Genomic DNA, 58,578 nt, shown 5'->3' on the forward strand with positions numbered 1-58,578 from the left:
ATGTTATGTTTAGATTTTTGTCTTAGATTATACTTGAAAACAAGTGAAAAAAGAACATAATAAATGTTATGTTGTCTCTTTTTATAGATTGCAACGATTACTCTTGGGCTCAAATTGTTAAACACGGCGAGAGTTATTCATATTAAAATTCACTGATGCGTGCAATACAAATATGCTTTCAAAAAGTTATACTTAAGTTTTTATTAAAACAATGTTAGGGCAGTAATATTCGGAAATAGTCAAGACGAAGGAATAGTATGCGCTTATAAGCGCAACATGAAATAGATAATGTAAATCAAAGAGTGATGGAATAAATGCCACCTGAATAGAGTCACAGACTATGGAAAGCACTAACTGTAAACCTGGTAATGATCACATGTAAAATAGAATAGTCCAAAAACAAGTAGACTCAATGTTGTATCTCAGACTGCGTTCAGCAACGTAATAAGAGACGGTGCTTTGTGCTATAACTCACGTGTATTCACGTAATGCCCCAATCAGGATTATAAACTGCTCAAGCCCTTGAATCCGGCACTCTAACTGCCATATACGTTACGACATTTAATGTGACAGAATTCCTAGTATTTTGTTTGCTTAATTTTCTATTTTTGATTGTAATAAGACCATGTTACGGCCAGCGGGCTACTACTTCTTATAACTGTAATATTTACACAGTCATGCAGAAAATGTTGTTTTGAAGTGTATTAGAAAAGCAGAATTTGACCTTTAGAATCAATCAACCAGAATAACATAATATTTTTCAAGAAAAATATTTTTCTTATCTTCCATACATATTTTAAGAACCTTTTAGAGATACGGTAAATAAACCGTATAATTCCATCCCAGCAAGTTTAATACCTCTTTTATAATGCTGATAAACCCTATTTTCAAAGGTCGTTTAGATGTCCCTAGCGATTAAATAATTAGCGTGTTTGGAGAGTCTGTCAAATTGTAGGATATTGTTGCCGTCCGAATTTAGCTTTTATTAACTTGTTTGTCTTTTAGATGAGTTTCAGCCACCGGAGCAGGCCGGGTTTCGACGGGGATACAGCACCATAGACCACATACACACAGTGAGGTGAGATTATACAGAAGTCAGAAGAGTATAATCGATCTTGTGTCTACCCTTTGTGGACTATGAGAAGGCTTTTGGTTCCGTCGAAACCTGGGCTGTCTTGGAATACTTGCAGCGTCGAAGTGTGGAGATGTCTATATAACGCCGCCACTATAAGTGTCCAAGTACAGGACCAGCAGTCTAAACCCATCCCATTACGCAAAGGAGTGAGACAGGGGGATGCCACATCCCCGAAACTGTTCACAGCCGCATTGGAGGATATATTTAACACGCTGGACTGGAAAAGTATGGGCATTAACATCAAAACCGAGTACATCTCACACTTGCGATTTGCAGATGACATAGTCCTAATGGCGGAGTCGCTGGAGGAACTACAGCAGATGCTGGACGGCCTAACGTCCGCCTTGCGACGTATTGGTCTCGACATGAACTTGGACAAGACCAAAGTCATGATCAATGATCACATTGACCCGAGACCCATAGTCGTAAATGGCCACCTTCTGAAGCTGTTTCCGAATACACTTACCCCGGGTAGATTCTGCAGTTAGGTAGAAACAATTTCGAAAAGGAAGCCAGGTGGAGGATTCAGCTTAGATGGGCAGCGTTTGCGAAGCTATGTCGAGTCTTCTCATCACCTATACCACAAAGTATGAAAGTAAGAAAGTATGAAAACAAAGGTTTTCAACCTTTGTTTTCAGTTTTTGTGGTAATGTGTGCCAGTGCGTCCTGCCTGTTATGATTTACGGAGCCGAGACGTGGACCCTCACGATACGGCTAGTCCACCAATTTAAAGTCGCTCAGCGAGCTATGGAACGGGCTATGCTCGAAGTTTCTCTGAAGGATAAAATTCGTAATTCGGAGAACTAAGGTCACCGACATAGCTCGTGCAATAAGCAAGCTGAAGTGGCAGTGTTTGGCCATATCTGTCGAAGAACCGATAACCAATGGGGAAAACGAGTTCTAGAGTGGAGACCGCGACTCGGCAAACGAAGTGTAAGACGCCCTCCGGCGAAGTGGAGTGACGACCTGCGAAATGTTGGTAGCGGGAAATGGAAGCGACAAGCTGGGACCGGGCGAAATGACGCACATTGGGGGAAGCCTATATCCAGCAGTGGACTGCGACAGGCTGATGATGATGATGATCATCTTTTAGCCTTTGCTATGATCGCAAAATTGCAAATCTTCTTCATTTTCGCTCCAAATATAGTTTGGTAATAGTGTAGATGTTAAGTATCACCCATTTTGTTATTCTTATCAAATAATATAGTCAAAATATTATCTTTATGAATGACAGCATCTAATACAGTTTTTTTTTTTTAGCAACTAATAATAAATAATTAGATTAACAACTAAGATTATTTCACCTTTTTCTTGTTGATGTATTGCAAAATAACACAGAAACGTTGAAACATTATATTTATTTGCAGATCCTCACCAACCGTTTGATGGTAAGTCATACATTAACAAGAGTCCATCAGGTGAGATTGTGATCGAGCAGTAATTAGTTTCCGTCTTTTTATATCATATTAAAATATAATTTACTTCTTGTATCTTTTTGTTATTTACAATTTAATATTTTATTTAAGGTTTTACCAAAAGCATTTGAATAAGTGTCACAAGAAAATAGTTTACTTGATATTTATTTGTATATAGTATCTATTTAAGACAGTAAAAAGCAAAATACACTTGTAATTAGAATGTACAATGTTGCGAGTTTATCGCCTTTAGTTTAGAGTTTCCTGTTATTGTATGTAAGTGTCGCTCAAGGACCTATCTTTAGACCAATGTTTTTTCTATTTACAAATATTCAATTTCAATGACACCGGTGTAGATTTCATGAACATTAATAATGTTTATTGTGAAATGTAATCAAAGCGTTTACATGAAAGATTGATATATCCATTTTAACATCAACATGGGCATCAATCAATTAATTACATCGCGCGAGGCGCTGTAGAGCCGCTATCGATAATCTCGTTCGACAGTCCTCGAATTTAATTAATGACTGAAAATATTATAGAGATAAATAAATTCAGAACTTTCGCATTTTGTTCATTGAATATTCACTTTAAAATTTAATATCTTCTTAATGTGCCGTTATTAATATCATTTATTTTATTCGAATTTCATTTCTCTTTTGTAATGTTCCCATTCGGTAGTTCCACAGATTATATAATGTATATTAAATAATTCATAATTTTTATTGTATAGATGCGCTAAAATTAGAATTGCTATGTTATTATGATATTTTAGTTGCTACTTTGTGACGTAATTAACATTTGTTAGTGTACATTCAAATTTGTGCTCTATATCTATAATAATAATGCTAATAATATGCCAGATAGCTACACCAATTATCCGACCTCAAGCAGGAAATCCCCCACACTGGGAGCACTACTACCTAGACCAGAAACAATATACAAAACTTCATTTCCAAAATCGGTCTCACTGGCATCTCGTCACCCAATGCCCTTAATGAAAACCACTAATAACGGGCTGCCAAGACCGTCAAACAAAGTCTATCTAGATTATTAAATTCGTCACCTTCACCTTCGACGAATATTTTCCTAAACATGAAGTTATTTAAGATGATCTGTCTACCCGTACCCCGCCCCGTCGATTCACAAGGCTTAACTTTCAAACTTATACGAGTACAAGGAACTCGAGTGCCTCTCCCAGTGCATATCCTCTGTGTACATCCTTTGTACGATGGCAAACTTCCAAATGCCTACCCGTCCAAGTTAGAGAGAAGTTACGAACTCGTATCGGAGTTTCTTGTCACAAATGCATGTCGTCACCATATTGATGGGAAATCGATGCAAGGAGACACATTACCTTCATAATGCGATGTGTTTCTTGAAAACAGACATTTACTCTGTTCGACTTCTTTAGCGCGGCCAGTTTTAGCCATTTTTAGGTTAATAAAGCAGCGCACTGGGGAAACCCTGTATCCATAAACCACAAATTACACCCAAACTCACGAGAGAAATAAATGTATGTCATATAAATATTTATCCAAGCCCAGGAATCGAACCCGGGACCTTTGCATGGCAGTCCAGCATGGTAACCGTTGAGTCACAATGGCAGTCAAGAATCGTGCGCCTGATGGTAAGCGACACGCCTGTCCATAATAGTTAAAGTGCCACTCAGAGATTTCAATCAGAAAGATCTCAGGGTCACACTGCGCCCGTTTGCCCTGAGACGTAAGTTCACAATTACCTGCTGCTAATAACTAATAATCGTGGCCGAACGGTTATCACCGGACTACCACGCAGAGGTCCTGGGTTCGATTCCCGAGAAGTATGTGTATGGCCTACATTTATTTCTCTCGCGAGTTTGGGTGTCATTTGTGGTTGTCTATGTGTGTGTACATGGCACCCGAGACACAGGGTTTCCCTAGTGCGAGGCTATGAGTGTGTTGCATTATTATTGTAGTTACTTATTGCTTAGTGGCAGAAATAGTTTAGGTGGCAGAAATAGTTTTACTTGTCTGGACGTACTCCTTCATAAGGAGCTCCGCTGTTACTACTTATTCCTGATTACTTATCAAGAAAAAAATTCTAAAATACATTTCCGTATAATTACGAGTCCAAAACTTTAAATATAAATATAATATTTAGCTTTCTAGTAAATTCAAACAGGTTAAGCGATTTACGAGGTAATTAAATTAATTTATCGGCGTTCACTTGGCCCTGTTCGTGAAATACCTTCAAGCCACGGTAAGTTATGTGACAGGCGTACAAATTGATTCGTTCAATTTGCCATCACTTTTCTGTACCTTGGCATGAAGGAATATGTCAAGAATGTCTTAACACTGGTATGATATCGCTTCAAAAGCCAATCATATTCAATTATTAATACAAAGATGAAAAGAGAGAACTTAGAAAAAAATTATTCTATCCGGCTGGATTTGAACCAACGTATTCCAACAAATCGTACCAGACGCTATGCCAACTAAGCCACGGAATGAACTAGCGCACCTTAAGAATGTTTGCTATGTGTTTGTTGCAGATGTCCGTGAGAAATCTTTTCAACAAAATTAAGTGAAGCCAGTTTAATTTTGAATTATCTAATTTAACTATCTAGAAAAAAGAAACGAAATATGCTCTAAAAATATTTAACATAAAATAAATTCTATGGTCAAATACTTTTTATTTTCACAAGAAAAAGCGAGCCTAGGTAAAGTAAAAAAAAAAAAAACCTTTTTTTATCACCACCAAACATCCTTTGAAAGGGCAACTCAGAATACCTATACCTTCTAGAGATTATGCAAAAATCCGCGACTTTTTCTTCGTTTCTTTCGTTTAGGAGACAAATGGTGTGTCTGTCAGAGCATTAATCATGTGACGTCTATAGGTGAAACGGAGTCACCTCGAACCCGCATATTTCAAGATATTTTCGAATGATTCAGACTTTATTTTACACTATTTTCTGTCTGCGACGTTGTTTTCGTTTAAGACGATGATTCCCAAAGTTTATCAACCCCCAGGGGTTCATTCAAATCAACAAGGGATTCATGCAAAAAAAAAATAGAAGGAGAATGAGACGTCAATGGGGGTCTACGGGAGTGCAGGTCGTGCCCAAAGTTTTGACTTTCCATATACGAAATAATCCACTCGACATACATATTATCTATGTGCAGTCAACAGCACATCACGTACTTAGAAGATCTGTCAATGTACAATTTGATACCCACATGCCTATACATAGTACTTTCTTATAATAGACACATACAAATGTGTAAGAAGTAAATATTTCACGACGAACATGATATTGGGATACAGAAATGCATAAAATTTAACAAATGTTTTTTGTTAAGTGTCTTATTATACAGTTAAACTTGTCAAAGTGAGAAGCACTGTGCCAGCAGTTGAAAACACATTTGAAGTTGATGTAAAAAATCAATATTAGAAAGGTATGAAGTCTACACAAATCAGAAAAAATGGTTAATAGATTCAGGCGTTACTTTGCGGAAATCCATGTTAATAATAATCTCAGTACATAGTACTAAAAGTAAAACCGACCTCAAAAGTACGTTGAATTACGTCTATTTGCTAAGTTTTATTGAAATATCCTTAAATTCGCCACTATACAGGACTTGACACTGTAGATAACAAAAATCGGTTGTCACTACTCAAAGTATATGGAGAGAAAAACGCCTTGGATTGGAGAAATAGCAAAATCAACCATTAAAATAATTGCTCTTTAGTAAAATTTAGGCGCTATTAATAAAAATGAATCTTCATGCGTGAACAGCCACCCTTAGAGGTGGACGATTTTCTTCAAAATGAAATGGGACCACTATGGAAGTGCCCCCTTTCCAACAAAAAAAAAAAAATCATGAAAATCGGTTCACAAATACCGGAGTTATCGCGTAACATACAGTCGAATTGAGAATCTTCTCCTTTTTTTGAAGTCGGTTAATAAAAATGGAAGTAAATTAATTTGCTACTCTGCGAACCCAGTGAAGGTTAAATCGTGCAAAGTGGCTGCGCTTGTGTTGAATATTTTTTCATGCAGATAATTTTCCCACCCTCCCCTACAGTCACTAACACCACCACCAAATATACCTGACACGTGTTTCGCCTCTCCAGGAGGCATCCTCAGGGGCTATTGCTTGCTGGACGCTCGGCCGAAGAATTTCATTCTTCTTTGATTAATTCTTCGGCTAAGAGGCGAGTAGTAAATTTTATTTACTTCCATTTTTAGAAAGAAAAAATGGGTACATGGTACGAGACATAAGTTTGGGAACCTCGCGTCTAAGATTGAAAAGTACTTTGTGATTAATGAGATTATGAACTACTCAACAGTAATCAGCACAATTCTAAACTTTCTCATTTGCAACTTTAACGGAATGAGATTATAAGCGCTTTCTCACCTGTGTCATCCCTTACTGAAACATTTTAGGTACAAATGTGTTTCTATCTACATACGTAGTGATTGCTACGCTTATATTGTAGCAGCAGTAGAGCTCCTTGTGAAAGAGTTCGTCCATGGAAGTACCTTATCCAATGTGAGCATTACTGCGTTTCAATTTTGAAGGGGTAAGGGTTCTGGTGAAATTACAAGCACATGGAACTTGTCAACTTATGTCTCAGGGTGATAGACGCAGTGGCAGCGTCCGTCAGATCTTTGCGAGTTAAATATCTAAAAAATTTTGATAATTATAATGTCTAATGTGTCTTACAACATTCCTGCTACATAACTGCTTTTGTAGCAGGAATAATGTTTCCTTTCTCAGTGCTGGCAATGAAACTTGGTTATGTACAACAAGGGGTCTTTTATGAAGGATTAGGCCTTAACACGCTACACTGAACCAATACAGAATGTATACGCCAAATATACTACACGATTGAACGTAGGAAGTAGTTTATTACATTATAACCGTAAAGAGCTTCGCCGCAAACGTTTAGCCCTCTTCCTGCTAGTGAAGTGTAATAAAAAGGAGCGCTGTCGAGTATGCGGGTACTTAGCGTTCCAGTTTGCCTCCCATAGCCTTTATTAGGGCTACCAATAATTTGTAAACAAAGAAATTGCATATGTAGTCGTATGCCGCTCGCATAAACCACAAATACTTGTGTAAATGCACAAAAACCACAATATATCGTCAGCGTTTAAATTAAAATATTTACGTCCTGTTTTAAAATTCAATTTTGCTTTGGCAAAATTAAATTTAAAACAGGACGTAAATATTTTAAAACAGTTGTGAAAAAGTAAAACGTGGTCCACTGAAAAAAATTTCGAAATGGCTCTTTCGCCTTTTCTACAAAACATCGACGATATGCAATTCCGAGCTTTCGCCAATATCACTATAGCCACGGTGGAAATAATTTAGGTTTTATAGAGTATACTACAGCGGTGCTATATGAAAAATGTTTTTACAACTTTCAGGCGCCTTGCATCTAGAAGAATTGTAAGAAATATATAGTACACAACGCTGCTGAATATTCGAACTGATAACTTAACTCCATAGTCTGTCTTTTTTTTAAATGGAGTAAAATGACAGTTTATTGCGCAAAAGTGTTACCCGCTTACAAGCAGCTAGTGACTGCAGTCGATTCTATCAACTATCGACTGAATGTTGGGTGACGCTTATGCAATAAATAGCCAACTTGTTTCATTTTAAAGGTGACCTATCACAATTTTTTTTCCGAAATAACGTTTGATCGAACTTTCATTACACCGAAAACTGAATTATAATGAAATCGTTCAAACATTTTTGGCAAAACTTTACCTTCTTTTACAATTTATCGATAAAACTGTCGATAATAACTACATGAATATTTAAAATTTTATGAAAACTGGCAATCCTGTAAATGTCACTTTAATCCGTCTTGGAAAAGGCAGACTACGCGTACTTTTATTAAAGTCCTCAAATTCAATATTATATTATATTTTCACTATAAGTTGCATAATATAATTTGGTTAGCGGCAGCCCTGAAAACACGAGTACTTAATAGAGCCGACAAGGTGACAGCGCCAGTGCGCATCTCCATGCATTTGCATACAGCAGCAACTGCTTTTAATTCACTCTCACCTCGTGTCTTGAGCACAACTTTCTATTATGAATGGTAGAAACCTTAATTAATTCTCCTTTTGTATTGCTTCCCAGAATTTAATTTGGTTTCATTTTGCTCAGTGCGGTTTGAACATTTGTGAAGTTTGTAAACAATTCAAAATGTTGGAAACAGAGTACATATACATAATTTTACTTGTTCGAACATTGCCGATTTCGTAACTTTAACGGAATAACATTAAAGTACGATTTGATTTAACAGTCTATGAAGACTATAACTACAATATTTATTGATATTAATAATTAAAATTTTGCTTTGGAGACATGCCGCCGAAATTTTAATAGAATCTTTGTCCTGCAGAAGCGTGTTATTAGAGCAATATATATATTGGGCCCCAGAGTGTCTAATAGATAAGTTTCAAGACACCATCATCATCATCAGCTTACAAGTATCCGCTGCTGGACGTAAGCCTCCCCTTGAGCACGCCAGCTCTCCCGGTCTTGTGCCTATCTCAGGGCGTCCGTCCATCTTGCCGCAGGGCGTCTCACAATGGGCCCACACTAGGTTTTCCTTGACGGGGTCGCCATTCCAGAACAAGTCTGCTCCATCGGCGATCAGCCCTCCTGCAGATATGTCCATCCCACTGCCACTTAACCTTACTGATTTTGCAAGCTATGTAGGTCACTTTAGTGCCCTGACGTCAGAGACGTTTTAAGATATTAATATTACTGGTGCAGTTTATTTTATTTATGAAAATATAATTTATGAAGATAGTATTTTTTTCACAATATGGACATAACAATTTACGTCATAATTGTATAACAATTCGAGGAATGAAAATAACCTCGCTGTTCTTAACAGTCTTGTTTACAAAATCACAAATACATTTACTTCATCTTCATAGATGTTTCCATAATAAGATTCCGATTGTTTGTAGTGAAACAAAAACTTTATACAAAAATACACATACCAAGTACTTGTACAAAATTCTACCGGATTGATTCATTCTTCATAATTTCTCATTGCGTACTTTCCGTAAGAAATGTTTTAACTGGTTATTGTTTAGGCAAACCTTGGAGGAACGCTTTATAGTGTAGTTGTATGTGGCTAATGCTTTGTGTGTAAAAATCTGCAAGAAGTTTTAAAACTGGAATGATATTTTTGAATATGGCAGGCTGCAGGAGAATATTAGCGGCGCTGAGAAACACTCCGCCATTGTGCTGAGTTACAGACCTTTATATCTCCAACCACTATTCTCTGTTACTAAACTCTGTGTAAAGTAGTTTATTTATTTATTTGAGATAAATAAGCAATTTTATTATTATCTATTTTAGATTCTCGCTTCACCCATGTCAAAAAAAAATTGAATTTTCAAATGTGAAAGGCGGTATTCCTAAGCAGTGACACCGGCCGTCTGGCCGGGGTCAGTGACTCAGGTGCAAGAACCGGTAAACAATACGTGCCGTTATTGTTAAGCTTCTTCAGAGTTTTTTTACATATGATATTTTAAAACAAATATTGTAAACGATAAAGTGAACCAAAATCTACTTACAAAGAGCAACCCCTAAAGAATTCCGTAGAAACTCTTTCCTAATGGTGACACTTTTTTTTCAGGCGAGTCTGCCTAAGGCTGCTAACAGATTGATTGCTAGTATGCAGTTAATGCATGAAGTCAAAACCGACTTCATGCAGCCGACAGAACTATAATGATCTTTTCAATTCGGAAGCGAGAACCATAGACAATAGAATTTTGATTCAGAACAAAAAAGAGTGCTTTGTGATATGGTTTATGAAATTATAATTGATATATTAATAATACAGGAGTAGAAAAAGAATATTCAAAGATACACCACCAACATAACATAACAATCTTAAAACAACACAAATAACACAAAATAAATCTTAAATCAATCACAAAACAAACTTTACACGTAATATGTTCACCCTACAAGATACCAAGTCGCTACAGGTCTATACAACACTAAAAAATTGTAAAATTACAGCAATGATTAATTATAATGGGTGTACAGATAACAAAAAAATTGCTTGCACATACGAATAAACTCATTGATGTTTTTTTATATGAAATATGACTAACGTCTTTGGTTGTGTATGACTGCATGAATCTGTTCGGGGGGGGCATACTTTCCAAGATTAGTTCGGCTACTATACGAAACATATGTGTTGGAAATGGGGAAGTTGCCACGATTTCGTTTAACTAAAGTAAACGATTCTTTTATGGGGAACTGCATACGTTTTTACAACAAGATTCCGGAGAATATATTAAGATTATCATTACCTAAGTTTAAAACTTACATTAAAAGTATTTTAAATGCAAAGTCATATTACGAAATTGAAGAGTATGTGTTAGATAAAGATGTGTGTTATAGAAAGACAACATTAAAATAAATCAATAAAAATTTAAATATAATGAATAGCGACGTCTCTAGTCGGGGTCGGTAGATGTAAAGGTATCTAACTGGGTGACGCAATATCATAGATTTCTCATAGATGGCGCTACGGCTAAAAGTCGTTGAAAAAACCACATACATAGATACGACGCAAGCACATAGAAAAATTCGTGAGGTCCGCTGCCTCGTTCCGTGGCTTAGTTGGTATAGCGTCTGGCACGATATGCTAGAAGACGTCGGTTCGAATCCGGTTGGATCGACGGATTTCCTGAGTGTTCGATCTTTGTATTAATAATTATAGCAAAACTAGTGAGAATATCAATTCAATAAAAATTTAAAGACAACATGAGTCTTGTTCCACACAATTATGATTCAAAGTGTATTCTATAGCATTTACGTTTATTTGAAAAGAGCAATCCCTAGAGTTTCTTGCTCGTTCTTCTCAGGGAGGTCAGCGTAGTGAACTACGCTGACTACTTCGAAAATGACGTTTTCAAGTTTAAAAATTTTACCCATACAATAAATGATTATTTGTCTTCGACTTTGACTTTGGTTATCTACAAATATCTTTCCTAGAATTTGTAAACCACTCTCCTAAAAGTTATAACTTTGTTCTAACGAAATAGGCGATTGCATTTTTTTGTTTACGTAGTGGAAACCACTGTAATTATCAACGTTGCCAGGTCGACAGGTTTATAAATCGGTGAGTTTTGCAGTTTTGTTGCCAACTGGCTGCGGCTCAAGCTTTTCCAATGGCCATGCTTGACGATATTTTCGTGTAACTTTGAAAGGGAATTATTATAAAGTAACCTTTATGACATCTTTCTTCAATAATTTCACCTAAAGACCAGGAGTTACTTATTGAAACAAAGTACAATACAATATAGATACATCATTTACCTGGTCTCAAATGAGTGAATTCCCTGTGTAATGAGTTAAAAAAGTAATGGCATTCAAAATTGTTGTTCATGATTCTATTTCTACAAGGTTTAGTATTTTACAAATATTGCTTTGCTAACTGCATTTTTTCATAAAAGAAAAACCGGATTGTAGTATATAGTAATGTAATTTATTTTAACTGGAAAACATTTAAATTTCAAATCATTATTCCAGTACAATTAAAAACTAAAACGCTCGCGCCCGCCATTTTGTCGTCTTTTTTATATCCCTTCTAATCTCACTCCGACTGTGCAGTCTTACTAATCTAACTTTATAAATTTCGACTCATTCGAAAACCAGAGTCCGACGCGATTATACAGCGGAAAGAGCCTAAATACATAATATCATTATTCAAAAGAATTTTTAATTCTTATTTCGTTTTGGAAATATAAAGTCAGCGAAGAACAACGAACAATTGTCCTGAGAATAAGCAGTCGTGCACATAGGACTTTGTTCTACGGATGAGTCGATTTACTAATTTTATATCCCAGATGTGTCTACGGAATCATTTCAAGCTGTCCAACTGTGTCGCATTCGACGGTTGACCTCTTTCTGGAAGTTGGCTCGCCTGAGACGTGGTCACTTACTATGGGCCTCATAAAAAAGATCAAAGTCAGTCAACGCGCTATGGAGTGAATAATTTTCGGCATTTCTCTACGTGATCGAATCAGAAATGAGGAGATCCGTAGAAAAACGAAAGTCACCGACATAGCTCGAAGGATTAGTAAGTTGAAGAGGCAGTGGGCAAGGCACATAGCTCGTAGAACTGACGGCCGTTGGGGCAGAAACGTTCTCGAAATGACACCACGAACCTGGTACAGGCAGCGGGTAACAGATGGATGCACGTCGCGTCCGATCGGCTAGTCTGGAAATCTTTGGGAGAGGCCTATGTTCAGCAGTGGACGTCTTCCGGCTGATATGATGAAGTGTGGTGGCTTCGATTACGCTCCATTTACCACCTTATTATGTCCCCATGCGCGTTAAAACCATAGAAGGGCTTCTGATAAAGTTAATTAAGTCGAAACAAATTTGATTGTTATATTTCTCTGTCTTCAAAAGCCATGTACGTGGCTCTATCTGGAATAAGATATAGAACGCAACGAATTATTTACCTTATTTGTGTAAATTTATTCTAAGTTATTCAATATCCACATTGCCGAGTTAGAAAAATCATTTTAAAGTCACAGCGAAGTTGGTGCATAAGTAGTCAACTCGAGTGTCCGGACACTTGGCAAGTGTCGCGAGACCGCTCCCGGACACCGACTTCACATATTAAAAAGACACTTCGGGCTCGTAGAGGGAAAATGTCGAATTTAAGTTACTTTTAAGTTCACTACTTAAATGTTTGTGGTTGGGTTGGTGTACTGTTTGACACTGTTATCAAAATAATCACTGTATTTTCTTAGCTTAGTTAAATATGTAAAGAAGGCTTATTTAGTCGCAGTAGAGGACCTTGTGAAAGAGTTTGCCCAGGGAAGTACTTCCACCTTATCTATTTCTACCGCCAAAGAGTAATGTTAGCATAACTGCGTTCCGGTTTGGAAGGATAAGGGTGTTGGTGAAATTACCTGTCAACCAAGTAATGTATTATTGCAAAAGTGATTGAAAAAACGAATGATTTCCAAATATTGTCTATTCCTTACTAAAAATAGGAAAGAGATAACGCTATTTGAACTATATAATGCCATCTCTTTCTTTTTTGATGTTCCGAATCGTCTTATCGTAGTATTATTATTATTTCTTAACGTGTTATTTACACTCAGAGAATTTTGACTTTTAAATATGTATGTAATAATATAATCTATTAAAATTACGTTGTTTTCAATAATTATACCGCATTTTCATGAAGAAAAATAAATAAAACAAGCTGAGTCTTGATAGTTTCGCCAAGGAGCATATAGATGGCGTTGTCATAATTTTACGAAATAAACATCGCGTATTTTTATTTAACGAGAAATTATTTACTATGTGCTATAAATAAAAAATAAACAAAATATTGAAGGGATATATGTAAATAAATAAGTTCAACTTAACTTTTAATATTTCCAAATCAATATTAAGACAATAAAACTGAAAATAATATTGTTTCCACTGTATCCGTGTAACTATTTTAAGATTGCTAAATTTGACATAAGATCAATATTACTTTAATGTTAAAGTCGCGTCATAGTAGGAACTGAGTGAATGAATAGTCACAAAGCTGCCAATAAAACATCGTAGTTTTAATTTTACAATAAGCTTACTTTAAGCGCGTTGTACGAACAGTCAATGTAAGGTTAAAGGATGATTCACGCTACACCGTGTCGCGACCGGGCCGGGCCTCGGCCGGGACACGTCCACCTTGCGCCGGTCGGCCCAGTCATTCATGTTACACCGGGCTGTTTGAGTGTATTATTTGCACGAAATCTGTGTTATGTGGTTTTTGTCAGCCAGTGATTTCATCTGTCGATAGACGTGACGCTTATGTAAATATGCAATTTTCACAATGTAAGTTGAAATAAAACTTACTACTTACCAGATTGTTTTATTTCGTCTGAAATTGTTTTCCAAATAATATTTTTGTATTTGTTATCTAAATACTTAGGATGGCTCATGTCGTAAATCACAGGGTACTTGCGCACACATTCTAATAATTTTTCATCGTCCATTTTGGTGTTGAGCTGCTCACCTCACTAAGATTTGACGTTGACTGCTCTGCGGGCGCCCGGGCGCATATGTTCATGTTACAACGTGTTGGGGCCGGACCGTGCCAGAGCCGGGAAACAATACCCACCGACATTTCAACGCCGTGCCCCGGCCGAGTCTCGGCGGCGCACGGCCGGGACACGGCCGAGTCACGGTCAGGCATGAATCACTTCATACAAAAAGTATACCATAATGTTTGACCGTGTCCCGGCCGGGGCACGGCCCGGTCGCGACACGGTGTAGCGTGAATCATTCTTAAAGTAATATTGTTTTAAGAGGTTGTGGTAGGTATATATTAGACGAAGTGAGTGACAGTGCGCCTCAGATCTTTGCTATTTAAATCTCTCAGTGGCACTGCGAATGTTTTAGACAGGCGTGTTACTTACCACCAAGCACACGACTTGTTCGTTCCGTAACTTGGTATCATAAAAACACACGTTACTGCTTGGCGGTAGAAATAGGTAAGGTACTTCCCTGGATGAATTGTCGTCAACCTATATTACGTCGTACTACAGCGCACGTGTCTGCTTTAAGAGTTGACCACTACCCGCCGCATAATAATGCTGATTTGGAATTTCACACGTTTTAGTAACTGTAGAGGTACTTGTGAAAGATTTCACCCAGGGAAATTCCACCTTACTTATTTCTGCCGCCACGCAGTAATGAGAGTTCGGTTTTGAAGGGTAAGGGTGCTGGTGATATTACGGGCATACAGGGTGAGGGACGCAATGGCAATGCTCCTCAGATCTTTGTGATTCAACGCACTGAGTGGTACTGCAACTGCTAGGGATAGGCGCGTCGTTTACCACCAGGCGCTTGTTCATGCGAACACGTTTTCCTGGGTTGTGAACCTTCTTCAACGTGCAGACTTATCATTATGCTTTTTTCGTTTTTAGTTAAAGGTGTTGTTATTAAACTTATCAATAAAAGATGATCTTTCTATTGTGAAGCAATCGCTCTGCGTCTACCACCGTACATAAATAAATTTGAATAATTAAATTGGAAAAAAATATACCTATTTCAGAATTCGTGCTCCATAATTTATTTTCAACCGAACTCGTATTTTTTTAACGACGGTAACAAAACATGATGAAATCGGGTTTCGGAAATGAATTCGCTTTACGGCATGTCGTGGAAACCTTCATAGAACTAATTATAAGAAACATTTATATAGCCGACATAGGGATATTAATGTTTGCCGTGATGCTTTTGCAGCTTATTGATTTACGAATTATATTTCTTTTGTTTCTTTTACGTTCGAATTGAGTGCCGGTAGACGAGTGGAAGAATCTTTGTGGCCGCGTGTATCACTTTTGTGGGAACGAGAGTCCTATCATATACATACCTATTGTTAGGTTGCAATCAAGACCAGCCGCCGTAGCATGGCTACGCATGAGAGTCGCGACGCGTGCGATAAAAAAAGCGCACCCTATTGGCTATCTAAATTAGATATGATTCAGACAGCCAATAGCGCGCGCTTCTTTCAGTTTTACCGCGCGTGTCGCGATTATCATGCGTAGCCATGCTACGGGGGCAGGTCGCATTTTGCATACTACATTGTATATTGTATCATACTCGAACAAATTACATATTAAATAAGGTTATTGAAATGTATCACTTTTACAAACTGTTACATAGAACATGTTATACATTTTGGAAATAAATTCAAGTATTAATAGTTCTTCTTCTTTTAAACGTTATGGCCCCATCGAAATAATCAATAATTTCGCCAATGTCCAGTAAAAACGACTATATGCGGTAGTTTTATATCAATAATATAAAAATTATGGCGGACGCCATTAGCAAGGCCAGTACCTCCCAATTCCACTCAAGTATTCTATAGTCCATCTGTTTAGGTACTTAAATAAATGTAAACAATCTTGAGATGTCTATTTAATGAAATATACATTTATAAAATGCTTTTCCCTTACCTTCAAATACAAAATACAAATATTTAGCTTCATATGAAATTGCATGCCTATTTTTATATCTATTGATTTGTAAAGCATGTGTTTCAATAAAAAGATGTATCAAAATTGTTTACATTTAGTTAAGTACCTAAACAAATGGACTATAGTTAGAGTTGTTATTGTTGAGAAATTTGAATTACAGATGACATTTTACTTTTACATCAGTGTTGCTAATTAATATTTCTTAATGCCATAGACTGTATCGTAACTATAGGCTTTACATGTAATCTGTCATCTGTTGTCATCTTTTGGTATTATTGTTGGTCATAGCCAATACCGCCAAAACAGCTATTCCTCGATGATGTTTGGCGGTTTTGGCGGGAAGAAATTTGTATAAATAAGCGCAGAATCCTATCGGGTCTTTTTATTTTTGTAGTCTGACTGAAGAAATAAACCATCACAAGCGAATTAAAAGGGTATATAAATTTAACTAAGGGACTGCAGGATTCAAATTTCCCTATAATTCTTTGTCAACTATTACGGAGATGGAGGAGGTGACTGTTGTTTAGCACGTACAGCCCCTGGAGCAGGATAACGCCTCGTTTGGTCCAAAGAACCTGATGTTGTTGTATCAACCCCTGTCTTAGCATGAACATCCCATCCTGAAGTCCAAGTTACGCGTTGATATTCAAAGGAATATCATAGTATACCGCTGGATCCAAATCATTATGCTTAACTCTAGGTCTTTTCTTGTCCCTACGATGAACCATCTCACGTTCTTTTTCTCTAAGATCCCTTTTTTACAATTCCGTATTCTCCATCTTTAAAAAATAACATCGACTTCACCCAACTTTTTTAATTTTCGTGCTAATTTCAAAAAAGGAACGTTATTTGCTTAGGAAGGAGTTCTAAGTTAAGAAATAGAAATTAATTTCGAAAAAAGCTATTATCTACCCTAAAATCACGTATTTGCCGAACCGGCTTTATGTAATTCAGAAATGAAAATCCGTCGTCAGTCAAGTGGATTCGAACCGGTGACCACCAAATTACGAAGCAACCGGTCTCCCACAAGCCCCATGTATCTGTAAATGCTATAATCCGAAAATTTATTAGCACCCGTTTAAAACATCAATTGAGCCTTTTTAAATCAAATGCTTTACCAAAATCCGAAGTGATGTTTGTTCTATTAACAATAGCGTAGCGTGTCAAGTGCAGTAAATGTCACATAATGTAGCTTTTAACACGTTTCCGTTCGCTGTTAGAATGACCAACATGTTTTTTATAGAAGGAATAAAGTGTACCATTGTCCAACCGATATAAAAATTCATGAGAAACCTTGAGTCGGTTATTTGGAAGTTTTTATTATTGGATTCTGTTGACGAGTCAAAACATACTAACAGCTAACTTGGAGAAGCAATAAAATGATAAATAATCTGTAGCAATTAGGTACAATGAACGGTACTGTAGCTTGGAGACGGATTAATTACAGTTTCCTTGAATTTTAATATAACGAGATTTTATTGATTCATACATTGTATTACTCAGAATGAAATAGAATCATTTATTTCATATTATCAGTGTCTCAATATTACAATTTAAATTAGATTGTCACGGATAATGTTATTTTTCTAACCTACTTTAAAAAGACGAGGAGGTTCTCAATTCTCTATTTTTTTATATATATGTTACCTTAGAATAATAACGCATAGAATGATAGTTTCATATCAAACGAACTGTCACAAGTGAGGCAAAAATCTAATTCATGTAGGCTAGTTTTAGTAGTAGGTTAATTTTCGGTTTTAGTGAATATTTATATAAAAATACAAGTTCAGAGCTAATTGATTTATTGCATAAAAAAAAAATACTACAAACTATATAAATCAACAAACTATGGGTTGTACTATGCTTATTTTTACTATTACCGAAAAGTTTGTAAGTCACTAACTAACAAGTGTAATACTATGCATCTGCGGAATATCGAAAATAACATTAGGTTGGACCCTAATACGTTTTGGTCTTACATAAAATCGAACAGACTATCAACTAATCCCACTGTGTTTGATAACCTTACCTCGCAAAGAATACGAGTTTGCGAAATTTTTTAAAGAAGTTTACTTACCCACAAGTCCCAATTTGTGCCCCAATGACGCCCTTTTGGCTTCACAACTGTCCCCTCTTTCACAAACCCACATGCAAACCACTGTAGACCATGTCCAGTATCCGACATAAGTAAAGTTATGAAAAAACTTAAACCTAAGTAAAAAATAATAGTAAAAGACTGTAGATGCGTATTCGTTGAGCCACTACATCACATAATGAACTTGTCTCTACAACACAAAAACGCGTTACTTCCTTGTGGAATGTGATGTTAGTATCCATTTTATGTTTGTCTGACGTATTTTTACACTCATTTACCGCACATTTCGTCATTTTTAGCTAAAATTTTTGATCTGTTCGCGGTGCAAGTTGACCTTGAGCACTGAAGGCCCGCCCGCTCGTGTAGGCCCTTTTGGCGCGCTTCAATTTGCCTCACTTAGCGTGTGCGGACTAGGTTTCTATGCGTTATTATTCTAAGTATGTTACGTGATAACTCCGGTGAATTAAAAAAAATGAAACATAAATATCATTTATTGCAGACAATATACAGTCCATTTTGTTAGTATAAAAATTACCAAATAAAATGAACGAATGAATGAAATATATTGAATTGATTACATAATTAAATGATTACATGATGTGTGATACTTGGTAAGTTCACAGAGCTCCCAGGATGTGAAGTTCGGTGAACCTAGCAAGCAGATCGGAGTCCCACCTATGCCCTATCATTTTAAGAATTCTGTTTGAGCTCTCTCGCATTCTGCGCAGACAGGATGCCACCTTTATACGTATTAGTGCGTAAAAATCCTCTACACTAGCATCGGCAAACATGCCTGACGCACTGCAGTATCGAGGAAGCCGAAACAAAGCTCTAAACATTATTATACATAATGCGTAGGGAGTTATAGGCCTTCTGAGTGAAATCGACCCATAGGCTGCTCGTGTAGAATGTCTGGTAGTATGCTTTAAAAAGCGTTATTTTGACTTCAGCTGTACAACGAGCAAACCTATGAGTCAGAATATTTCCCGGAACTGACAAAGCCCTGCATTCCCTTTCTATGTCCAAGTTGTCATACAAGTTTTCTGTGACTATGTGCCCAAGGTATTTAAATTGTTTTACACGGTTTAATGGCACTCCGTTAACAAATAAAGGTGGGATATTGTCTAAATATTTACTGTTACCTTTAAATAACATAAATTCACTTTTCTTTCCGTTGTACCTCAAACCCTGCAAAAGTGCATAATTCTCAATAACTTTCAGTAATTTCCTCAGGCCACCAATCGACGGGCTCAGCAGCACCATGCCATCGGCATAGCTTAAGTTATTCACACAAACATCGCCAATAAAACACCCAACATGCATGCTGCTGAGCTCATCGATCAGAGGATTGACACATAGGTTAAAAAGCCTTGATGAGGTAAGTCCACCCTGCCTCACTCCGCACTCTAAGAAATGTTTGTCAGAGTATGCATTTCTCCACCTTACAACATTAGATTGGTTGCCATACCAGAATGTTGAAATCGACCGGGAAGTGCTCGAAACCGAATTCATTCCCTGGTTTCCTTAGAGGTGTAATATTTTCTTCAAATTTAAATGGGACTAATACTGAGGTACCCTCTTTTCAACAAACAGAATCATCAAAATCAGTTGAGAACTCCTCCCTTTTTGAAGTCACTTAAAAACCGTATAGATGGACAGACAATAATATAGGCTTCAAACTTCAAACCCCTCGTTTCGCGTCGGAGGTTAAAAGCAAAATAGTATAACGAAACATATAAATAAATACAAAATATTGTGAAAGTACGACGCAACATAAAAAGTGCAACTACAATTTCTTCGAAAGAAATTTGCAGTAAAATTCGTTGGACAATAAAAGGAGTTTCAGTCAGGCATGAAACATTTCGTCGGCTGTTACAGTTTTCCGATTTGCGGGTAGATGTTAGAATCGGGGACCGTTTATGCTCGGGTTTCTCACTGCGAGTTCGGTACGGTGAGTAATGGATTTACGTTTTCCTTATATTGGTCATGAATGTAATTGTTGTTTATTGCGCTATGTTATACGTGTACGTTCCCAAACACAGTTTTTTTTTTATGATGGGATATACAAGACGTGCGCCTGGTGGTAAGTGACACGCTTGTCCATGTTTAATATAGCAAAGATTTCAGGGCCACTGCCACTGCACCCGTCACTTGACAAGTACATAAGTTGACAAGTCTCAGGAGCCTGTTGTAGTTACGACCTGAGGGAATACCACAACCTCTTAAAACAATATTACTTTAACCTTACATTGACTTTTCGTACAACGCGCTTAAAGTAAGCTTATTGTAATATTAAAACTACGATGCTTTATTGGCAGCTTTGTGACTATTCATTCACTCAGTCCGTACTATGACGCGACTTTAACATTAAAGTAATATTGCTCTTATGTCAAATTTAGCAATCTTAAAATAGTTGCACGGGCAATGGAAACAATATTATTTTCAGTTTTGATTGATTTTTAAATTTGATCAATGATTAAAAGTTAAGTTGAACTTATTTATTTACATATATCTCTTCAATATTTTGTTTGTTTTTTATTTAATAGCACATAGGAAATAATTTCTCGTTAAATAAAAATACGCGATGTTTGTTTCGTAAAATTATGACAACGCCATCTATATGCTCCTTGGCGAAACTAACAGTTGACACTAGACTATAATTCCAAATTCACAACGTGACTCTCATGACTCAGCTTGTTTTATTTACTTTTCTTCATGAAAATGCGGAATAATTATTGAAAACATCGTTTTAATAGACATTAAATACTTAAACATTATACTACGATAAGACGATTCGGAACATAAAAAAAAAGAGATGGCATTATGTAGTTCACATAGCGTTATCTCTTTCCTATTTTTAGTAAGGAATAGACAATATTGGGAAATCATTCGTTCTTTCAATCACTTTTGCAATAATACATTACTTGGTTGACAGATTCATCATGGTACGAATATGAGTAATATTACAATAAGCTTATTTTAAGCTTACATTGAAATAAGATTGTGACGGTGTGACCTCCTTACACCGTCATCTCACCTCTTTGTATCGCCTCTCTCCTCTTGTATCTTATCATTTTTTTTATTTTACTTGTATTTAAATTTTAAATTTGAATTGTTCCATCTTCCTTCACTAACTCATTTTGTTTTCGTACCACGGTCACTCCCAGCTCGACCGCCACAACAGTCAGAGCTGTTAATAAGCTAATCATGCGTAATAATTTATAAGTCTACAGCCTTTATGTATCTATTTCTGTAATTCAGTTTTTCGGCCCATTTAGGGGTAAGTGCCTTAATAATAAAGTGTAGGGAGTGTTTTATACTGTTATATCGGTTTTTTACCTTTATATTGTTACAGCCTTTCTTTAAACTTTACCTTCTTAATAAATTTTGTGGACCGGAAGTTTCCCATTTCATTGCCGTGAACCTGTTCACGGCTAGTTAGGGTTACAACCCTTTTAAAATTGTTTTTGGGAAGATTATGGTAGGCCCCCTGATTGGTATTTTCTAGGGACATTATCAAGGGATCGAGGCTGGACGTAAGTCCTCCGAGTAAAATAGTTGCTACAGATGTATCTTCTGCGGTCTCCCCTAGATCGAAGAGATCATCATTCTAGTAGCAGTAGAGCTCTTTGTGAAAGAATTCGTCCAGAGACGTACTGCCATCTTAACAATTTCTGCCGCCTAGCAGTATATCTTTCTACATTAGAGAAAGTGCTGAGACTAAGTCTGCATAGTTTATCTATACCTTTATCCTCAAAGGCATTTTGTGAAGCAGTCCAGGCTACTGATGCTGTTTTCGCGAAAACAGCATCGAAAGTCTGGACTGCTTAACAAAACCACTAACTGGTAAACGTTTTTCCAGTTTTCTCCACGAAATAAATTTAAAGAAATAAATATTAGACAATATCACATACGACGCTCCGATTCCAAAGTAAGTAACTAAAGCAGTTGTATTTTTAATTTTTTATTGAATTGATATTCAATTATTTTTTGTGAAATTACTTCACTGGTTTGTTGTAATCATTAATAACCAGTGGAGTAATTTCACAAAAAATAAATGAATATCAATTCAATAAAAATTTAATTAATACAGTGAATAGCGACATTTTTCGCCAGGACAGGTAGCTGTAAAGGTACTAACTGGCTGATAAATCTTTCATAGATGGCGCTACGACTAAAAAGTCGTTGAAAAACCAAATACAAAGACACGACGCAAGCACCGTTGGTTCGTTCCGTGGCTTAGTTGGTATAGCGTCTGGCACGGTATGCAAGAAGACGATACGACGGATCGAAGGAATTTTTTCTGAGTGTTCGATCTTTGTATTAATGATTACAATAAAGCACTTGTGTTATAGAAATTGGAAACCACGACGGTACCACGAACACCCAGACCCGACACAATATGATATAGAAAAGTTAGTTTTATTTATTTATTTTATCTTTAATTCAGACAACGGGGTCCATAAATTGATTAGTAACAGTTTTCTTAGTGACTATGTTAGTAAGAAGATAAAAAAAAACATGACCAGAAATAATACTTAGTACTAATATTTTATGGTGTTTGTCAGCAAATTCTTTTTTTCACAAACACCTTTTGCTAACAAGCACCTGAAGGAAATGGCACATAATGGGGGAATCATATCTCCCTACAACCGTCGTCAGGATGGAGTTGGCGCTGGCCCGCAATCTGCAGAGCAGCGAGACTGTCTTTTTGAGCATGATGGCGTAACAGTCATTCCCGAACATTCCCGACGCGCTGCAGAAGCGAGGCAGCCCCATCAACATCCTGAAGCCGTTATTATATTGGACGCGAAAGGCGCTAATGGCTTCTGCGTAAAGTTGGACCACAGGTTGCACGTGTAGTGCAATAAGCCTTTTGTTACAACGTGCAAACCGCCGGGCCAACATGTTACATCTGACCGCCAGCGCCCTCCGCTCTCTTTCGATGTCTGTTTGGTCGTTAAGAACGTCGGTTACAAAGTGGCCAAGATATTTAAATCGGGAAACCCTTTGAAGCTCTACGCCATTTAGTGTAAAGGGCGGGAGGTAATCAGGACTCCATGCAGGAAGCCATGAGTTAGAGCATACCTCTCACATACTCCCAGCAGCTCCCTGAGTGCTCTGACTGTCGGGCTCAGCAGCACCATATCATCCGCGTAGCTAATATTGTTGATGCTAACATCATCAACGCGACACCCTATCCGCCTGCTGCTGAGCTCGACAGTCAGGTCGTTCACGTACAGGTTGAAAAACTTAGGCGAGGTAAGTTTTCACCAATGATGAACATGAACACCGGCTTTCATAGCCGGTGTTCAAATCACTTGACCATGGAGGTCGTCAATACGAAATTGAAGACGAAAACACCCCATCTACAATGTGATTTCAATAAACACTCCACAACGAGACGCCTAAAGCGGCTTGGGACAATGTCCGTAATAAACTTTTTGACCTCTTGCGGATGCGTGCTACGAATCGGACGTAATTCCGGCAACTTTTCGCTTTCCGTTACCAGATTTTGCACTTAGGCCGGAACAAACTCGAGAGTTGCACTCAACACGCGGCCTTAACGATAAATTATGTTGTTGCTTCGTAAACAATATTATTGTTTTCGTGAACTTAAACTCTACGTATGTTTTTCCATAATTATCAACGTTATTAACGACATGTAACGTATTATTTTAATTTCTAAGTTTCGTATTGGGAATCTTTAGTAGCAATACTTAGTAGCAGTAGCTTAAATGCGACGTTTTCAAGTGTAAATTTATTTTACCTATGGAATAAACGATTCTTTTTTTTTGACTTGGCTAGCGGTGAAGAAAAAATTTGATTGCATTTTTTTCTTTTTCTTTAACATTAAATTTAAAAAAAAATATTATACAAATTGACGGGACGACCAAGTCGTGCAGCTGACGGTAAGCAACACGCCTATCCATAACAGTTGCAGTGCCACTCAGAGCATTAAATTACAAAGATGTGAGGGATACATAAGTTGACAAGTCCCATGTGCCTGTAATTTCACTAACACCCTTACTCTCCAAAACCGAAACGCACTAACGCACACATTACTGCTTAGCGGTAATATAATAAGTAAGAGGTAGGTAGTAAAAACCGCTTGATATTCAATAAATAAATAACATGTAATTCCATATAAAAATCGATCCTGAGTGTAGGTGGTTGGAGTACAGTAAGACAGGGTAACCTAGTTCAGGTTTCGCACTCTCACACTGCCTAACATCTTAATGTCAGTGCCATTGTACTTGGAAATAAAAGAGTGTTATTGCTGTTGCGTCGCTGTCAATTGTCGTTCGGTAATACGAAAAAACAACCAGTCGCTATGTTTCAAAGTGTTTACATGCAATATCACTTGTTGTTATGTTATCATTTAATCGCTATTGGACGTTCCATCCATAGTACGAATTTATGTTTTGACAGCAATCGTGCAAACATTGCTAGAACAACTGATCGCAAACGATTGGTAATAAGCCTGCGGCTTAAGAGACCCGTGTTCACTAGTAGGACGCATGATGGGGTAATGATGTAGAATGAAATTTTTAAACCGGAAATGTAGTACTTGAAAATCATTTAAGTCAAAACACACGCGCCAAATATTCATTAGCGTCTCGTATATCAAGCTACTAAATTGAGTTTCAAAATAAAGCAAACAATCATCCACTGGTGTACGCGGAAACTTCAGGCCGTCTGACAGGCCCCTAACGAGCTAACTTGCTGCCAAGCCGACTACATAAACCTACCAACTATTCCAGCTGTAATTTGTGAAGGGCCTAAAGGGTAAGGTATTTACTGCATGTTTTACTGGCAGTCCGTCTATTAAAACCTTCATGTATTCTATTTTCTACGCCATGTATCACGTATAGCATTCCCTCGTGTTTAACAAAGTAATAAAAAGTTACATTAACAACATTTTTGGCTAAAAAACATAGTGTATAAAAATGAGCGAAAATCTCGTTTTTTTGTAAAATTATGATAATACTTCAAATTTTCATTGAATTGATATTTAATTATTTTTGTGAAATTACTCCACTAGTTTGTTATAATTATTAATACAAAGATCGAGCACTCAGAAAAAGTTTTTTATATATAAAATTATGTTATTTTATTATTTATTATTGTTTAATATAGCCACATGTGACTAGTGCTTTTATAGAATAGAATACATATTTATTGCAACGCCACAACACGTAGTCACGAACAAGAGATTAATAATACTTAGGCAAACAAAACAAAATAGAAAGAATTAAAAACCAAAATAAAAAAATACAAAAACAACATAAAATAAAGCAAAACAGACTAAGAGCAATAAACAAAATATAACGACCACAAATTTGTACTGTCACTTTGTTCGGCTGTGGCGTACGCAAAATTGCCTCATTCAGCTTATGCCAGTTTATTCAGTTGGTTCACACCGGTTCGATTCTAGTCAGATCAAAGGAATTTTTGTTTGTGTTCGATCTTTGTATTAATAATAATATTCTTACAAAGTGACGGGACGACCAAGTCATGCTCCTCAGTTGCATTGCCGCCCTGAGCTTTGAATCACAAAGATCTGAGGGGGTGCGAACTGCCGTTTAAATATATAACCTCTGTATAAAATGCAGCTTTCCAAATTTTAAAACTACCTTAAACGCGGGAACACTAAAATCCGTTGCCCAGCGACCTCTACCGACATCTACCCACAGACCTGAAAAGTGTTACAAACGATGAAACGTTTTGTACCCGACTAAAAATCCTTTTATTGGATATTGAATTGTACAGTGTCGATGAGTTTCTTTTGAAACAATTTTAATTTTATTTTATTCGACAAGCAGTAGTTATACTACTTTATTTTATATTCATTATTATTATTATAATTTTATTACTGACGATCATAGTTATCCCTTGACATTGTATTTCCAATTGCAATATTGTGACATTGATAACATGAAATAAACGATTCTATTCTATTCCATTCTTCTATTCTATTCAAAGCAAAGTTACGTTTTCTGAAATGAGAGCAGCTGCGTTGGATTTCTTGTAAAAATCTCAACATTGAAACGCTCCTTATGTTTTGTACATTACGTTATTCATTCTTTTCGAGTTGAAAATACCTTTTGTGTAAGATTTACTTAAACATAAACAAAATCCAGTGTAGCAATAAAAAAACTAAATCTGTTTACATTCTCGATAATGTTTACACGAACATTTTTAGCTCAGTGTGTTCAAGTCTTTCCCGTACGTTCCATCGCTCCCTTTGTTTGTTCAGACAGTATTGGCTATTGATATCAAATAGCAATGTAACGTGAACTATGCTACTATTCTTTGTATGACTATGTCTCATATTTTTCTGAACGGGTTATTGAACTTTACGTATTCCGTGTAGATAGTTCGCGTGCAGTTTTATGAGTTTGAAACTACTGTCAGTGTTTTTACTTTTTACAACGCTAGATGCATTAAAGTTTTATTTAAAATATCATTATTTCGTAGGTAAGCAAATTACCCTGAAACTTGTATTGTTTTTCAACTGTATTGCTTATACTATAGTTTCCCAAAATGGTTCCCTGAAAAGGCCTAAGGGGGCCTTTTTTTCCTTAATTAGGTCTCTCAGAAGTAATTGGGGGACGTCGATGTTGTCTATGGGGTGCTACTGCATCGCATAAACTACACTGCATATCGCTCTACTTTGTTAGTGTATTAAATTCAAAAAGTGTTTTTTCTCAGAATCGACGAAAAACGAATTAATCGTTTCCCGTGAAAGATAATTAAAATGTATGTAGAGGTTATAGTTTACTACAAACAATTTCCTACTTGTCAAATACATTTAAATATAAAAAAGAGAAAAAATAATTTTACATTTTTGAATAAGGACTATTTTGGCCAGAACTAGCTTACATAAAGCGTGTCTCATTTTGAGTTAAGTAGATATATTTTAGCTGTTTCTTACAATATTTTAAAGACGGTTTTATTGACCTGTGGAGAATCAAATTTTACGTTCAAGAATGGTATAATCTTGAATTTCACATATTTTGAGTTATAACACTATTGTAATTGCAGTGCGATATATATAATTTTTTTCTTTGTGATTTTTTGTCTTAGTATAAAAAAATAAGTGTTTTCAATTATTTCTTGTGATGGTGGGCGTTGAGTTTTTTTATTGCGCCTAAGTGGGCGGTGACACAAAAAGTTTAGGAACCTATGGCTTATACGAACCAACTGAGTTACAGACCGAGTCGTGATTGGTAAGAGCGGTGGCCCTGGCATGGTAACAAGCGCTGCGGGGTCTACTCCCATCCTCCATCCGACATCTGTCCGAAACAATTACTGTCAAATAAGAAATATTCGACTAAATCACAAGACAATGCCAAGTACGAAGCTTCAGTAGCTGTAAAGCTTCTTGTAAATGAGTTCGTCTAGGTACTGCCACTTTATCTATTTCTGCCGCCAACCTGTAAAGTGAGCATTAGTGCATTCCAGGTTTGAAGCGTAACGGTGCTCCTGAAATTACAGGCATATGGGACTTGTCAACTTATGTCTCGGGTTACTTGGTGCAACAAGTTAGTAAATAGATAATTTCCCTTTATTATGTTTATATTTTTATCGGGTACAGTGAAACTATGCTTATATTTAACAGACTTCAAAAAAGAAAATCAAGAAAATCATCTACCTCAAAGGGTGGCTGCTCACGCATGAAGATTCATTTTTATAAATAGCGCCTAACTTTAATTTAGGAGCAATTACTTTTAGCAATTATTTAGTTGATTTTGCTATTTCTCCAATGCAAGGCGTTTTTCTCTCGATATACTTTGAGTAGTGTCGTAGTGAGCACCTATTTTTATTATCTCCAGTATCAAGTCCTGTATAGTAGCGAACTAGGGGATATTTCAATGAAACTTAGCAAATAGACGTAATTCCACGTACTTTTGAGGTCGGTTTTTTTGGGTGTATGTTACGCGATGAGTCCGACATTTGTGAATCGATTTTGATGATTCTTTTTTTGTTCGAAAGGGGTTACCTCAGTAGTGGTCCTTCATTCAGATTTGAAGAACATATTTCACCTGTAAGAGTGGGAAAGGATGAATCCGTTTGTTGGATTTCACCCACTTTCCATTAATCAATTTCAATAAAACTTGGCACATAGATGTAATTCCACAAACTTTTGAGGTCCGTTTTTTTTATAAAAAAAAAGATAATTATGTTACTGACAAGTGTTATATAACTTATTTTTCTATAAACAAACAAAAGGAGAAAGCAATCGTAGGCGTTCACTATTCGTCAATTATTTGTAATATAATGGCAACTTCGTCGGACCGCCTTTGACCTTTTCAAAATTAGCAACATTACAAATAGACATACTCTATCTTCGTCCATTAGTGCTGAAGTTTATTATTAAGATGAAAAATCTGTAACAAACCTATTTAACACGATACAACCTATAGAACCAACTACGAACATTTTGTAGTTACTTCAAAACACGACAGATGACATTGAGTAATTTTACGTAATACTAAATCGCGATAAGATTTTCCCACAAATAGTGATTACTCTGATTGATTTTTTTTAAAGAAGTTTATTTATAAGGAAGTCCTATACTACCTTCCAGCACACACTGATGAAAGTGATAAGTAGCATTCTGAGTCGAAGTTCTTGCCCACCTGGTCGTCGTCAAACCCGGTACTTAAATTATTATACGGGTTAAAAGCCTTGAGCTCGAATAGCGTAGTCAAGGCCATCAGTGATTAATAATAAATGGCCTGCTAAATGAGCTACGGAAGAAAAAAATAGAAATAATTATTAACTCTTTGTGAAAAGGTTCATCAAGTGAGGTATTGCCACTATAAGTATTACTACCGATAAGCAGTAATGCTTATATTACCACGTGCCAGTTTGGAAGAGTAAGAGCGGTCACACACGGCAATTTTAAAAACTACATTAAAAATATTTTGATCGAAAAATCATATTACAAAATTGAAGACTACGTGTTAGATAAAGATGTATGGAAAGACGACATGGCTCCAGAATCCACACAAATTTGATTCAAAGTGTATTCCATAGCATTTAAGTTTATTTGAAAAGAGCAATCCCTAGAGTTTCTTGCTCGTTCTTCTCAGGGAGGCCAGCGTAGTGAACGAGCAGTAGCTTAAATGTGACGTTTTCAAGTGTAAATTTATTTTACCTATGGAATAAATAATCTTTGACTTTGACTTTGACTTTAAGCAGCTATGCAAAAGTAAAGCAAATGTAGTCGCTAATCGTCTACCTTTACAAACGCGCGCAATTGCATCGATGCAATCGCTAATAAATCTTTATATATATATATATATCAAGTGACGGGACGAACAAGTGCGTGCGCCTGACGGTAAGCTACACGCCTGTCCATAACAGTCACAGTGCCACTCAGAGCTTTAAATTGCAGAGATTTGAGGGGCACTCCCACTGCCCCTGTCACCTTAAGACATAAGTCGACAAGTCCCTGTAATTTCACCAGCACCCTTACCCTTCAACACCGGAACACGAAAATAGGTAAGGTGGCAGTACTTCCCTGGACGAACTCTATCACAAGAAACGCGCGTTTGCATCGCTGCTAAAAGCGCTGTGTGTAACCGCTCTAAGGGTACTAGTGAAATCACAGCCACATGGGACTTGTAAACTTACGTCTAAAGGTGACAGGCGCAACGGCAGTGCCCCACAAATCTTTGCCACTCAAAGATATATGTATAGGCAAGTCTTACCACCAGGCGCAGGAATAATTCTAAATACATGGTTATATTGAACGCGGATGGCATTGTACGATTGCTTGGTACAGTTAACCCACAAACTACACGTATATAGTGTCTGACAGTACGACTTAAAGAGCGTTACTTTAACTTGATCTGAACAGAGTGCAAATCTCCTGGCCAACATTATTACCACGCATTGGACCTTCCAATGAAATGGATAAGAAATTGTTATTAACATCTAACGAATTGTTATCATGTAATTAAAATTGTTGTAACACAATGGTACTATTACTAATGTGTATCTATGTATAATAATAAATTTTGAAATTGATGAAAAATTAAATGACATAAAATTCTAAATAACTTGACGATAAACTGCCTTAAAAATAGAACTGAAATGAGCTTGCCACTGTTGACGATTAGTAATAATTTGTGTTTTGTTTAATTGTTTATTTTATCGAATATCAAATTAAGAAATAATGTAAAAATTGTAGTACAAATTTAGATTTATTTAGAGTTTAGGATTGACATTGCTATGCCCTTACAGGGTTCATGTTTGATCTGTAATATCTAACTTAAGACCTAAGGTAAAACCATCTATCCCAGATGCCGCAGTGGGATAGGTGTTTCGTTTTCAATACCTAACTTCCCCAAATCGCAACAAAAAATAATTAGTTTAAATAAGGAGTATAGACACTACTCATCAAAGTTCCTGCAGGGCTTCGTGTGGAATAGACGCGTTTAGCTTGTGCATGCGTTTATTTCCGCGACGAATACGACAAACGGTTCTAAATTTCAAGTCGCAAGTATTTACTGTCGCATAACTTTGTAAGTTATAATAAATTCCGTTTTATTATTTTTTTAACTATACACTGGGTCATTAACTAACCTTGGTGTCAATAATCGCTCTATTGTATATAGCTTTAAATAATAAAAGGGCATCTATCCATATTGAATAGGATAGTCGCCTCGATTTTTCACGGTATAGGTTAGGGGCAAAGGACAAGACAATAAAGTTAGGAAAAGAATATTTTTGTATTGAATGTTTTGATAGCTACAAAAACAGGAAGTGAAGTAAGTAGTTCTTTAAATACGTATATGTTTATTATTAAAGATGTAATATGTTTATACAATATATTAAAGATTACAAATAAAACATTTTATTATGAATTTTACTAATTTATCCTTCTTAGTATTTTCTTCGTATAGCGTCTATCCATACAGGTAGGCATCTATCCTCAAAAAAATAGGCTTGCAAAATATTTCTTCAAAATAAGTAAATGCTAGATCAATAAAATCAAGTCTTAATGTAATATAAAAAATTAAACTAGTTATATCCATATGAATTATTCATGGTAAACTAATGATTTTTAAATTACGAGGACCTTTCAAAAACTGAGGCATATAATCTTACCCTATGTAACAACATATTACAACTATGTAGTAACAGGAATGCAATAAATAATTAGAATTTGAATTTGAAAAATTCGTCTCGTTAATATATAGTAAAAACAAATCGACATCTATCATTTACGAGAACGGCTACCCAGACTATATTTGATGGCTGATGTCGTTCTTTTAGTATCGTTACCTCGGTCACTGTAGCTGTCATTCTGGTCCCGTATATTGCATAAACTGACAAGAGCGGCCAAAAAGAACTTTAACTGGATTCGATAATACTGTCGATACACCAGTCACCGTTACACTTCCTTATTTATTTGTTAATTAATAAAACAATGGATAAACATTTAAAAGCTGAAACAACATCAGTTCATTTAACGAGCGACCTAAATTGAGCATTGAAACGCGGAACAAAATAAAACTTTTTCGCTTCGACTGGACCGAACCAATTTTTATTGAAATTGGATAACTTTTCCATTTCCACCAGTAAATAAGTTTTCCCATGTATATTCGTTGGAAATTCAGTGAATATTAATGTTATTCCAACGCAAAGTGTTAGTGTCAATGGCGAAGGGGGATATTTGAGGAAAGTAAGCAGCGGAAAGTTTTTTTTATGATATCAAGTGACGGGAATAAGCCGTGCGCCTGGTGGTAAGCGACACGCCTGTACATAACAGTTGCAGTGCCACTCAACGCTTTAAACCGCAAAGATCTGAAGGGACTCCTACTTAGCACCCTGAGACATAAATTTACAAGTCCCATATGCCTGTAATGTCACCAGCATTTTTACCCTTCAAAACCGTAATGCAATAATGGCAGTACTTCCATGGACGAACTCTATCAAGCTCCACTTCTATTAAAAACTTTACTCAAAATATAACACGACTACGTGTTCTAGACAATTACCTGGAGTAGAGTAACAGGTATATATTGAGTACAAGATTAACTCCTAGAACCTAGAACTAAACTCATCATGACAATTACTGCAACGCGTTAATAACGGTGCAAGTAATATATAATTACAGCCAAGATAGTATGGACACGATGTGTCAAAATTCTTTATTGAAAATTTGCATAAAGTTTATATAACTAATACTGTGACCGAGTGTACCTAACACAATGAGTTTGCACTAGAACCAGTCCCAGACAAAGCTCTTTTTGTTGCATTTTCGTAATCTGAAATCTATCTAGACTCCCTGCCTTTAGTCTAGACGACTTCTCGTGCAATGCTTTCTAGCATGAATGATCGAGCAACCCCCCAGATGTTGGAAAATAATTGAGTTGTGACCTTTTAATGCCAATTACCATAATTGAAAGAATATTTTAAATAGAAAACCACGAGATTGGTCGTCATTCGAATTTCAATCGATAGTGGATTTTCGGTACCCCCGGCTGGAAAACAGTGTTAGGTACTACGTCAGTGGTTAGTGTAAACGAGACTTTAAAAAGTGACGTTGTTAGAGTAGTGTATATAATGTATAGTAGTGTATATGACTTTAATAAAAATGAAGCAAACGAGGGTAGATTCTCGCCGACGCCGCCTGCGCCCGCTGCCGTACTGAGTGATCGGGCTGCCAGTAATATTTTTCCTTTTTTCGGCATTTCTCTACGTGATCGAATCAGAAATGAGGAGATCCGTGGAAGAACGAAAGTCACCGACATAGCTCGAAGAATTAGCAAGTTGAAGTGGCAGTGGGCAGGGCACATAGCTCGTAGAACTGATGGCCGTTGGGCCAGAAAAGTTCTTGAATGGAGACCACGAACCGGAAGGCGTTCAGTGGAACGGCCCCCTAGTAGATGGACGGATGACCTGGTAAGGGCGGCGGGTAAACGATGGATGCACGTCGCGTCCGATTGGCTGGTCTGGATATCTTTGGGGGAAGCCTGTGTTCAGTAGTGGACGTCTTCCGGCTGATGTTGATGAATATTTTTCCTTGTATTTTGTACCCCAAGTATTAAAAAAATATATAGTTGTTTTTTTTCACTTTGAAAGGTTTAAGGTTTTGAATTATTTCAAAGTAACCGTTAATGAAATGGTGAAAATCGCTCGCTTTCGAAGCTATATGACTTCAGCCAACCAAAGCGATGGATCGTTCAAACGCAATGCCGTCAGACTATAGTTGTAGTAGCAGTAGAGCCCCTTGTGAAACAGTTTGTCCAGGGAAGTACTGCCGCCTTACCTATTTCTGCCGCCAAACAGTAATAAGGGTGCTGGGTAAATTGCATTCTCAGGGTGTATTAATGCCCCTCAGATCTTAAAGCCCTGAGTGGCATAGCAACTGGTATGGAAAGACGTGTCGCTTATCATCAGGCGCATGACTAGTTCTTCCCTTCACTTGGTATCATGAATACAATATCAAACACCTTCACGCGTAAGGGAATCACCACACTTATTAACGGCAACGGATTTGACTGGAACCGACCAGAAAAAGCTTGGTGCCCATGCAATAACAGCGAAAAAGAATTGCGCGTTTTGCTTCCGCTCGGAACACGCGATTAGACTTCGTAGCTGTCACATATGCCGCCGGAAATCACGCAACATACAGCTAATGCATATATATTAAGTAGTGAAGCACTGGCATTAAAAGTCATTTTATTGACATTTTAAATTTGTGATTATCCATTGCGCCGCTAGGTGTCATTGCAGGTCAAGAATAGTTTTTGTTGTTAAAATTTTGGTTGAGGAACGAAAAGGACTCTCATGATAGCATACACAATAGTGTGTAGTGTTGGAGGAATCAGACTTGTTCGAAGTACAACCACATGTACTCGTACATAACTGTGTGTTTTACTACAGCTTATCCCCTGACTTCTTGTAACATTTTAAACTTATTTTTTAGTTGTGACGCCATAACAAAGACACGTTGATATTATTTTACCTTTAAGAGCGTCACCATATGACTTAGAATAAATAGACTTGAGCTGGTAGGAAAAACTTCAAGTCCGTGCAATAAAAGAGTATCGTGATTCTTCACTGTGCAACACATGAGAATGACGCAAATAATGAAGTCATAAATAGTACTAAAGTGGTTTTTCTCTTACTTACAGACGAGCACAGGAGCGGAACCCCAGGTGGCAGTCCTTTGCGAGTCGGGCGCCACCTACCACCCGCAGTACATGTCGGCGGCGGGCCGCTGGACGCCCGATCTCACTACCAAGCCGCATAACTGCCTCAAGGACAAGATGGAGATCCTCGACTATTGCAAGAAGGTTAGGAATAACAACGTACTGATAATACGCGTAAATCCAGAGAGACTATATGTGACACTAACATTTCAATCAGACCGCTTTAATCGTGCACACAGAGGTCAAATGTTAGCTGGTCGGATTTTCGTCGGAAAATATAGAATGACATGAATCAACCCAAAAAACCCACGAACGTTCGATCGACTTCCTTGTGCGTTAAAGCACGGCCCACAAACACCGCGCTCAGTAGGAAAAACCTACTAACTCCCTTACCTGTACGAAAAGTTTATAAAAAAAAACGGATTTCATGTAGTAGTTTTATTCTTTTCAGGTTTACCCAAGTCATGACATCACCAACATCGTCGAAGCTTCCCACTACGTGAAGGTCAGCAACTGGTGCAAACTGGGCTCCAACAATGCTGCCAAGTGCAAGGTCACCCGATGGGTTAAGCCCTTCCGCTGTCTTGGTACGTATCAAGGGGAGGCCACTAATCGTAACGACAATGACATTGTTGGAGATTTTAGGCTTAGTGTTGGTAGCTTCGCATGTAGTCTACGCCTTCCTATTATAGGCACTGTTATATATATATGGATTATACTAATTCAATAAGCTGTAAGTGCAGGAATATGCGACTTGTACCATCTCCATATTGCGGAATATTTTAATACTGGAGTTTCCTACTTCAGCATTACGGTTTGGATAATTTTTGAAGAACATTTAATGGCTTTCGAAAATTATTCGTATTTGTCTTTTGACGTTGACTCGGATCATGCCGATTTTGATTTCAAGTTGAATGGTCAAGGTGTGTATCATGTCGCATCAACAAATTTTTAATACTTACTCTATTTGGAGATGAGTTGGCGTTTGTCAGGTGCTATGCTAAAGGGACAATAATCCTTAATATCAAAAGTCAATTCTATCGCAACCGAGACAGGGTCCAGAACTAACTGTCTGCCTTTAGCTTTAGATACATAATAGATTTCCTTATTAGAATTGTGCATGATGCTATTTACGTGTAATCTACTCAGTTCGTAACTTTCAGACATGGAAGTGTCATTGGGACTTTGTTGAATGGAAACGATCACGAATATTACAGTCAACAGCACGCTGAGCAATTTGATTTTTGGACCGTATTCATTAGCGGCATAGAGTTCAATTTAAATCTTGAGTTTATAAAAACAGACGTGTTGTTGTCCGTACATATGTTGTGGTTGTTTCCTTTAATTTTATTTTGTTTCTTTTATTTTGATTTTGTAAATAAATAGTTTGCAAAGAAAATTGCTTTTTCATTTATTTTTATACATTCTTCCAAATTGTTAACAGCATGCTACTTCAATAACTGGTTTTAAATCAGAAACAACGCTTATTGACAGCGAATGAGGGCAGTGATTTGAATGAAACTAAAATAATTGCGTTTTGTAATTAAAACCACAATGAAATGAGGATAAGTAAGCTTTCTATTGTTGCATGATTGTTTTGCTTTCTATATTTATTGTTATGCACGGCTGGTATATTAGTAGGGGTAGTATGTTTAGACTACAGCTATGTGTACGCGTGTTTTCGTAAATTGTACGCAGGGTTATTTTTCCAATGACTTAAAACCTATAAAGAGCAGCCGATCCAAGTTTGTGTGAGAAATTGAAATTTCTTTGGTGTGAATTTTTGTAATTTATTAAAACATTTTATATTTTTTGTTCATCCTAAAGCCCTAATAAGGCTTCGAGTTATTAAATAATAACCCTGTGTACATGCTCACACTACACGCGGCTTGGTGACTTCAATGTCAAAAAGTAACTAAGAAGCCAATTTGCTTCAGAAGGTCCATTCCAATCAGACGCATTGCTGGTCCCGGAGAGCTGTCTGTTCGACCACATCCACAATCAGAGTCGCTGCTGGCAGTTCTCGCGGTGGAACGCCACCGCCGGGCATGCGTGTGCGCAACGCGGCTTGCGTCTACGTACCTTCGCGATGCTGCTGCCTTGTGGAATCAGCCTGTTTTCTGGAGTCGAGTTTGTCTGCTGCCCCAAGCATTTTAAGGGTAAGTTGTGTACGAAGTCCTTGGAGACTCCTTATTTGTAATAAGTCATTAATAAATAATGTAGAACTAATTATTAAAAAATATTCTTACGATCAGAGAAAACGTTTTACCCGGTTTTACAAATTCAAATTTGCAATAAGGACCTGTGGAAATGACGTTTAGTGTACCAATTTCATGTTGCGTTATAGATTTGTTCAATAAAAAAAAATTAACGGTGACTCAAATTATCTGTCGGGAGAGTATTTCTGAATGTGGTCAAGAACAGAGAAGAAAGATAGGAATGATACAGGCATTTCTCCAAGATTATTGAGAAATTCAGATTATAAGTACTGTCATCTAATTTATTATACGCGAACTAAAGTCTAATTTTGATATACGGTTTCAATTTCGAGAAAAATTAAAAAAAGGAAAGGAAAAGGATTCTGCGTTCGAAGCACGCCACTGTTGTCATATTTAAATATTTCGGATCTTTATTTCCATTGGATCCAATATAATAATAAGTGGAGTTTAATGTATAGGCACGGAAAATTGCGCCTTTGGAAAAATGCCCATATATCAACTCCTTTGTATTAATATTATGGTATGTTTTGAAAAGGTCCAATGGAAGTAAAGTCAGATTATTTATGCCATAAATCTCGTAGCAATTTAGGTTATAGAAAATATCTCTAAATTACAGAGAACGTCAAGATGCACAAACCCATGGACGTCGGCGTGCCCGTCAGCCCTGGCGGAGAAGAGATGCTAGCAGCTTCAGCGGCGATGGACGAACGCGATGACGACCTGCTCGACGATGATGATGCTTTGGACGATGACGACGACGATGATACCCTCAACTTGAGCGATGATGATGACGATGACGACGCTGACGATGGTTAGGCTTTTGATTTACTTTCTTTATGTGTGATGCTTTACTCTAAAGGTAGTAATATCATTTATCACTTGGGACCGAATATTTGGATTGTGTTCAGGATTGCGTAAAGTATGTTCATAACTAGATTGGTGGGTCTAAATTTCAGTGAAAAGTACTAGTCCTAATCACAGGTTTATTTTCCAAATTGCATTAAATTTATAATAAAGTCTTAAGATACACGTATGCTTAGTTTCAGAGACGAACGAACAGAGTGAATATTTTTTAGACATGAATGTAAATGACTGAATAATAAACAGGTTGCTGTGGTCGACATCATACATCTACAACAACCACACACAAATGCTCAGAAAGGAGGGCTTAAGTCATTCTAAGCACTTCCTTCAGAGCAGTCTTGTTTTCAATATGGGTTGAAACAACTTTTCTTTATAGAAATTCTGCTCCATTAAAAGTATAAAAATCGTGCCTAATAATCACGTTATTCTTTCAGATATGGATGAGGATGAAGACGCAGATCTCTCCCGAGATGACGATACTGAAGATGATGATTATACCGACGGCGATGACACCAACTGGCCGCGACCGGAGTCTTCGGCTGCTCCCTCCACCACCACTTCTAGCACCACTACTACTTCCACTACCACTACTACGGTAAGCGTAGAAGATATTGAAAAAGATCAATGGGTAGTGCTAGATGATGAAGTAAACTAATTAGTATTTGTTGAAGTGCTTTCTGCTGAAATCCATTCGCATTTAATTAAGGAATACCTAGCATTTGTTCTTAATGTGTTGGTGGAGTAAATTATAGTTGCAATGTTGTACACTATTACATTTAGGAAATATTAATGTTTTCTCAGGCTTCGACTGCAACTTCCGATCCGTACTTCTCGCATTTTGATCCTCGTACCGAGCATCAGAGCTACAAGGACGCACAGCAGCGCCTCGAGGAGACCCACCGCGAAAAGGTACCTATGCATCAAAACTCCTTCTCTTCGTGGACTGTTTAACTTTGTTGTTACATTTCCATATACCATCCTATCGAATGTGTATTATTATATTTAAAGAGTAGGTCTGCGTTATCTATTTAAGAGAATGTACATAACTGTATTCAGGACAAAATAAGAAATATATCGGTTGTTTGCAGATTACGAAGGTGATGAAGGAGTGGTCGGAGTTGGAAGACCGTTACCAGCAGATGATGTCGTCTGACCCGACCTCGGCGCAGACCTTCCGCCAACGCATGACTGCTAAGTTCCAGGCCAACATTCAGGTATCACGATCCAAAATATCTTCTTTGCCAAAAAATGGGACGCATCGGGACAAATCGTTTGGTATTTATAAGTACGTGTTTTCTTTCAAGTGCACTAAACACAGGGGTACGAAAAGTGAACTATAACCACCGGAGTTTAAATAGTATTGAAGTTTGTGCAGAAAATAATATGATCGTTTGTTTTCAGTCTCTGGAGGAAGAAGGCGTTGCCGAGCGCCGGCGCCTGGCCGCCCTGCATCAGCAACGTGTTCTCGCGCACTTGGCCCAACGCCGCCGTACAGCTCTTGCCTGCTACACGCGCTCTCTGCGAGACACGCCGCCCAATGTAAGATCTTTCATCAATTCATGCTTTACAATAGGTCACTGTTCGAAGTCAGTTGTTTGTTTGGAAGTTTGGAATACATTACTGATAGCTTCGCTTATTGGATCCTATTCCCGTATTGCGTTATATTCAATTAACTGATTACTTGATAGAGTCATAGTTGATCGTGGTCTCCCTTCAGGCCCACCGCGTCCAGAAATGCCTGCAACGTCTGGTCCGCGCCCTTGCTGCTGAACGCAGTGGCGCTCTAGCCGCATGGCGCCGCGCTGCTGCCGCTGGAAGGGAGGCTGCTGCAGCTGAACGCGCCAGTGCTGCCGACCGATTGCAGGTGAATTCTTAATCAGTGTTCCTCGGACCATTGATGATTTTTAGATTTTCTATAAGTTTCTGGTCATGTACTTACACGGATGCCTCCGAACAGGATGCAGACCGCGCTCTCCAGCGAGCCCTGACCGCTCTCCGCCGCCGCCCGCACCTTTATGCTAGCATTGGTACCGCCATCGAGGACTACGTTCAGGTAATCAAAAGCATTGTATTTTTTTCTAATGCATACTAGATAACAAAGATGTAAGCGTTTTACATCTTTCGCACCCGAACCGGAAGTTATGCGCAGTCAACCATAGCAAGAAAATGTGCTGTAGTACACCAATGACAGAATTGTAGTTTGTTTAAATATGATTCCTTCTCGAAAATTTGTTAAATCCGTTTTATTGTTCATGTGACAGATCATTCTTCATATAATAGTTATATTAAACCTGAACGTGAATAGAGGTTATCAAGACTGGTAATGTGTATGCCAGATCTACACGCAATAACAATTTTTTTTCTATACGTGTTCAGTCCATGCAATCCAAGGACGATATGGCAGTGTCCTTGATGTCAATGACCCCTGAAGCCGAGGAGTTGCTGCTGGACCGCATCGAGTCTGAAGTTCAGAGGGAACAGGCTGCTCGGGATCAGCTCAATGCCAAGAGGGATCAGCGCACTCGCCAGCGTCAGGACATTCAGAATGAACGGGCTAAGGTATGGAAATACGAACCGTTACAATTTTAAGCATATTCATTTATACATAGAGGAGGTTCATATTATTTTTTATTATTAGTGTCAAAATGCGATAAAATTTTATCGCATTTTAGCATTTTTAGCATCTTGTCTTAGAATTTTAGCATCAAAATTTGAAAGAAATCATGTTCAGAAAAGACGACTGTCTAAAGAGAATATCTGAAACCAATACTATAATTTATTTCAGACTTCTAACAACCTCAAAGAGTCCGAAGAATCTGACGACGAGGCCAGCGAAGTCCTGGATGACGAGACCACCGCCGCCCCGACCACCCACAATCCCCCTTCATCGCCTTCCGCCTCCCCCTCGGCCATGCCTTCCTCCGTCTCTGCCCGGGATGCTACCACTCGCGCTTATATCATGGAAACCACTACCACTGTGAGTATTCTCCTCATTACTCGCTCTTAATTTCTGGGACCATTTTTTTATACGAAAATTATTAAGGATGACCTAAAATTGTAACACCAAATAACTAGTGAACAAGTTGTCAATGCTAATTTGCCACGAATTATAACTGCTCTTGGGTAATTTTCCGAAAAACTTGAAAATGGAAAATTTTCCATGACTTTTTTATCTAAAATGTAAATGCTCATTTAACCTCCATCTCACCTGATGGAAAGTGACGATGACGTCGACAATGGAGCATGGACATCTAAATAATTCCTATTCTCTCGCCTGGAAAAGGTCCAAGTTATAACGTTCAAGGAACAAGACTGTAGGCAGCAAATTTCAGTCCATACCATACGAGTACATACAAAATTTACTGTTGTTTAATAGGAGGTGATAACAAGTACGGTGACTGAGGCTCCGGAAAGCGAGACTGCTGACACTGGCTTTGTGGGAGAGACCTCTAGCCGCCGATCCACCGAGGCTAGTACAATATTAGGTTTATTGTTTCAATGTAGGGTTTATGGCATCGAGGTTTTAATAATGTCATTTAGTGTCAGCGTAACTCGGGAGCAACCCGAGATATTTTTCGCAGTGATTTTTGACTTTCCTCCTTTTCAAAAATGTACCACGTACCAACTGACTAGTTTAAGGGGTAGAGGCCAAAAATGTTTGTCATAAACGACGAGTTGCTATTTCTGCAGGCCGAGAGCGAGGTCCTTAAGGCGCACCTGGTCCGCGAAGAACTGGCTCCGGCGCAACCCGCGCTTGTTATGAAGCACGAAATCCAACACACGCAGCCTGTATGTATACATGTTAAATTTTTTCAATAGCCAATTTATTTAGTGAAGCTTGGTCTTTCTAGAAAATCTTTTCAACTCTACCTTATCTAGACGTGGATAAAACTCGTAACTCGACCAAATTGAAATGAAGCTTCATAATTGATATTATCTTTTCGTTACTTATTTTACAGTATTTTTTTCGGACGGAGAAGGGGTATAGACCCACACGATTCAGGCTTTGCTAAGTTGTCATTCTTTCGGAAGTTCTACAGTTTGGGTTACAGTAACGGAACCCCCTCAACGTTTGCGATGATCAAAATCTTCCATTTCATTCCCGGCTTCCATTTGTAACCATCTTTGTTACACAGGCTAAATTTAGGCAATTTACGTATATGCTATACTTTCACTTTATCCGGTACGCACCGTTTATAGTTCATTTTTCAAGGCTTATCATTTCGTGTTCCAGAATCGAGTTTGAATCACAATGATTAATTAACATTTTATAAATCTCATCTAAAGAAAGCGAAGCGTATATCGTATTATATATATTATTCGTAACAATTTGAAATAGTCAAATGTACAACCTCAAGGTTAGCACTTTTTCAAGGTGTACACCCTGCGGTCGGCGTCGAGCCCGAGCGGCGGCGCGGGCGCACTGTACCCCGCGCTGTGCGTCGGCGGCGCCGCGCTGGCTGCCGCCGCCTGCGTCGCGCTCGCCGTGGCGCGCCGCCGCGACCGCGCCCCCGCCGCGCAGGGCTTCGTGCAGGTCGCTACCACCTTTTCAAATAAGGCCGGATTTACACTTGTCTGACGTGTCGTGTCGTCACGTGAATGTATGAAACCGATACCGGTTTCATACATTTATATTAGTGTGTCACCGATGCCGTTCTGACGCGACACGACACGTCAGACAAATGTAATATTCATTTACTTTGGTTAGATTATATAATTTTTAACCGACTTCAAAAAAGGAGGAGGTTCTCAATTGGACAGTATTTTTTTTGTATGTATGTAACGTGATAACTCCTTTTGTGTACCGATTTTGATGATTCTTTTTTGTTGGAAAAGGGGTACCTCAGTATTGGTCCCATTTAAATATTTGAAGTAAAAAACATTCGAAGAAAATATTCCACCTCTAAGGGTGGCAAACTAGGTGATGAATCCGGTTTAGCGCACTTTCCGGTAACCGATTTCAATAAAACTTGACAATTAGATGTAATTCCACGAAGTTTTGAGGTCGGTTTTCTGTACTGAGATTATATGACGAACAAATTGGTCGCTGTTTTCTAGGTGGAGCAAACCGGCGCCGTGGCCCCCACTCCTGAAGAGCGACACGTGGCCAACATGCAGATCAACGGCTACGAGAACCCGACCTACAAGTACTTCGAGGTCAAGGAGTAAATCCCTCCCCTCTCCCACCACCCCTGCCCACCCCTCCAACCTCTGTGAACAGTAATCGATGGTTAGAATAACGGATTAATGTGATGTTTATCCATTTCCTTTCTTTATGAATATCCGTTTTCTGTGAAACATGATATCTGTTAGTATAAGAATCCATAAACATGAACCAAGTCAAACTGACACTCAACCTTAACGACATCTGTTGATATATAGTGGCAACTCGCATAACTTTTACAAGTAGATGGCGTTGAACGATACGTAAGGATCCTTAAAATGGTGTCGATATTATTATTATATTGCAGACTGGGGGTAAGAGTCGCACCACTTAGGGTATCCAATATCTTATATTTTTCACGTCATTCGAAATGTTTCAAATTTCAGAAATCGTGTTTTAAGGGATATACAACGTATTCATGAAGAAAGGGACATTTTTCGAACTCTATGTGATGTGTGTTAGATGATGCCCCGTAGTAAACAGGGTGTTTTTGTACCCCACACCTTAAATGTATCTATTGTCCTCTGATAATTCTTTATGATATGAATGTGTGTGACTCTGTAGTCGTATCTATCTTGTGGATTACAGCACAGGGCCGGTGGGAGGAAGCGTTCTACGTCATTTACAATTATTTATTTTCAAAAGCTTGTGTGATTAGTGAATATGATATTACTTTGTTCGCGATTGTTTCGCATTCAGTCAAACAATACATTGTCTAAGATTTATAGGTGATACGGTTTTCTTTTTTTGTTATTATTTTGCACCAAACATTTATTATTATTTGTTTAAGGTTAGGCATAAGTTTTTGTCTAGTGTCTTAGAAATCATAAGTGTCATCTTGTAGTCGAGTTTTAATTAAGTTTTCGATGCCGCAGCTCTAGCGATAATGTCGAATGGACACCACCATTAGTCTAATAACTTCGAGGCATTTTCTTCTTAAGACATTTCAATGATGATCTCAGTTTTTAAGTACTTGTATCATTTAGTTGTATTTCCTTCGCGGTGGTCCATTAAACATTATCCCTTTGGGCAGTGGAATATACGTCCATCGTGCGCTGTGTATATAGGCTCCGCGTACAAATTTGAACCTATAATACTTACTCTAAAACCAGCTTTCCTTTACTTTTCTATTGTAGGTAGAACATAACGTGAATTTTATGTAATAAAATGCGGAAATATATTTTAATAATTAATGTGAATTAGCGAAGGGACGGGCGGCATAGCCGGCGCGGGTGAACGCTTACAATCCACTAGTGCATACTCTTCTAGTCTATAAAGTGCTATCTATTCCTGTATCTCCTGTTTATTAATCTAAAATTATTTATTTATCCTTAATTATGATCGTATGTTATGTCCCTGATAGCAAACAAAGTGATCTGTCTCTTTCACTCTTTTAGAAATTCTATCAATCCGTTCGCCCGCGGGACAATACTCTTGGTTCCCCATGTGAAAGAGCGCCGTGTACTCAACGTGTGTTATCTAAATTTTAACACTTTTGATAAAAAATATTTTATAGGTGTAGACCTTAAACCAGGCCCTGCCTGATGAGTGAGGTGCGATGAGGCTTATTCATCAAATAGATAACTTCATTTAATAGCATAACTTCTCGTGCAAGTAATTAATACGTAAGTTCGTATTCTCACACCACACAATAATCGGATCGTTTTAGGAGATACGTCTATAAAAATAATTTTGCGAAATAACGTTTTATTTATCTAGTCAAAACTTGAGGCATCCTGTAACTTCGGGCCAACGGTTGTGCACACACCTTGGGTACGCGGTAAAGGCGACGAGAAGGTAAGCTTAGTGAGTGTATGTACGGTTATTATATAAGTAGATGTACAAAAAGTAATACATTATATAGATGTTTTAGCGTCAGATACATAGATATAAAGCAAAATATTATTATATATCGCATTCGTCCGTAAATTAAGGGCTTACGCTCGTGTCTAATCCCACGTACCACCTTAATGTTACGCCGTAGTTAAGATGCAATTCTGCCTCAGTATTATATACTTAAGCTTATTTGTTACATAAGCTAATTTATATACACTTATTCTATTTGTTTACGGGCGTAGTGGCGTTGCTACGTAAAGGAAGTCATATCAGATGCGTCACGGCGCTCTTTATTGCGTCTCTTTTGTTTAGATGCCTAAGCAGGTGGAAATTGGATTTCACTAGCAATTTGGTAGAAGGTGAAACAGATTTAACTTTCACAAAATTTTCACACATCATTTGATGATGATTCGGGACTTAATCGAGTATAAAAACATATTATATTTGCCTCGACGTTTCGGACGTGTTGCAACGTCTACAGTCTCGAATTGACTCGGGCGTGTTACAACGTCCATGGTCTCGAAGGAACTCGGGCTTGTTACAACGTCCATGACCTCGAAGGGACTCGGACTTGTTGCAACGTCCAAGGTCTCGAAGGGACTCGGTCGTGTTGCAACGGACGTGTTGAAGGGACTGTCCATTCCTTTCGAGATCATGGACGTTGGAACACGTCCGAAAACTCGAGGTAAATAAAATATGTTGTTATACACGATTAAGTTCCGAATTTAAAATCAAATAAGGTGAAACAGTTGCGTGATAAGTAACGATATTCATGGATAGTAACATTGTCACCAACTTTCTACTTACGCAGTTTCTAGCGAGGGTCAATCCCAATAAAAGAGGCGTATGTAGGCGCCCGCCCGTGGCTTTCGTACGGCATTTACGTAAGATAATCACTGTAACTGTGTAACGTAAGTTTAATCCTGCATCAAGTAACCGCTGTGTATTTTTACTATGACTTATAACAAGCCGACCATTTATTTTTTTAAACTTTTTGCTCAAAATCAGGCTCCATCTCGTCGGTTCGATCTATAAACTTGTTAGTCTTTTATGACAATCGATGTTTGTAGCAATACCCTGGTTTCTGTACCCTTTCCCGATCACTATATTCACGTAATTTATAATAAGTCTAATAACATAATAAATGGTTTGATGATTTTTGTGTTTACTGTGCTGCATTTTATTGTGAGTTCAAGTTCAAATTGAATCAATAAATAGAAATTTAAATATTGGTGTTTTATTGGCATTAGCCGCAGTAAAAACTCTGGGAGCCGATTCTCGTGCGCTGAGATTTAGAAATATTATCACATTGTCAATGTCTGCATAAAATTTGCACTAAAATTTCTACTGTACTTTATAATAGAGATGTACTTACCAGAAATAGAAACCTTATCAATATAGTAAACGTCATATTCAAACATTGACTTACAAATAAATGGACGACGGGTCTAATACAAAAACCACGAAAAAAATGTCCCAAGTCAACCTATTCGAAATTTAAATTGTAATGTCATCGCAGTATCGCGCTGTCAGTAGAACAAATGAAGACTAAAGCGGAGTGTCGCGCTCTGTATACGATTTTAGCGCCTTACAAGTGCGGACACTTTTTAGCGCGGACCCGACGTCCATATAATTGTAAGTCAATGTATTCAAAACATAATCTACAAAGCGTTTTTTGCACGTACATCATGACCTACCTTAACAATTTCTGCCGCCAAGCAGTAATGTGAGCATTAGTGTATTTTAGTTTTAAAGGGTCAGGATCTTGGTAAAATTACAGGCACATGGGACTTCATGGTGGCAGGCGCAGTGGCAGTGTCCCTCGGATCTTTGCGATTTAAAGCTCTGAGTGGCACTGCAACTTTTACGTACAGGCGAACACCAGGCGCACGACTTGTTCGTCCTGTCATCTGGTATCATAAAAAAGACTGTTTTCAGTGATTAGCAGAATGTAACTAAACGCGCCTAGACTATGGATTTTTTTTTCCATCCTGTAAGTAAACGCGTCATTGTGTAAAATCAGATCTATGTCAAAAGATTTCATAATTAAATTTATGTCACGGAGTTTCAAATTGGCTACTGTGAAGATATAACGATTTTTCGTGAAAAAATATCAGAAAATTAAACTATTGAAAAAAATTGCAATTTAAGATCTGGCAGTACACAATTAGACGTCTTAATCTGTCTCGAAAAGAACGAAAAATTTTACTTCTGCATGTAACGTACGATTTAGATTCATTTATTTCTCAAATATAACATTACAGCATTGACTTACAAATATTACAGTATAAATTGCACTACATGTCAAAGTATAAGAAATTACATTGAGATCTTCAGACAAAAATGAAAATTATAAGAAAAATACGCAATAAATAGAAAATTAACAATTCATTATATAATATTGTTGTCATTAAATTACGTATCAAATATCATTCTCCGTCAAGGATCGTCATAAGTTGATTACAATTATAGAAGAGTATGTTAATGTGGCAAAAATTAGAATAAAAATAGAAAATACTCAATTCGTTACAATTTTAAGTCCATAAACTCATTTAAGAGTATAAGGGATTTTTCAAGAAAAGGTCTTTCAGCCGGCGCCTAAATGTTTCGTCAGACGGTTCAAGCTTGAGAGTAGCGGGTAAACGCTCATAGTAAGTAGGTCCGATGACACGCGGATTTTTCTCTGCAAGTGCCATGCGTTGGCAGACTGTTCCCAAATGACTGGTACGGCGAAGTGGGATGCCAGAAATATAGTACCAAATGAAGAAAGATTACTTCTAACGTACATTATAATTTCGTATATGTAGAGTGAGTAGTGCGTCATTATGCGTTGCGCTACAAAGAGATTTCTGCAGGAATGTCTGTGTTTTACCCCAACCAATACGTGTACGGCATGTTTTTGCATTAGCATTGTGACGGTGTGACCTCCTTTCACCGTCATCTCAGCTCTTTGTATCGCCTCTCTCCGCTTGTATCCTATCATTTTTTATTTTACATGTATTTAAATTTGAATTGTTCCATCTTCCTTCTCTTTCTCATTCTCATTTTGTTTTCGTACCACGGTCACTCCCAGCTCGACCGCGACAAGAGTCGGAGCGTTAATAAGCTAATCATGTTTAACATTTTATAAGTCTACAGTCTTCATGTATCTATTTCTGTTTTTATTTCTGTAATTCAGTTTCTCGGCACTTTTGGGTCTTACTCCTTTCTTTACAATTTTTTAATAAATTTTGTGGACCGGAAGTTTCCTATTTCATTGCCGTGAACATCTTCACGGCTAGTTAGGGTTACAACCCTTTCAGCATGACTCTATTGGCATCCGTGGAGTTACCCCATATGAGTGAACCGTATGACATCAGCAAGCGGAAATGTGCAAATTAGACCTGTCTTTATGCAGAATCAGAAATGAGCAATATCATTTTTCGCAATGCAAATACTGCACCACTCAGTCTATCACACAGTCTGTCAACATGGCACTTCCAGTTAAGATTCGCGTCCAGAGTGAAGCCAAGGAACCCACTCTCATTGCATATCGGCATCGGATTGCTTGCTACACACAGAGGAACTGTGAGACCTCGACCCGAGAAAACCATTATGTTGGATTTTGTGATATTCAGCAGCAACCCATTCGATGAAAACCACCTATGTCAAAATTTACTGCCTCGTACTACATCTCGATCTCTACTGCCTAAGATCTAGGGTCCAATTATGTCTATCGTGAGAATACCAATAACTGTTTGCAGTTGACATGCACCATATCGTTTCGACATTTCTGTACTACAATACTTTCACTAAGGTAAGATAATCGGCGCTCATGTCTATGTGCCTTAATTTAATGCATTTTTTTACCGTAATGAAATTAATGATGACAGATTGTATCAGTTTATCCCTATAATATCTACCAGGATAACAATCCTATCAAAAATTGGGTAGGTATTGTTAGAGCTGTAAATATAAAATGTAAATATTGTAGGCTTCTACTGCATTGGCAAGTTCCAATTGCCATAGTAAAATAATGGTGCATTAGGTGCTTAATCGAAGGTAATCTACGCACATAGCATGCCCTTATTAACAAACAAACTTACAAATGAAAAAGATATAGCAAATATGTTTGTAAAGCAATTCAAAGTAGAGGACTCGCTCCAAACCACATTGCCATCTCGCTTGAACGATAAAGCTCAGGACCGTGGTGACACGCTGACTGAATTGAGACTATTTGTTACGCCAGATATGATCTGGAATTGTGTTAGTAAAATGAAACGAGGGAAATCACCGGGTCACGACGATTTGAGTATAGAACATGTTACACGGAGGTCCGATGTTGCATCAGAAAATGGCATTGTTATTTAATTTATGTTTGATTCATGGTTATTTGCCGTCTGAATGTATGAGGACATGCGTGGTGCCAATAGTTAAAAACAGAACAGGGTGATCTTAGTGATCCATGTAACTACCGACCTATTTCCCTGGCTACAATTTTTTCAAAAATTTTAGAAAGGTTGCTTAACCCTGTACTTTCTGAGCATTAAATGATACCCAGTTTGGGTTCCGTCCAGGCCTGTCGACAGACATGGCAATATTTTGCCTTAAAATACCGTAAAACATTATGTTAAAAGAAAAACATCAGTATACGCGTGCTTCCTAGATTTGAGCCGCGCTTTTGATACAATTAACTACGATTTATTGTGGGAAAAAGTGTCAAAAGCGACCTTACCAATATAAATAGCCTGTCTGTTGAGGTACTGGTACGGAAATCAAGTTAATAGCGTTAGGTGGGAAGACTCAAATTCTGACCCATATACATAGACTGAACTGTGGGGTTAGACAAGGTGGACTGACCTCGCCAGTTCTGTTGAATCTGTACGTCAATGACCTGGTGGAGGAGCTCAGCAGAGCTGCTGTCGGGTGTCATGTAGCCGGCGTTTGCGCGAATAACCTGAGCTATGCAGACGACATGGCTCTGCTGAGCCCCTCTATCACTGGACTACAGACACTGGTTTCGATCTGTGAACGATATGCCACATCGCATGGCCTCAACTATAATGTTAAATAGACTGTACTAATGGTATTTAAGTATGGCAAAGGACCGGACAACATTCCGCCTGTCGCATTGAATGGCACCGTACTAAGTAATGTATCGAGCTTTAAATACCTAGGGCATATACTTACCGCAAAATTGAGAAACGATGAAGATTTGGAGCGACAGAGGCGGACTATAGCCATGAAGAGTAACATGTTGGCGCGTCGATTCGCTCATTGCTCCGTTCAAGTAAAAATAACTCTGTTGAGGGCTTACTGTCAGGCGTTCTACACTAGTCAGTTGTGGTACTATTACACTAAGCGAGCTTTTGATAGACTCAGAGTTCAGTACAATAATGCATTTCGCGATATGCTGCGGCTGCCCTGGCGGTGTAGTGCGTCTGACATGTTTGCCGTGAATAGAGTAGACGATTTTTTATATATAATACCATAATATGGAAGAGATATTGGTCTTTTCTTGTGAGAGTGAGCCATTCGGCCAATATAATTATAAGAACAGTATGCGATGCGTGCTACTTTGTAAGTGACCACTCCATTATTAAAATTTAAATAAATTAATTTTTGTTATACTATCATCTCTAATGTGAATTCAATTCAATTTAATGTAATTCTCAATTATTTACTTCATTAATAATTATAATATTCGGTAAATAAAATTCAATTTAATTGGTTATGTAATGTAATGTAACGTAATGTAATTAATAATGTTAATTTTATTAATGGGTGTATACCTAAATAAAGAAGCATTTTATTTTATTTTGTATTTATTAAAATTAATAAACTACATTACATCTATAACGACATCTATGGTTTTGCTAACGGAACCTGAAACATGAATCTGTTACAAGTTTGTACGAAGAACATTTCATAGTAATTCATAGACTTCCATCTAGATGTCGTAGTAACTTTAGAATTCGTATCAAGTGTGGTATTAATCAATACAAATTGAATTTAAATAAAGCGCCGTCTACCGATACACTTCTCTACTAACTACAATAATGGTTCATTCGATTACTACGAAACAGCTGGTTCACGAAGAAATTCCACATATGGAATATAGATGGCGCTAGTTTTCACAATACAATACCGTTGCGTTGCGTATGATGTGTGAAATCGTACTATCATACTCGATACTTTTTCACCTGGTTTACAAAACATACAATTTTATCGGCTGTTTTCCATTGTTATTTTGTTCTGTATTACTTATACATCGATTAATACACTAATTTTACTCATATCTACAGTGAAGTAATGTAGAAAAAGTATTCAAAATGGTATTGCTTCTTCGTAAAAACCTTAGAGAGGTCGCAAAAGTGAAAGAATAATGGAAGGCCGTCGATTGATAGTGGGAGGGAAAAGCGTCGGTAACGTATAACCGCAGTCGAAATGATGTAAACAATTTTGTTCGCCATTTTGGTGCTATTGGATACTAAGTGTTAGAGATTATGTAAGGAATTTCCTGTTTCCATCTTTATTAAGGTTATTAAATGTATCTTAAGTCTTTATATCTTATTTACTTAGATGATCTGTATTAATTGGGACAAATTGATATTATTTTTATCTACAGAGTATTTGTCTTTATTCAGACAGGTTGTAAAATAGTACTACTTCAATTACTATTTCTATAAAACTACGTTTTCTTTTTGTTTGATTGTTTTATTAAAATTGATTTAGTAATGACATGATCCATATTTATATGTGATAAATTGATTTAGTAACAGTAGAGTTCCTTGTCAAAGAGTTAGTCAAGGGAAATACTTACCTTATCTATTTCTGCCGCTAATGAGAGAGAATTACTGCGTTTCGGTTTTGAAGGATAAGGGTGCTGGAGAAAAATTACAGGTGCATGGGACTTGCCAACTTATGTGTCCGGGTGACGGGCGAAGTCGTAGTGCCCCTCAGATCTTTGTGATATAAACATCGAGAATATAACCAGAAATAGAGACGAAATGTCATTTAATTTGTTTGAAAACTATACTGCCATCATTACGATGACAACTGCGCTCCGATTGGCCAGCCCGAATTCGAAACAATTGACGGGTGTCGTCAAATTGTTTCACTTCAAAACGACCAGTTTAACTTGAGCTTTGCTATAATGGACGAAAATTGCAAAATTACATATTTAATATTTCATTACCGATGAAATGTGATTCCACTTGTTTTGTAATTAAATGTTTTGCTGTTTTTTCCACACCACCGAATAGTACAGCACGCCATTGTTAGAGATATTGTTTATTACAATTAATACAGAATATTTTTGGAATATACGGAGACGTACAGGTCAGTTGTTGGAGCAACTTTCCATATTTCAGTGCAAACGAGAGTTGATATTTATAAGTGATGTATCACTGATGAGTTACCAGTAATGTATGGACCTTATTTTGTCTCTATTTCTGGTTATATACTCGATGGATTTAAAGCTCTGAGTGGCAACTGCAACTCTTAAGGACGCACGACTTTTTTCGTTGAATTCGTCTCGTCACTTAGTATAATAAAAAAAAGTTACTACCGTGGAATTCTTAAATCTTTATCATACTAATTTTTTTTCTTATAGTTTGGCACTGTGGCGTCCAGCCTTTGGCCATATGCAATTTCCACTGAGTTGCAAATTTTTGATAATTCTTCCAAATAAATATTTTCTTGCTTCTTGAGATTTCAGGATAATTATTATTGTCGTAGCAGTTGTTGTTGTGGAAAAGTCCTTTGAGCCATGTCTTACGTTAATTATGTTTCTGTAAATATGGCCGTCACAAAGAGGATAGGCAATTTCAGGCAGCGTGCTTGGATTGACTCGGGATTCCTTAGAACGGGCCGATACGGGTATTTTAGTTCGAGATTCGTATAATTTCGCGTTTTAATCTTCAATTAAGGCACAATAGCACTATCCTATTGCACTTTAAACTAGATTTACACAAAATAATTGAAAGTCAAAATAAAAACGACACTTTTCCCTCCAAAATGCCCAGAGCCAATCTATCATACTAATAAATTATATAAAATCTTACCTAACCTGCGATACAAACTGTTAAGTTCAGAAAAATACACACTACTGCCAACATAATCAAATTATCCGTCAACCAATATACCATTAATGTACCCACACACCTACTAATAATTTATTTGGCTCGGCGCACAGTCAACATTGTATACTAATGGCATTTAGGTTAATGGTACTACAATTTACATCTCATGTGTTTCTACATTCTTTTTGTAGAACATCTGAGACACTGAGAAATAAAGTCCACAAAAACATGCATGTGGAAAAAGGGTCCAAGTTTAAAAAAAGCATATAGGTGGGTCTGTCAGCTTTTTCGATAAACGAATTGTAATTTCATTCTTATTGTTAAGCGGTGTTCAGACTAATATGCGCTACGTTAATATTTGAAAGACTTTTTTTTAATAAATTAGATATTTTGGGCTACTGGAGTGATTGTTATAGTGAGAATTTTGCGTTATAGAGACTCTAGAATAAATAGAAATGGTTTTTTTTATGATACCATGTAGCAACTACTGAAGTGCCACTCAGAGCTTTAAATTCCAAAGATCTGAGAGACATCGCCACTGCGCCTATCATCCTGAGACAAGTTTACAAATCCCATGTGACTGTAATTTCACCAGCAACCTTACCCTTCAAAACAATGATGCTCACGCATTTCACAAGAAGCTCTACTGCTACAATGGTTCGTATAAATTGTATAACTTGTAAGTTTACACTGCTTTGTACAGAGATAGCTCAATAAAACAACGTTTAATTAGTTAACGTGCGCGTCCGATAAGTCCGTTCACGCCGATATCTAGCGTCGTAATGGCGGAAGCAGGCGAGGCACAGCGCACCTTTATTTTCTATACACCACAATAACAAAATAAAAAAAGAAGTTAAATAAGCGCAGTAAAGGATAAACTTTAACGTAATAATTGGTTGAGGGCGTAACAAAATACGAATTTAATACACATATTGCACTTACATTACATTCTAGTAGCCGTAGAGGTCTTTGTGAAAGAGCTCGTCCAGGGAAGTACTGCCATCTTATCTGTTTCTGTCGCCTAGCAGTAATGTCAGCATTACTGTGTTTCGGTTTTGAAGGTGCTGATGAACTTACAGTGACGGGCGCAGTGTCAGTGCGATTTAAAGCTCTGAGTGGCACTGCAACTGTTATGGACAGCAGCTTACCATCAGGCGCACGGCTTGTTCGTCCGGTCACTTGTTATTATAAAAAAAAACATAAAAAGAAATAAAACGGAAATAAATAAATAAAATAGTGAAGTAAATAAAAAAATAAAATTACATATACAATTAATATACGTAACACAGATAAATCGCGTTGTGCATTCTACTTAAGAAAAATTTCTTACTTAGTTTTTTTTTTTTCTCGTGAAATGCGGTCGTGGTCATAACGGAGTAGGTATGTCTGTTAGGGGCTGATGTGGCTCACCTCGCAATCTCTTCCTGTTAGTGGACTACCTCGTGCATTCATGCGAAGGACCGCCCACTGCAGACTTTGTGTGGTCGGTTCTTCGCATTGGTGACCTTCCACGTTCTAGTGCTCTTTTCTGCCCTGCACGACAACATACTCCGCTGCTCCGTCTTGAGACGTGTCCGAATAACTTCAGGATGCGAGTTACCACAGCAGATAGTCGCTGCTTGATGCGGAGTTCTTGGAGTATGGAGTCGTTAAAAAGTTCAATGATACTGACAAGTACTTGTATCACCACGTACAAACACGTCGGTGTCCCCTGTACTGTTTCAATGTAATGTTTATAAATGTGTGCGTGTAAATAATTGAATTTGTCAGTACGTAGTTGATACTTCTACTATTGAGAAGCATTAACTACATGGAAAGCGTTTGGAAATCACACTGTGAGGCTGCGTTTCCACTAGAGATGTGCGAGGTAAATATCCACCAATAGGATCTAGTGGAGCTAAGTATTTGTACATACAAAAACAACCCTACCACATAAAATCCACTAGGCAGCCTCTTAGCGCCTAGCTACCTCGCACATCTCTGATGGAAACCATTACACCGTTTCACAGCGCCGCCACACATCCACGCAGCGCCTAGCTATCTCGCACATCTCTGGTGGAATCGCAGCGAAACGGGGTGTCCCGTAATATGATGTTCTGATATTTAATTTTACGGTAAACGTCGTTACTATCCAAGGACTCGTTAATATTGTTTGGTCTCTTATTCGTATTTAGTTTAAGATTTTTATAACTTAATATTTAGATATTCTGATACGAGTTATTAGCGCAAGAGGGAGATGTAAAGAACCATTAACACTTCTTTTACTCAAAGCGTACATGGACTTAATGATCGTGGTTCATCATACGAGTCATGGATACGGTAAATGCTTTTTTGAATTCTAGTTTCGGGTTATGTCTTTATTCATCAGGTCGTTTTTTTTAAAGTACTAGGTATTCGCAAAATACCGACTGCCGAATCTTTCCTCACTAATTCAACGAAGATAGTTTCGCACAAAGATCATCAACTTTTGAATTAAGTGCCAATGCGTAAAAGTGTTTAAACTATAATTTTGCACTATGCAGATGGTACGTGCATTACCGAGATGTCTCACTCTTTCGTCCTATTGTATTCTAAAGATGAAGCGATAAGACAAATCGATGCAAATAACATTTCATCAAATTCTTCTTACAATATGGGGTCCTTCAATCGAGGCGTGAAGATGGTGGAGGTGGCTAGGATAAAGATTGATATAGATTGAAAGAGATTGATGATCCAAATGTGAAGGTACCCTAGTGCAATGTTGATAACATTGCACTAGATACCTTTACGTTTGGATTCCACTTTTCATTTAATATCAGGTGGAGTGGAGTCATCTGCCTGTCTGTCAAAAACTTACTACCTTCGTAAAACAATGATCAATTTGACGTACTTAGTAATACATTTCGAAAATGTATGCGAATAATCCAACTGGGCCAAAGTTCTCTCATGCCAACAACACCTTGAGGTTACAAAATATATTTCATTATCAAACCTTTTTGCTTTGATTATGATGTTCTTCTTATGTAGAAATAATTTTAGATAAAAGAAGACATTGTAATTCTCTTCGGCTAAAAGCTCGGGGCCAAAGTTTAATAATCTTGGTTGATCATGAGCAGAAATCGGAATGTATTTACCTAAACTACTAATACGTATAGAGCGGTTAATAACTCCGTCTAAAAATTTCGGAATTACTCTATTGTATTAACTAGTAATTACTTCACTATGGTAGTGTATTTAGTAGAAAAGTTTTATAATTCGAAGAAAAAATTAATATTTTTTGCCTTTTATTTTTAATCATACACACATACTCGGAACCTAAAAAAACGAATCCGACTAATTCTTGATTTTAAAACTTTTCTTTTTTTCTTTTAATTTAATTAAACTTTATTAGTAGTATATGCTAATGTTAAAAAAATAAAATATTTTATTATAAAGCATTTATTTATTTTATGATGGGTACGATATAAATGTTGATGGTGAAATTAAATTAGAGAACTTATTAATCCTTTATACAATACTTTAAGATATTTATTGAACAACATGCATCGATTTAGGATGAATCGCCTTTTTTTTTTTTTAATCGTCAACCGAGTAGAATCAGAGCCTTTTTAAATCTAAGGAGGAGGAGGTATTATCCGCCCTAAATGTGTTACTGAAGTTACGATTATACCTTGCATGCAATTTTGGTGAAATATGAGGACTGTCCTTTTATTATATATTATGAGTATACCATCTTTTGTAAAACATATTGAAGGCAAATAAAATTTCATTTCATTTCTTTTTCCTTATCTACATATCTATATATATCTAAATAATTATCTCAGTACAGAGTACTAAAAAAACCGACCTCAAAAGTAAGTAGAATTACGTCTATTTGCTAAGTTTTATTGAAATATCCCCCAGTTCGCCACTATACAGGACTTGACCTTGGAGATAATAAAAATCGGTTCTCACTACTCAAAGTATATTGAGAGAAAAACGCCTTGAATTGGAGAAGTAGCACAATCAACCATTAAAGTAATTGCTCCTAAATTAAAGTTAGGCGCTATTTATGAAAATGAATCTTCATGCGTGAACAGCCACCCCTTCGAGGTGGATGCTTTTCTTCAAAGTGAAATGGGACCACTATGGAAGTACCCCCTTTCCAACAAAAAATAAATCATGAAAATCGGTTCACAAATACCGGAGTTGCCGCGTAACATACATGCAAAAAAAGTTCCGAATTACCAACGTGACTATCAAGACTCAGATTGTTTTATTTATTTTTCTTCATGAAAATGCGGAATAATTATTGAAAAAACGTAATTTTAATAGATTTTATTATTATATACTTTTCTTTTTTTAGTAGTCAAAATTCTCTGATTGTAAATAACATTAAGTACCTAAACATTATACTACGATAAGACCATTCGGAACATCAAAAAAGAAAGAGATGGAATTATGTAGTTCACATAGCGTTATCTCTTTCCTATGTTTAGTAAGGAATAGACAATATTGGGAAATCATACGTTCTTTCAATCACTTTTGCAATAATACATTACTTGGTTGACAGGTTCGTCATGGTAAGAATATGAGTAATATTACAATAAACTTACTTTAAGCTTACATTGAAATAAGACTTTTGGAAAGGTTCTGGTAGGCCCCCTGAATTGTCAATTGTCACAGTTACTTTACCATAAAGTGCTTGACTAGAATCATATAGAAACACACTATACCTATACATAGAATGAGATAATACGGCTTTATTCTGGAAGCGTAATTCATTGTAATAAAGCACACACTTGTACCAATCACGTATTGCCTTCGGCTTTTCCTCATTGAATAATCTTTTACTGAATAAGTAAACTGTTTGCAATACTTATTTATTTTATTGAATATCATTATGTGAAAATATTCCACTACAAAGTTACAAAGATCAACGAAATATCATGTGACTGTATTTGCACTAGCGACTGTTTGCCAGACCAGGGCTAAATGCACTCCCAACTGATCTACGGAACGAATGAGCACAGCTTACGAATTTCTCTATGTGCTTGTTGTCGAATTTTGTTTCGGGGTTTAAATATCTTTTTTACCGTAGCAACACTTGTCAGAAGCCTATGAAAGTCTTTTTAGGTAGCTGTAAAGGTACTTGGCTGAGTGACGAAAACGGAAAATTATTATTTGAGATGTTAGGTTTTCGAAATTGCTGTTTGGAACGGTTTTTTGTTGTGGAACTGTTTTTTTCTACTTCGTAAAAAGGAAGAGGTTCACAATGCGACTCTATTTATATGTTTTGTTGTCTAACCGCTCACGCGAAGCGCTCCTCCTACCGCAAAATGGCGGCTATTTGGTTTCGCAAATTAGAAAAGCATTCAGTTAAAATACAAGTTTTTTTAAATAAAAATTATTATTCTGTATTGGTAAATAAATACCTCAGTACTACCAACAAAAACATCTTAAATAAAATGCAGTAATACGCCGCAAATACTGCACTTAAAAAGCACTAATGAAATTTTTGGTGTATTTGGATAAATATGATAATATTCCGTTTGAGTGGTTCTAACGTTTACCATGAAATTACTCCTTAAAGTATAGTTTATAAACATTTATATTCAGGGT

The 58,578-nt window shown here is 37.2% G+C and overlaps 1 protein-coding gene across 5 annotated transcripts; it reads left to right on the forward strand.

The window, feature by feature from the left end:
• Window positions 1–2,505: 2,505 nt before the first annotated feature.
• Window positions 2,506–46,111, forward strand: LOC113225588 (amyloid-beta-like protein). 5 transcript variants are annotated; one of them, XM_026457922.1, is made up of 18 exons: window positions 2,506–2,523; window positions 34,835–34,996; window positions 35,304–35,439; window positions 36,790–37,011; window positions 37,688–37,882; window positions 38,370–38,530; window positions 38,737–38,844; window positions 39,024–39,149; window positions 39,337–39,474; window positions 39,653–39,799; window positions 39,893–39,988; window positions 40,312–40,494; window positions 40,721–40,912; window positions 41,312–41,404; window positions 41,626–41,724; window positions 42,299–42,326; window positions 42,382–42,469; window positions 42,994–46,111. In XM_026457922.1, the coding sequence occupies exons 1-18, from the start codon at window positions 2,521–2,523 to the stop codon at window positions 43,157–43,159; spliced, it is 2,343 nt and encodes a 780-aa protein (XP_026313707.1). In that variant the 5' UTR covers window positions 2,506–2,520; the 3' UTR covers window positions 43,160–46,111. The 5 variants fall into 5 exon arrangements, with proteins under 5 accessions (XP_026313707.1, XP_026313706.1, XP_026313709.1 ...); XM_026457921.1 differs by having other exon boundaries at window positions 42,299–42,469; window positions 42,994–43,150; XM_026457924.1 differs by having other exon boundaries at window positions 42,311–42,469; window positions 42,994–43,150.
• Window positions 46,112–58,578: the final 12,467 nt, after the last annotated feature.

This window comes from Hyposmocoma kahamanoa, unplaced genomic scaffold, assembly GCF_003589595.1.
Source record: "Hyposmocoma kahamanoa isolate Upper Pololo Valley unplaced genomic scaffold, ASM358959v1 168, whole genome shotgun sequence".
Lineage (NCBI taxonomy): Eukaryota > Metazoa > Arthropoda > Insecta > Lepidoptera > Cosmopterigidae > Hyposmocoma > Hyposmocoma kahamanoa.

Bases quoted from the DNA above. Each gene is read 5' to 3' on its own strand.
- LOC113225588 (XM_026457922.1), top strand. The intron at 35,440-36,789 runs GTACGTATCAAG...AATTTGCTTCAG, and splicing joins TAAGCCCTTCCGCTGTCTTG to AAGGTCCATTCCAATCAGAC. The intron at 37,883-38,369 runs GTTAGGCTTTTG...TTATTCTTTCAG, and splicing joins CGATGACGACGCTGACGATG to ATATGGATGAGGATGAAGAC.